This window comes from Hippopotamus amphibius, chromosome 10 (assembly GCF_030028045.1).
Source record: "Hippopotamus amphibius kiboko isolate mHipAmp2 chromosome 10, mHipAmp2.hap2, whole genome shotgun sequence".
NCBI classification, from domain to species: domain Eukaryota; kingdom Metazoa; phylum Chordata; class Mammalia; order Artiodactyla; family Hippopotamidae; genus Hippopotamus; species Hippopotamus amphibius.
The window spans coordinates 37,490,668-37,562,756 of record NC_080195.1 but is presented as its reverse complement, the minus strand read 5'-3'; positions in this window follow the sequence as shown (position 1 = coordinate 37,562,756).

Genomic DNA, 72,089 nt, shown 5'->3' with positions numbered 1-72,089 from the left:
GTTCTCCCGTTAAGGGAAGCTCTTCCCCTCAACTTCCTAACAACTTACAACAATTTCTTCCCTTCTGCTTCTGCGTGTCTGGATTACCTGCCAGAACGTCTCCCCCAGAGTGCCACCCTCACTCTGCATTTCAGGCTTATTCTCATGGATTCCTTATACAAGTTTATATAAGACTTGGATCAAGACTTGCAACGTGGCATTGCTTCCAACTCAGAATGCACTGTAGAGCTTTGCTTTCCTGCAAGAGGACATAGCTAGAGTGGTCGTCACCCCATTCGCTGAAAGACTTGGGAAAAGATGAACCAGGAATGGAGGTTGAAAGCAAGTCCCCTAAAACAGAGATCCGCTGCTGAGTTTATGATTAACCACTCTATCCAAATCAAACCCGCATATTCTCCTCAGGGTTGAAGAGGACCAAAGAAAAGGGGGAATTGTACCATAGCCAGCTGAATGCAGCCCTTCCCAAGCAGCCCTTGCTGTGCACTGTGACCCACTGCCCCGTTACCAGGCAATGGTTACTAGGAGACCACTAATGCCACTGTGACCACCCTGCTCAGCCATTGGTGGGCAGTGTAGTGGGCCCCTGCCCCAAACAAGCCACTGTCTGTCAGCCATCTTTAGTGGGGGCCTTTTTTAGGCAGCAGTCAGTGGAGTGCTGCCCCTTCAGACCTGGAGCGTGAGGTAAGAGGCAAGTGCCAGCCTTCTCCCCAGCATTCTTCTGCTCACACGGCCTTGGGCCAGCTGGTGTGATGGGGGCCCCAGAGAACAGGCTGGGGGTGTGTCCTGCAGGGCTCCAGAGCCAAGGCCATGAATGACCATTGGCCCAGACCAGGCCTTGAGGCAGTGTTGAACCTCTACCACACACCACCACTGTGACCCTAAGGGTATGGCTCACAGTCTGGGCTACCAGACCGCCACTGTTTGGGTGGCCTGAGGAGCATTAAGACCTGTTGGGTCATGTGCACCCGGCTCCCTCAGTGATGAGAGCTAGCAAGGGTCTGGGACCTGGCCCTGAGGGAGCCACCAAGGCAGAGCTGCCTCCTCTGGGAGGCGTGGGCACTGGTGGGAGGATCCAGACCAGCTCCTGGACAAACCCTCCATGGCAGGAGGACCACCACCCCTCCCAGGGACCCCTTTCTCTTAGGTGGGTCTGGATCTCAGAGGGTGAGCCTTGTGCCTTGGGACCTTGCCCTTTCTTGTCACCCAGAGAGTGACATTTGTTTGCTGGAGATTGATAGGAACATTGAGACCTGACTTTGACCTGTCCTCAAGAGCAAAGGATCGGACAGGGAGAAGTTTTCAACGAACAGCCACACCCCTCCATCACCTTACCTCTAAGAGGGCTTTGCTAAATGCTTTCAAGGTTGGGGATTACCCAGCATAAGCCACCCATTTCCTTGAATGTCTCAACAACAAATATTTCTCGGCTCCAAAGGCCAATGTTTTGCTGTTGCTTGGCCTCACTGTGCGTAGGGCACACATCCTGGCCTTTGGTTACCAATTATAGCGAGCCAGCCAGGAGGTCTGTGCCCATGGTGTGTTGATCTCGATCAGGGGCGTCCCCATTGACAGTTCCCAGCACATGCCATAGTACATTTGGCACCAGGATACTGGCAGAGATTCTCCCTGATATGCACTGGCTGCCCTACAGCACGAGGCTGCTTGTCTTGGAGACATGTCCAGAGCAACGGTATAGAGTTCATGTCATTTGGGGGTAAGTCGTTCCAGCTTGCACAGGCTGGGAAATAGGTCTACTCCAACTTGGCTGCTCCCCTTAGCGGATGAGAGCCCCTCTGAGTCCATTCCCTCTTGAGAACTGGGGGCCTCCATGGGGGGGTGGAAGTGGAAGTTGACTAAATGCCTTCTCTGGATTTCTGTCTTTGTGATTGGAGTGTTTATTTGTTCTTCATGTGTTTGTGTGTGTCAATGTGGTGTTAATCCCGGCAGTCTGTGCTTTGGTTTGTGGGATCCTGTTTGTGATTCGTACATTGTAGGTGTGTGAAACAGCACTTGCATTGAGTACTTGAGACGTCTTTGGTCAGTAACGGATCTTGCATATAATCACACTAGGTATCATTCCCTCCTGCGTTGTGTTTCAGCTGTGGTGGAACATTGGTTGACTTATTCCCTTTCCAATGGGTAGGAATCTGCCCTTTGGTGCCTGGGAACTGCGATCCTGAGAGACCTTTTGGCATTGCATTTGTCTCTCTGCAATTGGATAACACTTGCTGTGATCAGGAGAGCTCTAATCCATCTTGAAATCCGCTAAGGTACAAGCAAGTATTTTTTTTTTTTTTTACATTGCATGGCCAGAATATTCTACAGATTATTGTGAAACATGGCATCAAATGAATCATTTTTATATCTCCAAAACCAGTCTATGTAAAATATTCAGTTAGAGAAAGTTTGCTCAGTGAAATACGTTTGGTTTTCATCATTGTGACCCTGAGAAAACGAGCATATTTCCAGGAGACATGTGGATGTTAATGAAGCAAATTGAACTTTTCCTAATTTCTTTGCTTTTTACTTTTTGACTCTTTCTGCTTCCCAGGTCAGTAGGCTTGACAACTGTGGTCTTGATTCCCTATCTTTCAATTTGCATGTTGTTTGTCGTTTTGTTGTTAAAATGAGGGAACGTAATTCGAAAACACTGAGGATGTTGTTCATCCTCACCCTTTGCTTTGATCCTCAGGACTGAGAGTTTCTTTTTTGCATGTACTTTTGCGTTTGTTTTGTGTGAAAGTGTTGTGGCTCTGGGAAACTCAAATGTGCTTCCCCAACGCACCCCTTTCAGGTGCATTCTCCAGATTTGGGCCACTTTTAGGGATAAGGCAATTGACATCAACTGCCGAGTTGATGTGTAAATGAGCTCTATTTCACTGAAAGGGAAGCACTTACCTATTCAATACTTCCTCCTCTGGAGAGAATTGGCCTCCATGGATTTCAGGTCCTGATGATCTGGCAAATAGCTAGTACTGAACTGATATCTGGTATGGAAGCTGCCTTAAGCTTCTTGCATTCTGAAGTATAAACCTTCTGTGGTCCCTAGGTTTCTTAGAGATCCAAAAAGACCTTATATCTGTTGCAAATTTGACAGCAAGGACCATAAGTTGAAATGATGACACTTGAAGTCTTTCTAAATGGCCTCTCTAGATTTGGGTAGCATGAAACTTCACCAAGTTAAGTGGCAAGCATTCCTTGACTCTCCGGGTCATTTCAAAGAGGATAGAGGATTGGAACATTGGATGCTGGGCACATCTAAGATTCCCTACCTTTGCCTACTTAGCAGAAGGTCTCAAAAGCATCCGTTTGCAATCAGAAATGCTGGTGTGACATCCAGCTGACAATTGCTTGCTTCTTGGTTTTCACTAAGTGAAGGTGTTAAGGACTTGAGGATTGTAATCGAAATATGTAATTAAAGCTAAGAAACTCATGAAAAGGAACACATTTCAGCATGGAGTAGGAAGTTGGGATAAATGTGTTGAGCCAAACAGCAACATTTGATGCATCATTGGGTTGAAACAAAACTCCGCTTCGGGAAATGGATACTGTTATTAAAAATACGTTTTTTTCAAGGCTGGATTGGGTTCCCTTCTGCCAAGAGAACACGTTTACTTGGAATGCTGCTTTCAATAACATGGTATGTGAACTGTCCTGCCTTTAAGGGATCTCTATTTGCTTTTAAGATCTCTTCTCACTTTGCAGAAGAAAGAAGAATTCTCTTCAAAGGACTGATGAGCTTATTGGGCCTGGTGTTTTGAAATAGTTTGTTAACTTTGGATTAGTTGCGGGGCCCTTAAGGCAACTCAAGGAGGACTATTTCAGTCGTATATCTGGTATGGAAATTACAGAGAAAACATTGTGAAATGGGGCAGAAGCTTCTGCAATTACAAAGGATGGATACATGTCACACCTGTCGATATTCTAGAAAGGGTATAAAGCTTCTTAATTGCAGGTATGCCTTGGGATAATCAGTCAGCCATGCTGACGGTTGCGAGAGCCACTTGATTAAGCTTCCTTCGCAACCCCTTGTCATCCGATCTTTAACCTTGCCTCTTTAAGTGTCTAACAGATAGTTAGGCTGAGGCTTTCCCAAAGTGCTTCAACTTCAAGAAGACTCTTACCAATGCAGTTTTGACAAACTGAGTAAACAGATGCATATGCTACTAACGTTTATGGATTTGCTTTGCAATAATGCTGATTTTGATCTGTGTTCTCCCGTTAAGGGAAGCTCTTCCCCTCAACTTCCTAACAACTTACAACAATTTCTTCCCTTCTGCTTCTGCATGTCTGGATTACCTGCCAGAACGTCTCCCCCAGAGTGCCACCCTCACTCTGCATTTCAGGCTTATTCTCATGGATTCCTTATACAAGTTTATATAAGACTTGGATCAAGACTTGCAACGTGGCATTGCTTCCAACTCAGAATGCACTGTAGAGCTTTGCTTTCCTGCAAGAGGACATAGCTAGAGTGGTCGTCACCCCATTCCCTGAAAGACTTGGGAAAAGATGAACCAGGAATGGAGGTTGAAAGCAAGTCCCCTAAAACAGAGATCCGCTGCTGAGTTTATCATTAACCACTCTATCCAAATCAAACCGGCATATTCTCCTCAGGGTTGAAGAGGACCAAAGAAAAGGGGGAATTGTACCATAGCCAGCTGAATGCAGCCCTTCCCAAGCAGCCCTTGCTGTGCACTGTGACCCACTGCCCCGTTACCAGGCAATGGTTACTAGGAGACCACTAATGCCACTGTGACCACCCTGCTCAACCATTGGTGGGCAGTGTAGTGGGCCCCTGCCCCAAGCAAGCCACTGTCTGTCAGCCATCTTTAGTGGGGGCCTTTTTTAGGCAGCAGTCAGTGGAGTGCTGCCCCTTCAGACCTGGAGCGTGAGGTAAGAGGCAAGTGCCAGCCTTCTCCCCAGCATTCTTCTGCTCACACGGCCTTGGGCCAGCTGGTGTGATGGGGGCCCCAGAGAACAGGCTGGGGGTGTGTCCTGCAGGGCTCCAGAGCCAAGGCCATGAATGACCATTGGCCCAGACCAGGCCTTGAGGCAGTGTTGAACCTCTACCACACACCACCACTGTGACCCTAAGGGTATGGCTCACAGTCTGGGCTACCAGACCGCCACTGTTTGGGTGGCCTGAGGAGCATTAAGACCTGTTGGGTCATGTGCACCCGGCTCCCTCAGTGATGACAGCTAGCAAGGGTCTGGGACCTGGCCCTGAGGGAGCCACCAAGGCAGAGCTGCCTCCTCTGTGAGGCGTGGGCACTGGTGGGAGGATCCAGACCAGCTCCTGGACAAACCCTCCATGGCAGGAGGACCACCACCCCTCCAAGGGACCCCTTTCTCTTAGGTGGGTCTGGATCTCAGAGGGTGAGCCTTGTGCCTTGGGACCTAGCCCTTTCTTGTCACCCAGAGAGTGACATTTGTTTGCTGGAGATTGATAGGAACATTGAGACCTGACTTTGACCTGTCCTCAAGAGCAAAGGATCGGACAGGGAGAAGTTTTCAATGAACAGCCACACCCCTCCATCAACTTACCTCTAAGAGGGCTTTGCTAAATGCTTTCAAGGTTGGGGATTACCCAGCATAAGCCACCCATTTCCTTGAATGTCTCAACAACAAATATTTCTCGGCTCCAAAGGCCAATGTTTTGCTGTTGCTTGGCCTCACTGTGCGTCGGGCACACATCCTGGCCTTTGGTTACCAATTATAGCGAGCCAGCCAGGAGGTCTGTGCCCATGGTGTGTTGATCTCGATCAGGGGCGTCCCCATTGACAGTTCCCAGCACATGCCATAGTACATTTGGCACCAGGATACTGGCAGAGATTCTCCATGATATGCACTGGCTGCCCTACAGCACGAGGCTGCTTGTCTTGGAGACATGTCCAGAGCAACGGTATAGAGTTCATGTCATTTGGGGGTAAGTCGTTCCAGCTTGCACAGGCTGGGAAATAGGTCTACTCCAACTTGGCTGCTCCCCTTAGCGGATGTGAGCCCCTCTGAGTCCATTCCCTCTTGAGAACTGGGGGCCTCCATGGGGGGGTGGAAATGGAAGTTGACAAAATGCCTTCTCTGGATTTCTGTCTTTGTGATTGGAGTGTTTATTTGTTCTTCATGTGTTTGTGTGTGTCAATGTGGTGTTAATCCCGGCAGTCTGTGCTTTGGTTTGTGGGATCCTGTTTGTGATTCGTACATTGTAGGTGTGTGAAACAGCACTTGCATTGAGTACTTGAGACGTCTTTGGTCAGTAACGGAGCTTGCATATAATCACACTAGGTATCATTCCCTCCTGCGTTGTGTTTCAGCTGTGGTGGAACATTGGTTGACTTATTCCCTTTCCAATGGGTAGGAATCTCCCCTTTGGTGCCTGGGAACTGCGATCCTGAGAGACCTTTTGGCATTGCATTTGTCTCTCTGCAATTGGATAACACTTGCTGTGATCAGGAGAGCTCTAATCCATCTTGTAGTCCGCTAAGGTACAAGCAAGTATTTTTTTTTTTTTTTTACATTGCATGGCCAGAATATTCTACAGATTATTGTGAAACATGGCATCAAATGAATCATTTTTATATCTCCAAAACCAGTCTATGTAAAATATTCAGTTAGAGAAAGTTTGCTCAGTGAAATACGTTTGGTTTTCATCATTGTGACCCTGAGAAAACGAGCATATTTCCAGGAGACATGTGGATGTTAATGAAGCAAATTGAACTTTTCCTAATTTCTTTGCTTTTTACTTTTTGACTCTTTCTGCTTCCCAGGTCAGTAGGCTTGACAACTGTGGTCTTGATTCCCTATCTTTCAATTTGCATGTTGTTTGTCGTTTTGTTGTTAAAATGAGGGAACGTAATTCGAAAACACTGAGGATGTTGTTCATCCTCACCCTTTGCTTTGATCCTCAGGACTGAGAGTTTCTTTTTTGCATGTACTTTTGCGTTTGTTTTGTGTGAAAGTGTTGTGGCTCTGGGAAACTCAAATGTGCTTCCCCAACGCACCCCTTTCAGGTGCATTCTCCAGATTTGGGCCACTTTTAGGGATAAGGCAATTGACATCAACTGCCGAGTTGATGTGTAAATGAGCTCTATTTCACTGAAAGGGAAGCACTTACCTATTCAATACTTCCTCCTCTGGAGAGAATTGGCCTCCATGGATTTCAGGTCCTGATGATCTGGCAAATAGCTAGTACTGAACTGATATCTGGTATGGAAGCTGCCTTAAGCTTCTTGCATTCTGAAGTATAAACCTTCTGTGGTCCCTAGGTTTCTTAGAGATCCAAAAAGACCTTATATCTGTTGCAAATTTGACAGCAAGGACCATAAGTTGAAATGATGACACTTGAAGTCTTTCTAAATGGCCTCTCTAGATTTGGGTAGCATGAAACTTCACCAAGTTAAGTGGCAAGCATTCCTTGACTCTCCGGGTCATTTCAAAGAGGATAGAGGATTGGAACATTGGATGCTGGGCACATCTAAGATTCCCTACCTTTGCCTACTTAGCAGAAGGTCTCAAAAGCATCCGTTTGCAATCAGAAATGCTGGTGTGACATCCAGCTGACAATTGCTTGCTTCTTGGTTTTCACTAAGTGAAGGTGTTAAGGACTTGAGGATTGTAATCGAAATATGTAATTAAAGCTAAGAAACTCATGAAAAGGAACACATTTCAGCATGGAGTAGGAAGTTGGGATAAATGTGTTGAGCCAAACAGCAACATTTGATGCATCATTGGGTTGAAACAAAACTCCGCTTCGGGAAATGGATACTGTTATTAAAAATACGTTTTTTTCAAGGCTGGATTGGGTTCCCTTCTGCCAAGAGAACACGTTTACTTGGAATGCTGCTTTCAATAACATGGTATGTGAACTGTCCTGCCTTTAAGGGATCTCTATTTGCTTTTAAGATCTCTTCTCACTTTGCAGAAGAAAGAAGAATTCTCTTCAAAGGACTGATGAGCTTATTGGGCCTGGTGTTTTGAAATAGTTTGTTAACTTTGGATTAGTTGCGGGGCCCTTAAGGCAACTCAAGGAGGACTATTTCAGTCGTATATCTGGTATGGAAATTACAGAGAAAACATTGTGAAATGGGGCAGAAGCTTCTGCAATTACAAAGGATGGATACATGTCACACCTGTCGATATTCTAGAAAGGGTATAAAGCTTCTTAATTGCAGGTATGCCTTGGGATAATCAGTCAGCCATGCTGACGGTTGCGAGAGCCACTTGATTAAGCTTCCTTCGCAACCCCTTGTCATCCGATCTTTAACCTTGCCTCTTTAAGTGTCTAACAGATAGTTAGGCTGAGGCTTTCCCAAAGTGCTTCAACTTCAAGAAGACTCTTACCAATGCAGTTTTGACAAACTGAGTAAACAGATGCATATGCTACTAACGTTTATGGATTTGCTTTGCAATAATGCTGATTTTGATCTGTGTTCTCCCGTTAAGGGAAGCTCTTCCCCTCAACTTCCTAACAACTTACAACAATTTCTTCCCTTCTGCTTCTGCGTGTCTGGATTACCTGCCAGAACGTCTCCCCCAGAGTGCCACCCTCACTCTGCATTTCAGGCTTATTCTCATGGATTCCTTATACAAGTTTATATAAGACTTGGATCAAGACTTGCAACGTGGCATTGCTTCCAACTCAGAATGCACTGTAGAGCTTTGCTTTCCTGCAAGAGGACATAGCTAGAGTGGTCGTCACCCCATTCCCTGAAAGACTTGGGAAAAGATGAACCAGGAATGGAGGTTGAAAGCAAGTCCCCTAAAACAGAGATCCGCTGCTGAGTTTATCATTAACCACTCTATCCAAATCAAACCGGCATATTCTCCTCAGGGTTGAAGAGGACCAAAGAAAAGGGGGAATTGTACCATAGCCAGCTGAATGCAGCCCTTCCCAAGCAGCCCTTGCTGTGCACTGTGACCCACTGCCCCGTTACCAGGCAATGGTTACTAGGAGACCACTAATGCCACTGTGACCACCCTGCTCAACCATTGGTGGGCAGTGTAGTGGGCCCCTGCCCCAAGCAAGCCACTGTCTGTCAGCCATCTTTAGTGGGGGCCTTTTTTAGGCAGCAGTCAGTGGAGTGCTGCCCCTTCAGACCTGGAGCGTGAGGTAAGAGGCAAGTGCCAGCCTTCTCCCCAGCATTCTTCTGCTCACACGGCCTTGGGCCAGCTGGTGTGATGGGGGCCCCAGAGAACAGGCTGGGGGTGTGTCCTGCAGGGCTCCAGAGCCAAGGCCATGAATGACCATTGGCCCAGACCAGGCCTTGAGGCAGTGTTGAACCTCTACCACACACCACCACTGTGACCCTAAGGGTATGGCTCACAGTCTGGGCTACCAGACCGCCACTGTTTGGGTGGCCTGAGGAGCATTAAGACCTGTTGGGTCATGTGCACCCGGCTCCCTCAGTGATGACAGCTAGCAAGGGTCTGGGACCTGGCCCTGAGGGAGCCACCAAGGCAGAGCTGCCTCCTCTGTGAGGCGTGGGCACTGGTGGGAGGATCCAGACCAGCTCCTGGACAAACCCTCCATGGCAGGAGGACCACCACCCCTCCAAGGGACCCCTTTCTCTTAGGTGGGTCTGGATCTCAGAGGGTGAGCCTTGTGCCTTGGGACCTAGCCCTTTCTTGTCACCCAGAGAGTGACATTTGTTTGCTGGAGATTGATAGGAACATTGAGACCTGACTTTGACCTGTCCTCAAGAGCAAAGGATCGGACAGGGAGAAGTTTTCAATGAACAGCCACACCCCTCCATCAACTTACCTCTAAGAGGGCTTTGCTAAATGCTTTCAAGGTTGGGGATTACCCAGCATAAGCCACCCATTTCCTTGAATGTCTCAACAACAAATATTTCTCGGCTCCAAAGGCCAATGTTTTGCTGTTGCTTGGCCTCACTGTGCGTCGGGCACACATCCTGGCCTTTGGTTACCAATTATAGCGAGCCAGCCAGGAGGTCTGTGCCCATGGTGTGTTGATCTCGATCAGGGGCGTCCCCATTGACAGTTCCCAGCACATGCCATAGTACATTTGGCACCAGGATACTGGCAGAGATTCTCCATGATATGCACTGGCTGCCCTACAGCACGAGGCTGCTTGTCTTGGAGACATGTCCAGAGCAACGGTATAGAGTTCATGTCATTTGGGGGTAAGTCGTTCCAGCTTGCACAGGCTGGGAAATAGGTCTACTCCAACTTGGCTGCTCCCCTTAGCGGATGTGAGCCCCTCTGAGTCCATTCCCTCTTGAGAACTGGGGGCCTCCATGGGGGGGTGGAAATGGAAGTTGACAAAATGCCTTCTCTGGATTTCTGTCTTTGTGATTGGAGTGTTTATTTGTTCTTCATGTGTTTGTGTGTGTCAATGTGGTGTTAATCCCGGCAGTCTGTGCTTTGGTTTGTGGGATCCTGTTTGTGATTCGTACATTGTAGGTGTGTGAAACAGCACTTGCATTGAGTACTTGAGACGTCTTTGGTCAGTAACGGAGCTTGCATATAATCACACTAGGTATCATTCCCTCCTGCGTTGTGTTTCAGCTGTGGTGGAACATTGGTTGACTTATTCCCTTTCCAATGGGTAGGAATCTCCCCTTTGGTGCCTGGGAACTGCGATCCTGAGAGACCTTTTGGCATTGCATTTGTCTCTCTGCAATTGGATAACACTTGCTGTGATCAGGAGAGCTCTAATCCATCTTGTAGTCCGCTAAGGTACAAGCAAGTATTTTTTTTTTTTTTTTACATTGCATGGCCAGAATATTCTACAGATTATTGTGAAACATGGCATCAAATGAATCATTTTTATATCTCCAAAACCAGTCTATGTAAAATATTCAGTTAGAGAAAGTTTGCTCAGTGAAATACGTTTGGTTTTCATCATTGTGACCCTGAGAAAACGAGCATATTTCCAGGAGACATGTGGATGTTAATGAAGCAAATTGAACTTTTCCTAATTTCTTTGCTTTTTACTTTTTGACTCTTTCTGCTTCCCAGGTCAGTAGGCTTGACAACTGTGGTCGTGATTCCCTATCTTTTAATTTGCATGTTGTTTGTCGTTTTGTTGTTAAAATGAGGGAACGTACTTCAAAAACACTGAGGATGTTGTTCATCCTCACCCTTTGCTTTGATCCTCAGGACTGAGAGTTTCTTTTTTGCATGTACTTTTGCGTTTGTTTTGTGTGAAAGTGTTGTGGCTCTGGGAAACTCAAATGTGCTTCCCCAACGCACCCCTTTCAGGTGCATTCTCCAGATTTGGGCCACTTTTAGGGATAAGGCAATTGACATCAACTGCCGAGTTGATGTGTAAATGAGCTCTATTTCACTGAAAGGGAAGCACTTACCTATTCAATACTTCCTCCTCTTGAGAGAATTGGCCTCCATGGATTTCAGGTCCTGATGATCTGGCAAATAGCTAGTACTGAACTGATATCTGGTATGGAAGCTGCCTTAAGTTTCTTGCATTCTGAAGTATAAACCTTCTGTGGTCCCTAGGTTTCTTAGAGATCCAAAAAGACCTTATATCTGTTGCAAATTTGACAGCAAGGACCATAAGTTGAAATGATGACACTTGAAGTCTTTCTAAATGGCCTCTCTAGATTTGGGTAGCATGAAACTTCACCAAGTTAAGTGGCAAGCATTCCTTGACTCTCCGGGTCATTTCAAAGAGGATAGAGGATTGGAACATTGGATGCTGGGCACATCTAAGATTCCCTACCTTTGCCTACTTAGCAGAAGGTCTCAAAAGCATCCGTTTGCAATCAGAAATGCTGGTGTGACATCCACCTGACAATTGCTTGCTTCTTGGTTTTCACTAAGTGAAGGTGTTAAGGACTTGAGGATTGTAATCGAAATATGTAATTAAAGCTAAGAAACTCATGAAAAGGAACACATTTCAGCATGGAGTAGGAAGTTGGGATAAATGTGTTGAGCCAAACAGCAACATTTGATGCATCGTTGGGTTGAAACAAAACTCCGCTTCGGGAAATGGATACTGTTATTAAAAATACGTTTTTTTCAAGGCTGGATTGGGTTCCCTTCTGCCAAGAGAACACGTTTACTTGGAATGCTGCTTTCAATAACATGGTATGTGAACTGTCCTGCCTTTAAGGGATCTCTATTTGCTTTTAAGATCTCTTCTCACTTTGCAGAAGAAAGAAGAATTCTCTTCAAAGGACTGATGAGCTTATTGGGCCTGGTGTTTTGAAATAGTTTGTTAACTTTGGATTAGTTGCGGGGCCCTTAAGTCAACTCAAGGAGGACTATTTCAGTCGTATATCTGGTATGGAAATTACAGAGAAAACATTGTGAAATGGGGCAGAAGCTTCTGCAATTACAAAGGATGGATACATGTCACACCTGTCGATATTCTAGAAAGGGTATAAAGCTTCTTAATTGCAGGTATGCCTTGGGATAATCAGTCAGCCATGCTGACGGTTGCGAGAGCCACTTGATTAAGCTTCCTTCGCAACCCCTTGTCATCCGATCTTTAACCTTGCCTCTTTAAGTGTCTAACAGATAGTTAGGCTGAGGCTTTCCCAAAGTGCTTCAACTTCAAGAAGACTCTTACCAATGCAGTTTTGACAAACTGAGTAAACAGATGCATATGCTACTAACGTTTATGGATTTGCTTTGCAATAATGCTGATTTTGATCTGTGTTCTCCCGTTAAGGGTAGCTCTTCCCCTCAACTTCCTAACAACTTACAACAATTTCTTCCCTTCTGCTTCTGCGTGTCTGGATTACCTGCCAGAACGTCTCCCCCAGAGTGCCACCCTCACTCTGCATTTCAGGCTTATTCTCATGGATTCCTTATACAAGTTTATATAAGACTTGGATCAAGACTTGCAACGTGGCATTGCTTCCAACTCAGAATGCACTGTAGAGCTTTGCTTTCCTGCAAGAGGACATAGCTAGAGTGGTCGTCACCCCATTCCCTGAAAGACTTGGGAAAAGATGAACCAGGAATGGAGGTTGAAAGCAAGTCCCCTAAAACAGAGATCCGCTGCTGAGTTTATGATTAACCACTCTATCCAAATCAAACCGGCATATTCTCCTCAGGGTTGAAGAGGACCAAAGAAAAGGGGGAATTGTACCATAGCCAGCTGAATGCAGCCCTTCCCAAGCAGCCCTTGCTGTGCACTGTGACCCACTGGCCCGTTACCAGGCAATGGTTACTAGGAGACCACTAATGCCACTGTGACCACCCTGCTCAACCATTGGTGGGCAGTGTAGTGGGCCCCTGCCCCAAGCAAGCCACTGTCTGTCAGCCATCTTTAGTGGGGGCCTTTTTTAGGCAGCAGTCAGTGGAGTGCTGCCCCTTCAGACCTGGAGCGTGAGGTAAGAGGCAAGTGCCAGCCTTCTCCCCAGCATTCTTCTGCTCACACGGCCTTGGGCCAGCTGGTGTGATGGGGGCCCCAGAGAACAGGCTGGGGGTGTGTCCTGCAGGGCTCCAGAGCCAAGGCCATGAATGACCATTGTCCCAGACCAGGCCTTGAGGCAGTGTTGAACCTCTACCACACACCACCACTGTGACCCTAAGGGTATGGCTCACAGTCTGGGGTACCTGACCGCCACTGTTCGGGTGGCCTGAGGAGCATTAAGACCTGTTGGGTCATGTGCACCCGGCTCCCTCAGTGATGACAGCTAGCAAGGGTCTGGGACCTGGCCCTGAGGGAGCCACCAAGGCAGAGCTGCCTCCTCTGTGAGGCGTGGGCACTGGTGGGAGGATCCAGACCAGCTCCTGGACAAACCCTCCATGGCAGGAGGACCACCACCCCTCCCAGGGACCCCTTTCTCTTAGGTGGGTCTGGATCTCAGAGGGTGAGCCTTGTGCCTTGGGACCTTGCCCTTTCTTGTCACCCAGAGAGTGACATTTGTTTGCTGGAGATTGATAGGAACATTGAGACCTGACTTTGACCTGTCCTCAAGAGCAAAGGATCGGACAGGGAGAAGTTTTCAACGAACAGCCACACCCCTCCATCACCTTACCTCTAAGAGGGCTTTGCTAAATGCTTTCAAGGTTGGGGATTACCCAGCATAAGCCACCCATTTCCTTGAATGTCTCAACAACAAATATTTCTCGGCTCCAAAGGCCAATGTTTTGCTGTTGCTTGGCCTCACTGTGCGTCGGGCACACATCCTGGCCTTTGGTTACCAATTATAGCGAGCCAGCCAGGAGGTCTGTGCCCATGGTGTGTTGATCTCGATCAGGGGCGTCCCCATTGACAGTTCCCAGCACATTCCATAGTACATTTGGCACCAGGATACTGGCAGAGATTCTCCCTGATATGCACTGGCTGCCCTACAGCACGAGGCTGCTTGTCTTGGAGACATGTCCAGAGCAACGGTATAGAGTTCATGTCATTTGGGGGTAAGTCGTTCCAGCTTGCACAGGCTGGGAAATAGGTCTACTCCAACTTGGCTGCTCCCCTTAGCGGATGTGAGCCCCTCTGAGTCCATTCCCTCTTGAGAACTGGGGGCCTCCATGGGGGGGTGGAAGTGGAAGTTGACAAAATGCTTTCTCTGGCTTTCTGTCTTTGTGATTGGAGTGTTTATTTGTTCTTCATGTGTTTGTGTGTGTCAATGTGGTGTTAATCCCGGCAGTCTGTGCTTTGGTTTGTGGGATCCTGTTTGTGATTCGTACATTGTAGGTGTGTGAAACAGCACTTGCATTGAGTACTTGAGACGTCTTTGGTCAGTAACGGAGCTTGCATATAATCACACTAGGTATCATTCCCTCCTGCGTTGTGTTTCAGCTGTGGTGGAACATTGGTTGACTTATTCCCTTTCCAATGGGTAGGAATCTCCCCTTTGGTGCCTGGGAACTGCGATCCTGAGAGACCTTTTGGCATTGCATTTGTCTCTCTGCAATTGGATAACACTTGCTGTGATCAGGAGAGCTCTAATTCATCTTGTAGTCCGCTAAGGTACAAGCAAGTATTTTTTTTTTTTTTTACATTGCATGGCCAGAATATTCTACAGATTATTGTGAAACATGGCATCAAATGAATCATTTTTATATCTCCAAAACCAGTCTATGTAAAATATTCAGTTAGAGAAAGTTTGCTCAGTGAAATACGTTTGGTTTTCATCATTGTGACCCTGAGAAAACGAGCATATTTCCAGGAGACATGTGGATGTTAATGAAGCAAATTGAACTTTTCCTAATTTCTTTGCTTTTTACTTTTTGACTCTTTCTGCTTCCCAGGTCAGTAGGCTTGACAACTGTGGTCGTGATTCCCTATCTTTCAATTTGCATGTTGTTTGTCGTTTTGTTGTTAAAATGAGGGAACGTAATTCGAAAACACTGAGGATGTTGTTCATCCTCACCCTTTGCTTTGATCCTCAGGACTGAGAGTTTCTTTTTTGCATGTACTTTTGCGTTTGTTTTGTGTGAAAGTGTTGTGGCTCTGGGAAACTCAAATGTGCTTCCCCAACGCACCCCTTTCAGGTGCATTCTCCAGATTTGGGCCACTTTTAGGGATAAGGCAATTGACATCAACTGCCGAGTTGATGTGTAAATGAGCTCTATTTCACTGAAAGGGAAGCACTTACCTATTCAATACTTCCTCCTCTTGAGAGAATTGGCCTCCATGGATTTCAGGTCCTGATGATCTGGCAAATAGCTAGTACTGAACTGATATCTGGTATGGAAGCTGCCTTAAGTTTCTTGCATTCTGAAGTATAAACCTTCTGTGGTCCCTAGGTTTCTTAGAGATCCAAAAAGACCTTATATCTGTTGCAAATTTGACAGCAAGGACCATAAGTTGAAATGATGACACTTGAAGTCTTTCTAAATGGCCTCTCTAGATTTGGGTAGCATGAAACTTCACCAAGTTAAGTGGCAAGCATTCCTTGACTCTCCGGGTCATTTCAAAGAGGATAGAGGATTGGAACATTGGATGCTGGGCACATCTAAGATTCCCTACCTTTGCCTACTTAGCAGAAGGTCTCAAAAGCATCCGTTTGCAATCAGAAATGCTGGTGTGACATCCAGCTGACAATTGCTTGCTTCTTGGTTTTCACTAAGTGAAGGTGTTAAGGACTTGAGGATTGTAATCGAAATATGTAATTAAAGCTAAGAAACTCATGAAAAGGAGCACATTTCAGCATGGAGTAGGAAGTTGGGATAAATGTGTTGAGCCAAACAGCAACATTTGATGCATCGTTGGGTTGAAACAAAACTCCGCTTCGGGAAATGGATACTGTTATTAAAAATACGTTTTTTTCAAGGCTGGATTGGGTTCCCTTCTGCCAAGAGAACACGTTTACTTGGAATGCTGCTTTCAATAACATGGTATGTGAACTGTCCTGCCTTTAAGGGATCTCTATTTGCTTTTAAGATCTCTTCTCACTTTGCAGAAGAAAGAAGAATTCTCTTCAAAGGACTGATGAGCTTATTGGGCCTGGTGTTTTGAAATAGTTTGTTAACTTTGGATTAGTTGCGGGGCCCTTAAGGCAACTCAAGGAGGACTATTTCAGTCGTATATCTGGTATGGAAATTACAGAGAAAACATTGTGAAATGGGGCAGAAGCTTCTGCAATTACAAAGGATGGATACATGTCACACCTGTCGATATTCTAGAAAGGGTATAAAGCTTCTTAATTGCAGGTATGCCTTGGGATAATCAGTCAGCCATGCTGACGGTTGCGAGAGCCACTTGATTAAGCTTCCTTCGCAACCCCTTGTCATCCGATCTTTAACCTTGCCTCTTTAAGTGTCTAACAGATAGTTAGGCTGAGGCTTTCCCAAAGTGCTTCAACTTCAAGAAGACTCTTACCAATGCAGTTTTGACAAACTGAGTAAACAGATGCATATGCTACTAACGTTTATGGATTTGCTTTGCAATAATGCTGATTTTGATCTGTGTTCTCCCGTTAAGGGAAGCTCTTCCCCTCAACTTCCTAACAACTTACAACAATTTCTTCCCTTCTGCTTCTGCGTGTCTGGATTACCTGCCAGAACGTCTCCCCCAGAGTGCCACCCTCACTCTGCATTTCAGGCTTATTCTCATGGATTCCTTATACAAGTTTATATAAGACTTGGATCAAGACTTGCAACGTGGCATTGCTTCCAACTCAGAATGCACTGTAGAGCTTTGCTTTCCTGCAAGAGGACATAGCTAGAGTGGTCGTCACCCCATTCCCTGAAAGACTTGGGAAAAGATGAACCAGGAATGGAGGTTGAAAGCAAGTCCCCTAAAACAGAGATCCGCTGCTGAGTTTATGATTAACCACTCTATCCAAATCAAACCGGCATATTCTCCTCAGGGTTGAAGAGGACCAAAGAAAAGGGGGAATTGTACCATAGCCAGCTGAATGCAGCCCTTCCCAAGCAGCCCTTGCTGTGCACTGTGACCCACTGCCCCGTTACCAGGCAATGGTTACTAGGAGACCACTAATGCCACTGTGACCACCCTGCTCAACCATTGGTGGGCAGTGTAGTGGGCCCCTGCCCCAAGCAAGCCACTGTCTGTCAGCCATCTTTAGTGGGGGCCTTTTTTAGGCAGCAGTCAGTGGAGTGCTGCCCCTTCAGACCTGGAGCGTGAGGTAAGAGGCAAGTGCCAGCCTTCTCCCCAGCATTCTTCTGCTCACACGGCCTTGGGCCAGCTGGTGTGATGGGGGCCCCAGAGAACAGGCTGGGGGTGTGTCCTGCAGGGCTCCAGAGCCAAGGCCATGAATGACCATTGTCCCAGACCAGGCCTTGAGGCAGTGTTGAACCTCTACCACACACCACCACTGTGACCCTAAGGGTATGGCTCACAGTCTGGGGTACCTGACCGCCACTGTTCGGGTGGCCTGAGGAGCATTAAGACCTGTTGGGTCATGTGCACCCGGCTCCCTCAGTGATGACAGCTAGCAAGGGTCTGGGACCTGGCCCTGAGGGAGCCACCAAGGCAGAGCTGCCTCCTCTGTGAGGCGTGGGCACTGGTGGGAGGATCCAGACCAGCTCCTGGACAAACCCTCCATGGCAGGAGGACCACCACCCCTCCCAGGGACCCCTTTCTCTTAGGTGGGTCTGGATCTCAGAGGGTGAGCCTTGTGCCTTGGGACCTTGCCCTTTCTTGTCACCCAGAGAGTGACATTTGTTTGCTGGAGATTGATAGGAACATTGAGACCTGACTTTGACCTGTCCTCAAGAGCAAAGGATCGGACAGGGAGAAGTTTTCAACGAACAGCCACACCCCTCCATCACCTTACCTCTAAGAGGGCTTTGCTAAATGCTTTCAAGGTTGGGGATTACCCAGCATAAGCCACCCATTTCCTTGAATGTCTCAACAACAAATATTTCTCGGCTCCAAAGGCCAATGTTTTGCTGTTGCTTGGCCTCACTGTGCGTCGGGCACACATCCTGGCCTTTGGTTACCAATTATAGCGAGCCAGCCAGGAGGTCTGTGCCCATGGTGTGTTGATCTCGATCAGGGGCGTCCCCATTGACAGTTCCCAGCACATTCCATAGTACATTTGGCACCAGGATACTGGCAGAGATTCTCCCTGATATGCACTGGCTGCCCTACAGCACGAGGCTGCTTGTCTTGGAGACATGTCCAGAGCAACGGTATAGAGTTCATGTCATTTGGGGGTAAGTCGTTCCAGCTTGCACAGGCTGGGAAATAGGTCTACTCCAACTTGGCTGCTCCCCTTAGCGGATGTGAGCCCCTCTGAGTCCATTCCCTCTTGAGAACTGGGGGCCTCCATGGGGGGGTGGAAGTGGAAGTTGACAAAATGCTTTCTCTGGCTTTCTGTCTTTGTGATTGGAGTGTTTATTTGTTCTTCATGTGTTTGTGTGTGTCAATGTGGTGTTAATCCCGGCAGTCTGTGCTTTGGTTTGTGGGATCCTGTTTGTGATTCGTACATTGTAGGTGTGTGAAACAGCACTTGCATTGAGTACTTGAGACGTCTTTGGTCAGTAACGGAGCTTGCATATAATCACACTAGGTATCATTCCCTCCTGCGTTGTGTTTCAGCTGTGGTGGAACATTGGTTGACTTATTCCCTTTCCAATGGGTAGGAATCTCCCCTTTGGTGCCTGGGAACTGCGATCCTGAGAGACCTTTTGGCATTGCATTTGTCTCTCTGCAATTGGATAACACTTGCTGTGATCAGGAGAGCTGTAATCCATCTTGTAGTCCGCTAAGGTACAAGCAAGTATTTTTTTTTTTTTTTTTACATTGCATGGCCAGAATATTCTACAGATTATTGTGAAACATGGCATCAAATGAATCATTTTTATATCTCCAAAACCAGTCTATGTAAAATATTCAGTTAGAGAAAGTTTGCTCAGTGAAATACGTTTGGTTTTCATCATTGTGACCCTGAGAAAACGAGCATATTTCCAGGAGACATGTGGATGTTAATGAAGCAAATTGAACTTTTCCTAATTTCTTTGCTTTTTACTTTTTGACTCTTTCTGCTTCCCAGGTCAGTAGGCTTGACAACTGTGGTTGTGATTCCCTATCTTTCAATTTGCATGTTGTTTGTCGTTTTGTTGTTAAAATGAGGGAACGTAATTCGAAAACACTGAGGATGTTGTTCATCCTCACCCTTTGCTTTGATCCTCAGGACTGAGAGTTTCTTTTTTGCATGTACTTTTGCGTTTGTTTTGTGTGAAAGTGTTGTGGCTCTGGGAAACTCAAATGTGCTTCCCCAACGCACCCCTTTCAGGTGCATTCTCCAGATTTGGGCCACTTTTAGGGATAAGGCAATTGACATCAACTGCCGAGTTGATGTGTAAATGAGCTCTATTTCACTGAAAGGGAAGCACTTACCTATTCAATACTTCCTCCTCTGGAGAGAATTGGCCTCCATGGATTTCAGGTCCTGATGATCTGGCAAATAGCTAGTACTGAACTGATATCTGGTATGGAAGCTGCCTTAAGTTTCTTGCATTCTGAAGTATAAACCTTCTGTGGTCCCTAGGTTTCTTAGAGATCCAAAAAGACCTTATATCTATTGCAAATTTGACAGCAAGGACCATAAGTTGAAATGATGACACTTGAAGTCTTTCTAAATGGCCTCTCTAGATTTGGGTAGCGTGAAACTTCACCAAGTTAAGTGGCAAGCATTCCTTGACTCTCCGGGTCATTTCAAAGAGGATAGAGGATTGGGACATTGGATGCTGGGCACATCTAAGATTCCCTACCTTTGCCTACTTAGCAGAAGGTCTCAAAAGCATCCGTTTGCAATCAGAAATGCTGGTGTGACATCCAGCTGACAATTGCTTGCTTCTTGGTTTTCACTAAGTGAAGGTGTTAAGGACTTGAGGATTGTAATCGAAATATGTAATTAAAGCTAAGAAACTCATGAAAAGGAACACATTTCAGCATGGAGTAGGAAGTTGGGATAAATGTGTTGAGCCAAACAGCAACATTTGATGCATCATTGGGTTGAAACAAAACTCCGCTTCGGGAAATGGATACTGTTATTAAAAATACGTTTTTTTCAAGGCTGGATTGGGTTCCCTTCTGCCAAGAGAACACGTTTACTTGGAATGCTGCTTTCAATAACATGGTATGTGAACTGTCCTGCCTTTAAGGGATCTCTATTTGCTTTTAAGATCTCTTCTCACTTTGCAGAAGAAAGAAGAATTCTCTTCAAAGGACTGATGAGCTTATTGGGCCTGGTGTTTTGAAATAGTTTGTTAACTTTGGATTAGTTGCGGGGCCCTTAAGGCAACTCAAGGAGGACTATTTCAGTCGTATATCTGGTATGGAAATTACAGAGAAAACATTGTGAAATGGGGCAGAAGCTTCTGCAATTACAAAGGATGGATACATGTCACACCTGTCGATATTCTAGAAAGGGTATAAAGCTTCTTAATTGCAGGTATGCCTTGGGATAATCAGTCAGCCATGCTGACGGTTGCGAGAGCCACTTGATTAAGCTTCCTTCGCAACCCCTTGTCATCCGATCTTTAACCTTGCCTCTTTAAGTGTCTAACAGATAGTTAGGCTGAGGCTTTCCCAAAGTGCTTCAACTTCAAGAAGACTCTTACCAATGCAGTTTTGACAAACTGAGTAAACAGATGCATATGCTACTAACGTTTATGGATTTGCTTTGCAATAATGCTGATTTTGATCTATGTTCTCCCGTTAAGGGAAGCTCTTCCCCTCAACTTCCTAACAACTTACAACAATTTCTTCCCTTCTGCTTCTGCGTGTCTGGATTACCTGCCAGAACGTCTCCCCCAGAGTGCCACCCTCACTCTGCATTTCAGGCTTATTCTCATGGATTCCTTATACAAGTTTATATAAGACTTGGATCAAGACTTGCAACGTGGCATTGCTTCCAACTCAGAATGCACTGTAGAGCTTTGCTTTCCTGCAAGAGGACATAGCTAGAGTGGTAGTCACCCCATTCCCTGAAAGACTTGGGAAAAGATGAACCAGGAATGGAGGTTGAAAGCAAGTCCCCTAAAACAGAGATCCGCTGCTGAGTTTATGATTAACCACACTATCCAAATCAAACCCGCATATTCTCCTCAGGGTTGAAGAGGACCAAAGAAAAGGGGGAGTTGTACCATAGCCAGCTGAATGCAGCCCTTCCCAAGCAGCCCTTGCTGTGCACTGTGACCCACTGCCCCGTTACCAGGCAATGGTTACTAGGAGACCACTAATGCCACTGTGACCACCCTGCTCAACCATTGGTGGGCAGTGTAGTGGGCCCCTGCCCCAAGCAAGCCACTGTCTGTCAGCCATCTTTAGTGGGGGCCTTTTTTAGGCAGCAGTCAGTGGAGTGCTGCCCCTTCAGACCTGGAGCGTGAGGTAAGAGGCAAGTGCCAGCCTTCTCCCCAGCATTCTTCTGCTCACACGGCCTTGGGCCAGCTGGTGTGATGGGGGCCCCAGAGAACAGGCTGGGGGTGTGTCCTGCAGGGCTCCAGAGCCAAGGCCATGAATGACCATTGGCCCAGACCAGGCCTTGAGGCAGTGTTGAACCTCTACCACACACCACCAATGTGACCCTAAGGGTATGGCTCACAGTCTGGGGTACCTGACCGCCACTGTTCGGGTGGCCTGAGGAGCATTAAGACCTGTTGGGTCATGTGCACCCGGCTCCCTCAGTGATGACAGCTAGCAAGGGTCTGGGACCTGGCCCTGAGGGAGCCACCAAGGCAGAGCTGCCTCCTCTGTGAGGCGTGGGCACTGGTGGGAGGATCCAGACCAGCTCCTGGACAAACCCTCCATGGCAGGAGGACCACCACCCCTCCCAGGGACCCCTTTCTCTTAGGTGGGTCTGGATCTCAGAGGGTGAGCCTTGTGCCTTGGGACCTTGCCCTTTCTTGTCACCCAGAGAGTGACATTTGTTTGCTGGAGATTGATAGGAACATTGAGACCTGACTTTGACCTGTCCTCAAGAGCAAAGGATCGGACAGGGAGAAGTTTTCAACGAACAGCCACACCCCTCCATCACCTTACCTCTAAGAGGGCTTTGCTAAATGCTTTCAAGGTTGGGGATTACCCAGCATAAGCCACCCATTTCCTTGAATGTCTCAACAACAAATATTTCTCGGCTCCAAAGGCCAATGTTTTGCTGTTGCTTGGCCTCACTGTGCGTCGGGCACACATCCTGGCCTTTGGTTACCAATTATAGCGAGCCAGCCAGGAGGTCTGTGCCCATGGTGTGTTGATCTCGATCAGGGGCGTCCCCATTGACAGTTCCCAGCACATGCCATAGTACATTTGGCACCAGGATACTGGCAGAGATTCTCCCTGATATGCACTGGCTGCCCTACAGCACGAGGCTGCTTGTCTTGGAGACATGTCCAGAGCAACGGTATAGAGTTCATGTCATTTGGGGGTAAGTCGTTCCAGCTTGCACAGGCTGGGAAATAGGTCTACTCCAACTTGGCTGCTCCCCTTAGCGGATGTGAGCCCCTCTGAGTCCATTCCCTCTTGAGAACTGGGGGCCTCCATGGGGGGGTGGAAGTGGAAGTTGACAAAATGCCTTCTCTGGATTTCTGTCTTTGTGATTGGAGTGTTTATTTGTTCTTCATGTGTTTGTGTGTGTCAATGTGGTGTTAATCCCGGCAGTCTGTGCTTTGGTTTGTGGGATCCTGTTTGTGATTCGTACATTGTAGGTGTGTGAAACAGCACTTGCATTGAGTACTTGAGACGTCTTTGGTCAGTAACGGAGCTTGCATATAATCACACTAGGTATCATTCCCTCCTGCGTTGTGTTTCAGCTGTGGTGGAACATTGGTTGACTTATTCCCTTTCCAATGGGTAGGAATCTCCCCTTTGGTGCCTGGGAACTGCGATCCTGAGAGACCTTTTGGCATTGCATTTGTCTCTCTGCAATTGGATAACACTTGCTGTGATCAGGAGAGCTCTAATCCATCTTGTAGTCCGCTAAGGTACAAGCAAGTATTTTTTTTTTTTTTTTACATTGCATGGCCAGAATATTCTACAGATTATTGTGAAACATGGCATCAAATGAATCATTTTTATATCTCCAAAACCAGTCTATGTAAAATATTCAGTTAGAGAAAGTTTGCTCAGTGAAATACGTTTGGTTTTCATCATTGTGACCCTGAGAAAACGAGCATATTTCCAGGAGACATGTGGATGTTAATGAAGCAAATTGAACTTTTCCTAATTTCTTTGCTTTTTACTTTTTGACTCTTTCTGCTTCCCAGGTCAGTAGGCTTGACAACTGTGGTCGTGATTCCCTATCTTTCAATTTGCATGTTGTTTGTCGTTTTGTTGTTAAAATGAGGGAACGTAATTCGAAAACACTGAGGATGTTGTTCATCCTCACCCTTTGCTTTGATCCTCAGGACTGAGAGTTTCTTTTTTGCATGTACTTTTGCGTTTGTTTTGTGTGAAAGTGTTGTGGCTCTGGGAAACTCAAATGTGCTTCCCCAACGCACCCCTTTCAGGTGCATTCTCCAGATTTGGGCCACTTTTAGGGATAAGGCAATTGACATCAACTGCCGAGTTGATGTGTAAATGAGCTCTATTTCACTGAAAGGGAAGCACTTACCTATTCAATACTTCCTCCTCTTGAGAGAATTGGCCTCCATGGATTTCAGGTCCTGATGATCTGGCAAATAGCTCGTACTGAGCTGATATCTGGTATGGAAGCTGCCTTAAGCTTCTTGCATTCTGAAGTATAAACCTTCTGTGGTCCCTAGGTTTCTTAGAGATCCAAAAAGACCTTATATCTGTTGCAAATTTGACAGCAAGGACCATAAGTTGAAATGATGACACTTGAAGTCTTTCTAAATGGCCTCTCTAGATTTGGGTAGCATGAAACTTCACCAAGTTAAGTGGCAAGCATTCCTTGACTCTCCGGGTCATTTCAAAGAGGATAGAGGATTGGAACATTGGATGCTGGGCACATCTAAGATTCCCTACCTTTGCCTACTTAGCAGAAGGTCTCAAAAGCATCCGTTTGCAATCAGAAATGCTGGTGTGACATCCAGCTGACAATTGCTTGCTTCTTGGTTTTCACTAAGTGAAGGTGTTAAGGACTTGAGGATTGTAATCGAAATATGTAATTAAAGCTAAGAAACTCATGAAAAGGAGCACATTTCAGCATGGAGTAGGAAGTTGGGATAAATGTGTTGAGCCAAACAGCAACATTTGATGCATCATTGGGTTGAAACAAAACTCCGCTTCGGGAAATGGATACTGTTATTAAAAATACGTTTTTTTCAAGGCTGGATTGGGTTCCCTTCTGCCAAGAGAACACGTTTACTTGGAACGCTGCTTTCAATAACATGGTATGTGAACTGTCCTGCCTTTAAGGGATCTCTATTTGCTTTTAAGATCTCTTCTCACTTTGCAGAAGAAAGAAGAATTCTCTTCAAAGGACTGATGAGCTTATTGGGCCTGGTGTTTTGAAATAGTTTGTTAACTTTGGATTAGTTGCGGGGCCCTTAAGGCAACTCAAGGAGGACTATTTCAGTCGTATATCTGGTATGGAAATTACAGAGAAAACATTGTGAAATGGGGCAGAAGCTTCTGCAATTACAAAGGATGGATACATGTCACACCTGTCGATATTCTAGAAAGGGTATAAAGCTTCTTAATTGCAGGTATGCCTTGGGATAATCAGTCAGCCATGCTGACGGTTGCGAGAGCCACTTGATTAAGCTTCCTTCGCAACCCCTTGTCATCCGATCTTTAACCTTGCCTCTTTAAGTGTCTAACAGATAGTTAGGCTGAGGCTTTCCCAAAGTGCTTCAACTTCAAGAAGACTCTTACCAATGCAGTTTTGACAAACTGAGTAAACAGATGCATATGCTACTAACGTTTATGGATTTGCTTTGCAATAATGCTGATTTTGATCTATGTTCTCCCGTTAAGGGAAGCTCTTCCCCTCAACTTCCTAACAACTTACAACAATTTCTTCCCTTCTGCTTCTGCGTGTCTGGATTACCTGCCAGAACGTCTCCCCCAGAGTGCCACCCTCACTCTGCATTTCAGGCTTATTCTCATGGATTCCTTATACAAGTTTATATAAGACTTGGATCAAGACTTGCAACGTGGCATTGCTTCCAACTCAGAATGCACTGTAGAGCTTTGCTTTCCTGCAAGAGGACATAGCTAGAGTGGTAGTCACCCCATTCCCTGAAAGACTTGGGAAAAGATGAACCAGGAATGGAGGTTGAAAGCAAGTCCCCTAAAACAGAGATCCGCTGCTGAGTTTATGATTAACCACACTATCCAAATCAAACCCGCATATTCTCCTCAGGGTTGAAGAGGACCAAAGAAAAGGGGGAGTTGTACCATAGCCAGCTGAATGCAGCCCTTCCCAAGCAGCCCTTGCTGTGCACTGTGACCCACTGCCCCGTTACCAGGCAATGGTTACTAGGAGACCACTAATGCCACTGTGACCACCCTGCTCAACCATTGGTGGGCAGTGTAGTGGGCCCCTGCCCCAAGCAAGCCACTGTCTGTCAGCCATCTTTAGTGGGGGCCTTTTTTAGGCAGCAGTCAGTGGAGTGCTGCCCCTTCAGACCTGGAGCGTGAGGTAAGAGGCAAGTGCCAGCCTTCTCCCCAGCATTCTTCTGCTCACACGGCCTTGGGCCAGCTGGTGTGATGGGGGCCCCAGAGAACAGGCTGGGGGTGTGTCCTGCAGGGCTCCAGAGCCAAGGCCATGAATGACCATTGGCCCAGACCAGGCCTTGAGGCAGTGTTGAACCTCTACCACACACCACCAATGTGACCCTAAGGGTATGGCTCACAGTCTGGGGTACCTGACCGCCACTGTTCGGGTGGCCTGAGGAGCATTAAGACCTGTTGGGTCATGTGCACCCGGCTCCCTCAGTGATGACAGCTAGCAAGGGTCTGGGACCTGGCCCTGAGGGAGCCACCAAGGCAGAGCTGCCTCCTCTGTGAGGCGTGGGCACTGGTGGGAGGATCCAGACCAGCTCCTGGACAAACCCTCCATGGCAGGAGGACCACCACCCCTCCCAGGGACCCCTTTCTCTTAGGTGGGTCTGGGTCTCAGAGGGTGAGCCTTGTGCCTTGGGACCTTGCCCTTTCTTGTCACCCAGAGAGTGACATTTGTTTGCTGGAGATTGATAGGAACATTGAGACCTGACTTTGACCTGTCCTCAAGAGCAAAGGATCGGACAGGGAGAAGTTTTCAACGAACAGCCACACCCCTCCATCACCTTACCTCTAAGAGGGCTTTGCTAAATGCTTTCAAGGTTGGGGATTACCCAGCATAAGCCACCCATTTCCTTGAATGTCTCAACAACAAATATTTCTCGGCTCCAAAGGCCAATGTTTTGCTGTTGCTTGGCCTCACTGTGCGTCGGGCACACATCCTGGCCTTTGGTTACCAATTATAGCGAGCCAGCCAGGAGGTCTGTGCCCATGGTGTGTTGATCTCGATCAGGGGCGTCCCCATTGACAGTTCCCAGCACATGCCATAGTACATTTGGCACCAGGATACTGGCAGAGATTCTCCCTGATATGCACTGGCTGCCCTACAGCACGAGGCTGCTTGTCTTGGAGACATGTCCAGAGCAACGGTATAGAGTTCATGTCATTTGGGGGTAAGTCGTTCCAGCTTGCACAGGCTGGGAAATAGGTCTACTCCAACTTGGCTGCTCCCCTTAGCGGATGTGAGCCCCTCTGAGTCCATTCCCTCTTGAGAACTGGGGGCCTCCATGGGGGGGTGGAAGTGGAAGTTGACAAAATGCCTTCTCTGGATTTCTGTCTTTGTGATTGGAGTGTTTATTTGTTCTTCATGTGTTTGTGTGTGTCAATGTGGTGTTAATCCCGGCAGTCTGTGCTTTGGTTTGTGGGATCCTGTTTGTGATTCGTACATTGTAGGTGTGTGAAACAGCACTTGCATTGAGTACTTGAGACGTCTTTGGTCAGTAACGGAGCTTGCATATAATCACACTAGGTATCATTCCCTCCTGCGTTGTGTTTCAGCTGTGGTGGAACATTGGTTGACTTATTCCCTTTCCAATGGGTAGGAATCTCCCCTTTGGTGCCTGGGAACTGCGATCCTGAGAGACCTTTTGGCATTGCATTTGTCTCTCTGCAATTGGATAACACTTGCTGTGATCAGGAGAGCTCTAATCCATCTTGTAGTCCGCTAAGGTACAAGCAAGTATTTTTTTTTTTTTTTTACATTGCATGGCCAGAATATTCTACAGATTATTGTGAAACATGGCATCAAATGAATCATTTTTATATCTCCAAAACCAGTCTATGTAAAATATTCAGTTAGAGAAAGTTTGCTCAGTGAAATACGTTTGGTTTTCATCATTGTGACCCTGAGAAAACGAGCATATTTCCAGGAGACATGTGGATGTTAATGAAGCAAATTGAACTTTTCCTAATTTCTTTGCTTTTTACTTTTTGACTCTTTCTGCTTCCCAGGTCAGTAGGCTTGACAACTGTGGTCGTGATTCCCTATCTTTCAATTTGCATGTTGTTTGTCGTTTTGTTGTTAAAATGAGGGAACGTAATTCGAAAACACTGAGGATGTTGTTCATCCTCACCCTTTGCTTTGATCCTCAGGACTGAGAGTTTCTTTTTTGCATGTACTTTTGCGTTTGTTTTGTGTGAAAGTGTTGTGGCTCTGGGAAACTCAAATGTGCTTCCCCAACGCACCCCTTTCAGGTGCATTCTCCAGATTTGGGCCACTTTTAGGGATAAGGCAATTGACATCAACTGCCGAGTTGATGTGTAAATGAGCTCTATTTCACTGAAAGGGAAGCACTTACCTATTCAATACTTCCTCCTCTTGAGAGAATTGGCCTCCATGGATTTCAGGTCCTGATGATCTGGCAAATAGCTCGTACTGAGCTGATATCTGGTATGGAAGCTGCCTTAAGCTTCTTGCATTCTGAAGTATAAACCTTCTGTGGTCCCTAGGTTTCTTAGAGATCCAAAAAGACCTTATATCTGTTGCAAATTTGACAGCAAGGACCATAAGTTGAAATGATGACACTTGAAGTCTTTCTAAATGGCCTCTCTAGATTTGGGTAGCATGAAACTTCACCAAGTTAAGTGGCAAGCATTCCTTGACTCTCCGGGTCATTTCAAAGAGGATAGAGGATTGGAACATTGGATGCTGGGCACATCTAAGATTCCCTACCTTTGCCTACTTAGCAGAAGGTCTCAAAAGCATCCGTTTGCAATCAGAAATGCTGGTGTGACATCCAGCTGACAATTGCTTGCTTCTTGGTTTTCACTAAGTGAAGGTGTTAAGGACTTGAGGATTGTAATCGAAATATGTAATTAAAGCTAAGAAACTCATGAAAAGGAGCACATTTCAGCATGGAGTAGGAAGTTGGGATAAATGTGTTGAGCCAAACAGCAACATTTGATGCATCATTGGGTTGAAACAAAACTCCGCTTCGGGAAATGGATACTGTTATTAAAAATACGTTTTTTTCAAGGCTGGATTGGGTTCCCTTCTGCCAAGAGAACACGTTTACTTGGAACGCTGCTTTCAATAACATGGTATGTGAACTGTCCTGCCTTTAAGGGATCTCTATTTGCTTTTAAGATCTCTTCTCACTTTGCAGAAGAAAGAAGAATTCTCTTCAAAGGACTGATGAGCTTATTGGGCCTGGTGTTTTGAAATAGTTTGTTAACTTTGGATTAGTTGCGGGGCCCTTAAGGCAACTCAAGGAGGACTATTTCAGTCGTATATCTGGTATGGAAATTACAGAGAAAACATTGTGAAATGGGGCAGAAGCTTCTGCAATTACAAAGGATGGATACATGTCACACCTGTCGATATTCTAGAAAGGGTATAAAGCTTCTTAATTGCAGGTATGCCTTGGGATAATCAGTCAGCCATGCTGACGGTTGCGAGAGCCACTTGATTAAGCTTCCTTCGCAACCCCTTGTCATCCGATCTTTAACCTTGCCTCTTTAAGTGTCTAACAGATAGTTAGGCTGAGGCTTTCCCAAAGTGCTTCAACTTCAAGAAGACTCTTACCAATGCAGTTTTGACAAACTGAGTAAACAGATGCATATGCTACTAACGTTTATGGATTTGCTTTGCAATAATGCTGATTTTGATCTATGTTCTCCCGTTAAGGGAAGCTCTTCCCCTCAACTTCCTAACAACTTACAACAATTTCTTCCCTTCTGCTTCTGCGTGTCTGGATTACCTGCCAGAACGTCTCCCCCAGAGTGCCACCCTCACTCTGCATTTCAGGCTTATTCTCATGGATTCCTTATACAAGTTTATATAAGACTTGGATCAAGACTTGCAACGTGGCATTGCTTCCAACTCAGAATGCACTGTAGAGCTTTGCTTTCCTGCAAGAGGACATAGCTAGAGTGGTCGTCACCCCATTCCCTGAAAGACTTGGGAAAAGATGAACCAGGAATGGAGGTTGAAAGCAAGTCCCCTAAAACAGAGATCCGCTGCTGAGTTTATGATTAACCACTCTATCCAAATCAAACCCGCATATTCTCCTCAGGGTTGAAGAGGACCAAAGAAAAGGGGGAGTTGTACCATAGCCAGCTGAATGCAGCCCTTCCCAAGCAGCCCTTGCTGTGCACTGTGACCCACTGCCCCGTTACCAGGCAATGGTTACTAGGAGACCACTAATGCCACTGTGACCACCCTGCTCAACCATTGGTGGGCAGTGTAGTGGGCCCCTGCCCCAAGCAAGCCACTGTCTGTCAGCCATCTTTAGTGGGGGCCTTTTTTAGGCAGCAGTCAGTGGAGTGCTGCCCCTTCAGACCTGGAGCGTGAGGTAAGAGGCAAGTGCCAGCCTTCTCCCCAGCATTCTTCTGCTCACACGGCCTTGGGCCAGCTGGTGTGATGGGGGCCCCAGAGAACAGGCTGGGGGTGTGTCCTGCAGGGCTCCAGAGCCAAGGCCATGAATGACCATTGGCCCAGACCAGGCCTTGAGGCAGTGTTGAACCTCTACCACACACCACCAATGTGACCCTAAGGGTATGGCTCACAGTCTGGGGTACCTGACCGCCACTGTTCGGGTGGCCTGAGGAGCATTAAGACCTGTTGGGTCATGTGCACCCGGCTCCCTCAGTGATGACAGCTAGCAAGGGTCTGGGACCTGGCCCTGAGGGAGCCACCAAGGCAGAGCTGCCTCCTCTGTGAGGCGTGGGCACTGGTGGGAGGATCCAGACCAGCTCCTGGACAAACCCTCCATGGCAGGAGGACCACCACCCCTCCCAGGGACCCCTTTCTCTTAGGTGGGTCTGGATCTCAGAGGGTGAGCCTTGTGCCTTGGGACCTTGCCCTTTCTTGTCACCCAGAGAGTGACATTTGTTTGCTGGAGATTGATAGGAACATTGAGACCTGACTTTGACCTGTCCTCAAGAGCAAAGGATCGGACAGGGAGAAGTTTTCAACGAACAGCCACACCCCTCCATCACCTTACCTCTAAGAGGGCTTTGCTAAATGCTTTCAAGGTTGGGGATTACCCAGCATAAGCCACCCATTTCCTTGAATGTCTCAACAACAAATATTTCTCGGCTCCAAAGGCCAATGTTTTGCTGTTGCTTGGCCTCACTGTGCGTCGGGCACACATCCTGGCCTTTGGTTACCAATTATAGCGAGCCAGCCAGGAGGTCTGTGCCCATGGTGTGTTGATCTCGATCAGGGGCGTCCCCATTGACAGTTCCCAGCACATGCCATAGTACATTTGGCACCAGGATACTGGCAGAGATTCTCCCTGATATGCACTGGCTGCCCTACAGCACGAGGCTGCTTGTCTTGGAGACATGTCCAGAGCAACGGTATAGAGTTCATGTCATTTGGGGGTAAGTCGTTCCAGCTTGCACAGGCTGGGAAATAGGTCTACTCCAACTTGGCTGCTCCCCTTAGCGGATGTGAGCCCCTCTGAGTCCATTCCCTCTTGAGAACTGGGGGCCTCCATGGGGGGGTGGAAGTGGAAGTTGACAAAATGCCTTCTCTGGATTTCTGTCTTTGTGATTGGAGTGTTTATTTGTTCTTCATGTGTTTGTGTGTGTCAATGTGGTGTTAATCCCGGCAGTCTGTGCTTTGGTTTGTGGGATCCTGTTTGTGATTCGTACATTGTAGGTGTGTGAAACAGCACTTGCATTGAGTACTTGAGACGTCTTTGGTCAGTAACGGAGCTTGCATATAATCACACTAGGTATCATTCCCTCCTGCGTTGTGTTTCAGCTGTGGTGGAACATTGGTTGACTTATTCCCTTTCCAATGGGTAGGAATCTCCCCTTTGGTGCCTGGGAACTGCGATCCTGAGAGACCTTTTGGCATTGCATTTGTCTCTCTGCAATTGGATAACACTTGCTGTGATCAGGAGAGCTCTAATCCATCTTGTAGTCCGCTAAGGTACAAGCAAGTATTTTTTTTTTTTTTTTACATTGCATGGCCAGAATATTCTACAGATTATTGTGAAACATGGCATCAAATGAATCATTTTTATATCTCCAAAACCAGTCTATGTAAAATATTCAGTTAGAGAAAGTTTGCTCAGTGAAATACGTTTGGTTTTCATCATTGTGACCCTGAGAAAACGAGCATATTTCCAGGAGACATGTGGATGTTAATGAAGCAAATTGAACTTTTCCTAATTTCTTTGCTTTTTACTTTTTGACTCTTTCTGCTTCCCAGGTCAGTAGGCTTGACAACTGTGGTCGTGATTCCCTATCTTTCAATTTGCATGTTGTTTGTCGTTTTGTTGTTAAAATGAGGGAACGTAATTCGAAAACACTGAGGATGTTGTTCATCCTCACCCTTTGCTTTGATCCTCAGGACTGAGAGTTTCTTTTTTGCATGTACTTTTGCGTTTGTTTTGTGTGAAAGTGTTGTGGCTCTGGGAAACTCAAATGTGCTTCCCCAACGCACCCCTTTCAGGTGCATTCTCCAGATTTGGGCCACTTTTAGGGATAAGGCAATTGACATCAACTGCCGAGTTGATGTGTAAATGAGCTCTATTTCACTGAAAGGGAAGCACTTACCTATTCAATACTTCCTCCTCTTGAGAGAATTGGCCTCCATGGATTTCAGGTCCTGATGATCTGGCAAATAGCTCGTACTGAGCTGATATCTGGTATGGAAGCTGCCTTAAGCTTCTTGCATTCTGAAGTATAAACCTTCTGTGGTCCCTAGGTTTCTTAGAGATCCAAAAAGACCTTATATCTGTTGCAAATTTGACAGCAAGGACCATAAGTTGAAATGATGACACTTGAAGTCTTTCTAAATGGCCTCTCTAGATTTGGGTAGCATGAAACTTCACCAAGTTAAGTGGCAAGCATTCCTTGACTCTCCGGGTCATTTCAAAGAGGATAGAGGATTGGAACATTGGATGCTGGGCACATCTAAGATTCCCTACCTTTGCCTACTTAGCAGAAGGTCTCAAAAGCATCCGTTTGCAATCAGAAATGCTGGTGTGACATCCAGCTGACAATTGCTTGCTTCTTGGTTTTCACTAAGTGAAGGTGTTAAGGACTTGAGGATTGTAATCGAAATATGTAATTAAAGCTAAGAAACTCATGAAAAGGAGCACATTTCAGCATGGAGTAGGAAGTTGGGATAAATGTGTTGAGCCAAACAGCAACATTTGATGCATCATTGGGTTGAAACAAAACTCCGCTTCGGGAAATGGATACTGTTATTAAAAATACGTTTTTTTCAAGGCTGGATTGGGTTCCCTTCTGCCAAGAGAACACGTTTACTTGGAACGCTGCTTTCAATAACATGGTATGTGAACTGTCCTGCCTTTAAGGGATCTCTATTTGCTTTTAAGATCTCTTCTCACTTTGCAGAAGAAAGAAGAATTCTCTTCAAAGGACTGATGAGCTTATTGGGCCTGGTGTTTTGAAATAGTTTGTTAACTTTGGATTAGTTGCGGGGCCCTTAAGGCAACTCAAGGAGGACTATTTCAGTCGTATATCTGGTATGGAAATTACAGAGAAAACATTGTGAAATGGGGCAGAAGCTTCTGCAATTACAAAGGATGGATACATGTCACACCTGTCGATATTCTAGAAAGGGTATAAAGCTTCTTAATTGCAGGTATGCCTTGGGATAATCAGTCAGCCATGCTGACGGTTGCGAGAGCCACTTGATTAAGCTTCCTTCGCAACCCCTTGTCATCCGATCTTTAACCTTGCCTCTTTAAGTGTCTAACAGATAGTTAGGCTGAGGCTTTCCCAAAATGCTTCAACTTCAAGAAGACTCTTACCAATGCAGTTTTGACAAACTGAGTAAACAGATGCATATGCTACTAACGTTTATGGATTTGCTTTGCAATAATGCTGATTTTGATCTGTGTTCTCCCGTTAAGGGAAGCTCTTCCCCTCAACTTCCTAACAACTTACAACAATTTCTTCCCTTCTGCTTCTGTGTGTCTGGATTCCCTGCCAGAACGTCTCCCCCAGAGTGCCACCCTCACGCTGCTTTTCAGGCTTATTCTCCTGGATTCCTTATACAAGTTTATATAAGACTTGGATCAAGACATGCAACGTGGCATTGCTTCCAACTCAGAATGCACTATAGGGCTTTGCTTTCGTGCAGCAGGATGTAGCTAGAGTGGTCGTCACCCCATTCCCTGAAAGACTTGGGAAAAGATGAACCAGGAATGGAGGTTGAAAGCAAGTCCCCTAAAACAGAGATCCGCTGCTTAGTTTATGATTAACCACTCTATCCAAATCATACCCACATATTCTCCTCAGGGTTGAAGAGGACCAAAGAAAAGGGGGAATTGTACCATAGCCAGCTGAATGCAGCTCTTCCCAGGCAGCCCTTGCTGTGCACTGTGACCCACTGCCCTGTTACCAGACAATGGTTACCAGGAGACCACTAATGCCACTGTGACCACCCTGCTCAGCCATTGGTGGGCAGTGTAGTGGGCCCCTGCCCCAAGCAAGCCACTGTCTGTCAGCCATCTTTAGTGGGGGCCCTTTTTTAGGCAGCAGTCAGTGGAGTGCTGCCCCTTCAGACCTGGAGCGTGAGGTAAGAGGCAAGTGCCAGCCTTCTCCCCAGCATTCTTCTGCTCACACGGCCTTGGGCCAGCTGGTGTGATGGGGGGCCCAGAGAACAGGCTGGGGGTGTGTCCTGCAGGGCTCCAGAGCCAAGGCCATGAATGCCCACTGGCCCCGACCAGGCCTTGAGGCAGTGTTGAACCTCTACCACACACCGCCACTGTGACCCTAAGGGTATGGCTCACAGTCTGGGGTACCTGACCGCCACTGTTTGGGTGGCCTGAGGAGCATTAAGACCTGTTGGGTCATATGCATACGGCTCCCTCAGTGATGACAGCTAGCAAGGGTCTGGGACCTGGCCCTGAGGGAGCCACCAAGGCAGAGCTGCCTCCTCTGTGAGGCATGGGCACTGGTGGGAGGACCCAGACCAGCTCCTGGACAAACCGTCCATGGCAGGAGGACCACCACCCCTCCCAGGGACCCCTTTCTCTTAGGTGGGTCTGGACCTCAGAGGGTGAGCCTTGTGCCTTGGGACCTTGCCCTTTCTTGTCACCCAGAGAGTGACATTTGTTTGCTGGAGATTGATAGGGACATTGAGACCTGACTATGACCTGTCCTCAAGAACAAAGGATCGGACAGGGAGAAGTTTTCAACGAACAGCCACACCCCTCCATCACCTTACCTCTAAGAGGGCTTTGCTAAAAGCTTTCAAGGTTGGGGATTACCCGGCATAAGCCACCCATTTCCTTGAATGTCTCAACAACAAATATTTCTCGGCTCCAAAGTCCAATGTTTTGCTGTTTCTTGGCCTCACTGTGCGTCGGGCACACATCCTGGCCTTTGGTTACCAATTATAGCGAGCCAGCCAGGAGGTGTGTGCCCATGGTGTGTTGATCTCGATCAGGGGCGTCGCCATTTAAAGTTCCCAGCACATGCCAGAGTACATTTGGCTCCAGGATACTGGCAGGGATTCTCCCTGATATGCAGTGGCTGCCCTACAGCACGAGGCTGCTTGTCTTGGAGACATGTCCAGAGCAACGGTATAGAGTTCATGTCATTTGGGGGTAAGTCGTTCCAGCTTGCACAGGCTGGGAAATAGGTCTACTCCAACTGGGCTGCTCCCCTAAGCGGATGGGAGCCCCTCTGAGTCCATTCCCTCTTGAGAACTGGGGGCCTCCATGTGGGAGTGGAATTGGAAGTTGACAAAATGCCTTCTCTGGCTTTCTGTCTTTGTGATTGGAGTGTTTATTTGTTCTTCATGTGTTTGTGTGTGTCAATGTGGTGTTAATCACGGCAGTCTGTGCTTTGGATTGTGGGATCCTGTTTGTGATTCGTACATTGTATGTGTGTGAAACAGCACTTGCATTGAGTACTTGAGACGTCTTTGGTCAGTAACGGAGCTTGCATATGATCACACTAGGTATCGTTCCCTCCTGCGTTGTGTTTCAGCTGTGGTGGAACATTGGTTGACATATTCAATTTCCAGTGGTTAGGAATCTGCCCTTTGGTGCCTGGGAACTGCGATCCTGAGATACCTTTTGGCATTGCATTTGTCTCTCTGCTATTGGATAACACCTGCTGTGATCTGCAGAGCTCTAGTCCATCTTGTAGACCGCTAAGGTACAAGCAAGTACTTTTTTTTTTTTTTTTACCATGCATGGCCATCATATTCTACAGATTCTGGTGAAACATGGCATCAAATGAATCATTTTCATATCTCCAAAACCAGTCTATGTAAAATATTCAGTTAGAGAAAGTTTGCTCAGTGAAATCCTTTTGGTTTTCATCATTGTGACCCTGAGAAAACGAGCATATTTCCAGGAGACATGTGGAAGTTCATGAAGCAAATTGAACTTTTCCTAATTTCTTTGCTTTTTCCTTTTTGGCTCTTTCTGCTTCCCAGGTCAGTAGGCATGACAACTGTGGTCGTGATTCCCTATCTTTCAATTTGCATGTTGTTTGTCGTTTTGTTGTTAAAATGAGGGAACGTAGTTCGAAAACACTGAGGATGTTGTTCATCCTCACCCTTTGCTTTGGTCCTCAGGACTGAGAGTTTCTTTTTTGCATGTACTTTTGCGTTTGTTTTGTGTGAAAGTGTTGTGGCTCTGGGAAACTCAAATGTGCTTCCCCAACGCACCCCTTTCAGGTGCATTCTCCAGATTTGGGCCACTTTTAGGGATAAGGCAATTGACATCAACGGCCGAGTTGATGTGTAAATGAGCTCTATTTCACTGAAAGGGAAGCACTTACCTATTCAATACTTCCTCCTCTGGAGAGAATTGGCCTCCATGGATTTCAGGTCCTGATGATCTGGCAAATAGCTAGTACTGAACTGATATCTGGTATGGAAGCTGCCTTAAGCTTCTTGCATTCTGAAGTGTAAACCTTCTGCGGTCCCTAGGTTTCTTAGAGATCCAAAAAGACCTTATATCTGTTGCCAATTTGACAGCAAGGACCATAAGTTGAAATGATGACACTTGAAGTCTTGCTAAATGGCCTCTCTAGATTTGGGTAGCATGAAACTTCACCAAGTTAAGTGGCAAGCATTCCTTGACTCTCCGGGTCATTTCAAAGAGGATAGAGGATTGGAACATTGGATGCTGGGCACATCTAAGATTCCCTACCTTTGCCTACTTAGCAGAAGGTCTCAAAAGCATCCGCTTGCAATCAGAAATGCTGGTATGACATCCAGCTGACAATTGCTTGCTTCTTGGTTTTCACTAAGTGAAGGTGTTAAGGACTTGAGGATTGTAATCCAAATATGTAATTAAAGCTAAGAAACTCATGAAAAGGAACACATTTCAGGATAGAGTAGGAAGGTGGGATAAATGTGTTGAGCCAAAAACCAACATTTGATGCATCATTGGGCTGAAACGAAACTCCACCTCGCGAAATGGATACTGTTATTAAAAATACGTTTTTTTCAAGGCTGGATTGGGTTCCCCTCTGCCAAGAGAACACGTTTACTTGGAACGCTGCTTTCAATAACATGGTATGTGAACTGTCCTGCCTTTAAGGGATCTCTATTTGCTTTTAAGATCTCTTCTCACTTTGGAGAAGAAAGAAGAATTCTCTTCAAAGGACTGATGAGCTTATTGGACCATGTGTTTTGAAATAGTTTGTTAACTTTGGATTAGTTGCGGGGCCCTTAAGGCAACTCAAGGAGGACTATTTCAGTCGTATATCTGGTATGGAAATTACAGAGAAAACATTGTGAAATGGGGGAGAAGCTTCTCCAATTACACAGGATGGATACATGGCACACCTGTCGATATTCTAGAAAGGGTACAAAGTTTCTGAAATGCAGGTATGCCTTGGGATAATCGGTCAGCCATGCTGACGGTTACATGAGAGCCACTTGATTAAGCTTCCTTCTCAACCCCTTGTCATCCGATCTTTAACCATGCCTCTTTAAGTGTCTAACAGATAGTTAGGCTGAGGCTTTCCCAAAGTGCTTCAACTTCAAGAAGACTCTTACCAATGCAGTTTTGACAAACTGAGTAAACAGATGCATATGCTACTAACGTTTATGGATTTGCTTTGCAATAATGCTGATTTTGATCTGTGTTCTCCTGTTAAGGGAAGCTCTTCCCCTCAACTTCCTAACAACTTACAACAATTTCTTCCCTTCTGCTTCTGCGTGTCTGGATTCCCTGCCAGAACGTCTCCCCCAGAGTGCCACCCTCACGCTGCTTTTCAGGCTTATTCTCCTGGATTCCTTATACAAGTTTATATAAGACTTGGATCAAGACATGCAACGTGGCATTGCTTCCAACTCAGAATGCACTATAGGGCTTTGCTTTCGTGCAGCAGGATGTAGCTAGAGTGGTCGTCACCCCATTCCCTGAAAGACTTGGGAAAAGATGAACCAGGAATGGAGGTTGAAAGCAAGTCCCCTAAAACAGAGATCCGCTGCTTAGTTTATGATTAACCACTCTATCCAAATCATACCCACATATTCTCCTCAGGGTTGAAGAGGACCAAAGAAAAGGGGGAATTGTACCATAGCCAGCTGAATGCAGCTCTTCCCAGGCAGCCCTTGCTGTGCACTGTGACCCACTGCCCTGTTACCAGACAATGGTTACCAGGAGACCACTAATGCCACTGTGACCACCCTGCTCAGCCATTGGTGGGCAGTGTAGTGGGCCCCTGCCCCAAGCAAGCCACTGTCTGTCAGCCATCTTTAGTGGGGGCCCTTTTTTAGGCAGCAGTCAGTGGAGTGCTGCCCCTTCAGACCTGGAGCGTGAGGTAAGAGGCAAGTGCCAGCCTTCTCCCCAGCATTCTTCTGCTCACACGGCCTTGGGCCAGCTGGTGTGATGGGGGGCCCAGAGAACAGGCTGGGGGTGTGTCCTGCAGGGCTCCAGAGCCAAGGCCATGAATGCCCACTGGCCCCGACCAGGCCTTGAGGCAGTGTTGAACCTCTACCACACACCGCCACTGTGACCCTAAGGGTATGGCTCACAGTCTGGGCTACCTGACCGCCACTGTTTGGGTGGCCTGAGGAGCATTAAGACCTGTTGGGTCATATGCATACGGCTCCCTCAGTGATGACAGCTAGCAAGGGTCTGGGACCTGGCCCTGAGGGAGCCACCAAGGCAGAGCTGCCTCCTCTGTGAGGCATGGGCACTGGTGGGAGGACCCAGACCAGCTCCTGGACAAACCGTCCATGGCAGGAGGACCACCACCCCTCCCAGGGACCCCTTTCTCTTAGGTGGGTCTGGACCTCAGAGGGTGAGCCTTGTGCCTTGGGACCTTGCCCTTTCTTGTCACCCAGAGAGTGACATTTGTTTGCTGGAGATTGATAGGGACATTGAGACCTGACTATGACCTGTCCTCAAGAACAAAGGATCGGGCAGGGAGAAGTTTTCAACGAACAGCCACACCCCTCCATCACCTTACCTCTAAGAGGGCTTTGCTAAAAGCTTTCAAGGTTGGGGATTACCCGGCATAAGCCACCCATTTCCTTGAATGTCTCAACAACAAATATTTCTCGGCTCCAAAGTCCAATGTTTTGCTGTTTCTTGGCCTCACTGTGCGTCGGGCACACATCCTGGCCTTTGGTTACCAATTATAGCGAGCCAGCCAGGAGGTGTGTGCCCATGGTGTGTTGATCTCGATCAGGGGCGTCGCCATTTAAAGTTCCCAGCACATGCCAGAGTACATTTGGCTCCAGGATACTGGCAGGGATTCTCCCTGATATGCAGTGGCTGCCCTACAGCACGAGGCTGCTTGTCTTGGAGACATGTCCAGAGCAACGGTATACAGTTCATGTCATTTGGGGGTAAGTCGTTCCAGCTTGCACAGGCTGGGAAATAGGTCTACTCCAACTGGGCTGCTCCCCTAAGCGGATGGGAGCCCCTCTGAGTCCATTCCCTCCTGAGAACTGGGGGCCTCCATGTGGGAGTGGAATTGGAAGTTGACAAAATGCCTTCTCTGGCTTTCTGTCTTTGTGATTGGAGTGTTTATTTGTTCTTCATGTGTTTGTGTGTGTCAATGTGGTGTTAATCACGGCAGTCTGTGCTTTGGATTGTGGGATCCTGTTTGTGATTCGTACATTGTATGTGTGTGAAACAGCACTTGCATTGAGTACTTGAGACGTCTTTGGTCAGTAACGGAGCTTGCATATGATCACACTAGGTATCGTTCCCTCCTGCGTTGTGTTTCAGCTGTGGTGGAACATTGGTTGACATATTCAATTTCCAGTGGTTAGGAATCTGCCCTTTGGTGCCTGGGAACTGCGATCCTGAGATACCTTTTGGCATTGCATTTGTCTCTCTGCTATTGGATAACACCTGCTGTGATCAGCAGAGCTCTAGTCCATCTTGTAGACCGCTAAGGTACAAGCAAGTACTTTTTTTTTTTTTTTTACATTGCATGGCCATCATATTCTACAGATTCTGGTGAAACATGGCATCAAATGAATCATTTTCATATCTCCAAAACCAGTCTATGTAAAATATTCAGTTAGAGAAAGTTTGCTCAGTGAAATCCTTTTGGTTTTCATCATTGTGACCCTGAGAAAACGAGCATATTTCCAGGAGACATGTGGAAGTTCATGAAGCAAATTGAACTTTTCCTAATTTCTTTATTTTTCCTTTTTGGCTCTTTCTGCTTCCCAGGTCAGTAGGCATGACAACTGTGGTCGTGATTCCCTATCTTTCAATTTGCATGTTGTTTGTCGTTTTGTTGTTAAAATGAGGGAACGTAGTTCGAAAACACTGAGGATGTTGTTCATCCTCACCCTTTGCTTTGGTCCTCAGGACTGAGAGTTTCTTTTTTGCATGTACTTTTGCGTTTGTTTTGTGTGAAAGTGTTGTGGCTCTGGGAAACTCAAATGTGCTTCCCCAACGCACCCCTTTCAGGTGCATTCTCCAGATTTGGGCCACTTTTAGGGATAAGGCAATTGACATCAACGGCCGAGTTGATGTGTAAATGAGCTCTATTTCACTGAAAGGGAAGCACTTACCTATTCAATACTTCCTCCTCTGGAGAGAATTGGCCTCCATGGATTTCAGGTCCTGATGATCTGGCAAATAGCTAGTACTGAACTGATATCTGGTATGGAAGCTGCCTTAAGCTTCTTGCATTCTGAAGTGTAAACCTTCTGCGGTCCCTAGGTTTCTTAGAGATCCAAAAAGACCTTATATCTGTTGCCAATTTGACAGCAAGGACCATAAGTTGAAATGATGACACTTGAAGTCTTGCTAAATGGCCTCTCTAGATTTGGGTAGCATGAAACTTCACCAAGTTAAGTGGCAAGCATTCCTTGACTCTCCGGGTCATTTCAAAGAGGATAGAGGATTGGAACATTGGATGCTGGGCACATCTAAGATTCCCTACCTTTGCCTACTTAGCAGAAGGTCTCAAAAGCATCCGCTTGCAATCAGAAATGCTGGTATGACATCCAGCTGACAATTGCTTGCTTCTTGGTTTTCACTAAGTGAAGGTGTTAAGGACTTGAGGATTGTAATCGAAATATGTAATTAAAGCTAAGAAACTCATGAAAAGGAACACATTTCAGGATAGAGTAGGAAGGTGGGATAAATGTGTTGAGCCAAAAACCAACATTTGATGCATCATTGGGCTGAAACGAAACTCCACCTCGCGAAATGGATACTGTTATTAAAAATACGTTTTTTTCAAGGCTGGATTGGGTTCCCCTCTGCCAAGAGAACACGTTTACTTGGAACGCTGCTTTCAATAACATGGTATGTGAACTGTCCTGCCCTTAAGGGATCTCTATTTGCTTTTAAGATCTCTTCTCACTTTGGAGAAGAAAGAAGAATTCTCTTCAAAGGACTGATGAGCTTATTGGACCATGTGTTTTGAAATAGTTTGTTAACTTTGGATTAGTTGCGGGGCCCTTAAGGCAACTCAAGGAGGACTATTTCAGTCGTATATCTGGTATGGAAATTACAGAGAAAACATTGTGAAATGGGGGAGAAGCTTCTCCAATTACACAGGATGGATACATGGCACACCTGTCGATATTCTAGAAAGGGTACAAAGTTTCTGAAATGCAGGTATGCCTTGGGATAATCGGTCAGCCATGCTGACGGTTACATGAGAGCCACTTGATTAAGCTTCCTTCTCAACCCCTTGTCATCCGATCTTTAACCATGCCTCTTTAAGTGTCTAACAGATAGTTAGGCTGAGGCTTTCCCAAAGTGCTTCAACTTCAAGAAGACTCTTACCAATGCAGTTTTGACAAACTGAGTAAACAGATGCATATTCTACTAACGTTTATGGATTTGCTTTGCAATAATGCTGATTTTGATCTGTGTTCTCCTGTTAAGGGAAGCTCTTCCCCTCAACTTCCTAACAACTTACAACAATTTCTTCCCTTCTGCTTCTGCGTGTCTGGATTACCTGCCAGAACGTCTCCCCCAGAGTGCCACCCTCACGCTGCTTTTCAGGCTTATTCTCCTGGATTCCTTATACAAGTTTATATAAGACTTGGATCAAGACATGCAACGTGGCATTGCTTCCAACTCAGAATGCACTATAGGGCTTTGCTTTCGTGCAGCAGGATGTAGCTAGAGTGGTCGTCACCCCATTCCCTGAAAGACTTGGGAAAAGATGAACCAGGAATGGAGGTTGAAAGCAAGTCCCCTAAAACAGAGATCCGCTGCTTAGTTTATGATTAACCACTCTATCCAAATCATACCCACATATTCTCCTCAGGGTTGAAGAGGACCAAAGAAAAGGGGGAATTGTACCATAGCCAGCTGAATGCAGCTCTTCCCAGGCAGCCCTTGCTGTGCACTGTGACCCACTGCCCCGTTACCAGACAATGGTTACCAGGAGACCACTAATGCCACTGTGACCACCCTGCTCAGCCATTGGTGGGCAGTGTAGTGGGCCCCTGCCCCAAGCAAGCCACTGTCTGTCAGCCATCTTTAGTGGGGGCCCTTTTTTAGGCAGCAGTCAGTGGAGTGCTGCCCCTTCAGACCTGGAGCGTGAGGTAAGAGGCAAGTGCCAGCCTTCTCCCCAGCATTCTTCTGCTCACACGGCCTTGGGCCAGCTGGTGTGATGGGGGGCCCAGAGAACAGGCTGGGGGTGTGTCCTGCAGGGCTCCAGAGCCAAGGCCATGAATGCCCACTGGCCCCGACCAGGCCTTGAGGCAGTGTTGAACCTCTACCACACACCGCCACTGTGACCCTAAGGGTATGGCTCACAGTCTGGGGTACCTGACCGCCACTGTTTGGGTGGCCTGAGGAGCATTAAGACCTGTTGGGTCATATGCATACGGCTCCCTCAGTGATGACAGCTAGCAAGGGTCTGGGACCTGGCCCTGAGGGAGCCACCAAGGCAGAGCTGCCTCCTCTGTGAGGCATGGGCACTGGTGGGAGGACCCAGACCAGCTCCTGGACAAACCCTCCATGGCAGGAGGACCACCACCCCTCCCAGGGACCCCTTTCTCTTAGGTGGGTCTGGACCTCAGAGGGTGAGCCTTGTGCCTTGGGACCTTGCCCTTTCTTGTCACCCAGAGAGTGACATTTGTTTGCTGGAGATTGATAGGGACATTGAGACCTGACTATGACCTGTCCTCAAGAACAAAGGATCGGGCAGGGAGAAGTTTTCAACGAACAGCCACACCCCTCCATCACCTTACCTCTAAGAGGGCTTTGCTAAAAGCTTTCAAGGTTGGGGATTACCCGGCATAAGCCACCCATTTCCTTGAATGTCTCAACAACAAATATTTCTCGGCTCCAAAGTCCAATGTTTTGCTGTTTCTTGGCCTCACTGTGCGTCGGGCACACATCCTGGCCTTTGGTTACCAATTATAGCGAGCCAGCCAGGAGGTGTGTGCCCATGGTGTGTTGATCTCGATCAGGGGCGTCGCCATTTAAAGTTCCCAGCACATGCCAGAGTACATTTGGCTCCAGGATACTGGCAGGGATTCTCCCTGATATGCAGTGGCTGCCCTACAGCACGAGGCTGCTTGTCTTGGAGACATGTCCAGAGCAACGGTATACAGTTCATGTCATTTGGGGGTAAGTCGTTCCAGCTTGCACAGGCTGGGAAATAGGTCTATTCCAACTGGGCTGCTCCCCTAAGCGGATGGGAGCCCCTCTGAGTCCATTCCCTCCTGAGAACTGGGGGCCTCCATGTGGGAGTGGAATTGGAAGTTGACAAAATGCCTTCTCTGGCTTTCTGTCTTTGTGATTGGAGTGTTTATTTGTTCTTCATGTGTTTGTGTGTGTCAATGTGGTGTTAATCACGGCAGTCTGTGCTTTGGATTGTGGGATCCTGTTTGTGATTCGTACATTGTATGTGTGTGAAACAGCACTTGCATTGAGTACTTGAGACGTCTTTGGTCAGTAACGGAGCTTGCATATGATCACACTAGGTATCGTTCCCTCCTGCGTTGTGTTTCAGCTGTGGTGGAACATTGGTTGACATATTCCCTTTCCAATGGGTAGGAATCTGCCCTTTGGTGCCTGGGAACTGCGATCCTGAGAGACCTTTTGGCATTGCATTTGTCTCTCTGCTATTGGATAACACCTGCTGCGATCAGCAGAGCTCTAGTCCATCTTGTAGTCCGCTAAGGTACAAGCAAGTACTTTTTTTTTTTTTTTTTACATTGCATGACCATCATATTCTACGGATTTTGGTGAAACATGGCATCAAATGAATCATTTTCATATCTCCAAAACCAGTCTATGTAAAATATTCAGTTAGAGAAAGTTTGCTCAGTGAAATCCTTTTGGTTTTCATCATTGTGACCCTGAGAAAACGAGCATATTTCCAGGAGACATGTGGAAGTTCATGAAGCAAATTGAACTTTTCCTAATTTCTTTGCTTTTTCCTTTTTGGCTCTTTCTGCTTCCCAGGTCAGTAGGCATGACAACTGTGGTCGTGATTCCCTATCTTTCAATTTGCATGTTGTTTGTCGTTTTGTTGTTAAAATGAGGGAACGAAGTTCGAAAACACTGAGGATGTTGTTCATCCTCACCCTTTGCTTTGGTCCTCAGGACTGAGAGTTTCTTTTTTGCATGTACTTTTGCGTTTGTTTTGTGTGAAAGTGTTGTGGCTCTGGGAAACTCAAATGTGCTTCCCCAACGCACCCCTTTCAGGTGCATTCTCCAGATTTGGGCCACTTTTAGGGATAAGGCAATTGACATCAACTGCCGAGTTAATGTGTAAATGAGCTCTATTTCACTGAAAGGGAAGCACTTACCTATTCAATACTTCCTCCTCTGGAGAGAATTGGCCTCCATGGATTTCAGGTCCTGATGATCTGGCAAATAGCTAGTACTGAACTGATATCTGGTATGGAAGCTGCCTTAAGCTTCTTGCATTCTGAAGTGTAAACCTTCTGCAGTCCCTAGGTTTCTTAGAGATCCAAAAAGACCTTATATCTGTTGCCAATTTGACAGCAAGGACCATAAGTTGAAATGATGACACTTGAAGTCTTTCTAAATGGCCTCTCTAGATTTGGGTAGCATGAAACTTCACCAAGTTAAGTGGCAAGCATTCCTTGACTCTCCGGGTCATTTCAAAGAGGATAGAGGATTGGAACATTGGATGCTGGGCACATCTAAGATTCCCTACCTTTGCCTACTTAGCAGAAGGTCTCAAAAGCATCCGCTTGCAATCAGAAATGCTGGTATGACATCCAGCTGACAATTGCTTGCTTCTTGGTTTTCACTAAGTGAAGGTGTTAAGGACTTGAGGATTGTAATCGAAATATGTAATTAAAGCTAAGAAACTCATGAAAAGGAACACATTTCAGGATAGAGTAGGAAGGTGGGATAAATGTGTTGAGCCAAAAACCAACATTTGATGCATCATTGGGCTGAAACGAAACTCCACCTCGCGAAATGGATACTGTTATTAAAAATACGTTTTTTTCAAGGCTGGATTGGGTTCCGCTCTGCCAAGAGAACACGTTTACTTGGAACGCTGCTTTCAATAACATGGTATGTGAACTGTCCTGCCTTTAAGGGATCTCTATTTGCTTTTAAGATCTCTTCTCACTTTGGAGAAGAAAGAAGAATTCTCTTCAAAGGACTGATGAGCTTATTGGACCATGTGTTTTGAAATAGTTTGTTAACTTTGGATTAGTTGCGGGGCCCTTAAGGCAACTCAAGGAGGACTATTTCAGTCGTATATCTGGTATGGAAATTACAGAGAAAACATTGTGAAATGGGGGAGAAGCTTCTCCAATTACACAGGATGGATACATGGCACACCTGTCGATATTCTAGAAAGGGTACAAAGTTTCTGAAATGCAGGTATGCCTTGGGATAATGGGTCAGCCATGCTGACGGTTACATGAGAGCCACTTGATTAAGCTTCCTTCTCAACCCCTTGTCATCCGATCTTTAACCATGCCTCTTTAAGTGTCTAACAGATAGTTAGGCTGAGGCTTTCCCAAAGTGCTTCAACTTCAAGAAGACTCTTACCAATGCAGTTTTGACAAACTGAGTAAACAGATGCATATGCTACTAACGTTTATGGATTTGCTTTGCAATAATGCTGATTTTGATCTGTGTTCTCCTGTTAAGGGAAGCTCTTCCCCTCAACTTCCTAACAACTTACAACAATTTCTTCCCTTCTGCTTCTGCGTGTCTGGATTACCTGCCAGAACGTCTCCCCCAGAGTGCCACCCTCACGCTGCTTTTCAGGCTTATTCTCCTGGATTCCTTATACAAGTTTATATAAGACTTGGATCAAGACATGCAACGTGGCATTGCTTCCAACTCAGAATGCACTATAGGGCTTTGCTTTCGTGCAGCAGGATGTAGCTAGAATGGTCGTCACCCCATTCCCTGAAAGACTTGGGAAAAGATGAACCAGGAATGGAGGTTGAAAGCAAGTCCCCTAAAACAGAGATCCGCTGCTTAGTTTATGATTAACCACTCTATCCAAATCATACCCACATATTCTCCTCAGGGTTGCAGAGGACCAAAGAAAAGGGGGAATTGTACCATAGCCAGCTGAATGCAGCTCTTCCCAGGCAGCCCTTGCTGTGCACTGTGACCCACTGCCCCGTTACCAGGCAATGGTTACCAGGAGACCACTAATGCCACTGTGACCACCCTGCTCAGCCATTGGTGGGCAGTGTAGTGGGCCCCTGCCCCAAGCAAGCCACTGTCTGTCAGCCATCTTTAGTGGGGGCCCTTTTTTAGGCAGCAGTCAGTGGAGTGCTGCCCCTTCAGACCTGGTGCGTGAGGTAAGAGGCAAGTGCCAGTCTTCTCCCCAGCATTCTTCTGCTCACACGGCCTTGGGCCAGCTGGTGTGATGGGGGGCCCAGAGAACAGGCTGGGGGTGTGTCCTGCAGGGCTCCAGAGCCAAGGCCATGAATGCCCACTGGCCCAGACCAGGCCTTGAGGCAGTGTTGAACCTCTACCACACACCGCCACTGTGACCCTAAGGGTATGGCTCACAGTCTGGGGTACCTGACCGCCACTGTTTGGGTGGCCTGAGGAGCATTAAGACCTGTTGGGTCATATGCATACGGCTCCCTCAGTGATGAGAGCTAGCAAGCGTCTGGGACCTGGCCCTGAGGGAGCCACCAAGGCAGAGCTGCCTCCTCTGTGAGGCATGGGCACTGGTGGGAGGACCCAGACCAGCTCCTGGACAAACCCTCCATGGCAGGAGGACCACCACCCCTCCCAGGGACCCCTTTCTCTTAGGTGGGTCTGGACCTCAGAGGGTGAGCCTTGTGCCTTGGGAACTTGCCCTTTCTTGTCACCCAGAGAGTGACATTTGTTTGCTGGAGATTGATAGGAACATTGAGACCTGACTATGACCTGTCCTCAAGAACAAAGGATCGGGCAGGGAGAAGTTTTCAACGAACAGCCACACCCCTCCATCACCTTACCTCTAAGAGGGCTTTGCTAAAAGCTTTCAAGGTTGGGGATTACCCGGCATAAGCCACCCATTTCCTTGAATGTCTCAACAACAAATATTTCTCGGCTCCAAAGTCCAATGTTTTGCTGTTGCTTGGCCTCACTGTGCGTCGGGCACACATCCTGGCCTTTGGTTACCAATTATAGCGAACCAGCCAGGAGGTCTGTGCCCATGGTGTGTTGATCTCGATCAGGGGCGTCGCCATTTAAAGTTCCCAGCACATGCCAGAGTACATTTGGCTCCAGGATACTGGCAGGGATTCTCCCTGATATGCAGTGGCTGCCCTACAGCACGAGGCTGCTTGTCTTGGAGACATGTCCAGAGCAACGGTATACAGTTCATGTCATTTGGGGGTAAGTCGCTCCAGCTTGCACAGGCTGGGAAATAGGTCTACTCCAACTGGGCTGCTCCCCTTAGCGGATGTGAACCTCTCTGAGTCCATTCCCTCTTGAGAACTGGGGGCCTCCATGTGGGAGTGGAAGTGGAAGTTGACAAAATGCCTTCTCTGGCTTTCTGTCTTTGTGATTGGAGTGTTTATTTGTTCTTCATGTGTTTGTGTGTGTCAATGTGGTGTTAATCACGGCAGTCTGTGCTTTGGTTTGTGGGATCCTGTTTGTGATTCGTACATTGTATGTGTGTGAAACAGCACTTGCATTGAGTACTTGAGACGTCTTTGGTCAGTAACGGAGCTTGCATATGATCACACTAGGTATCGTTCCCTCCTGCGTTGTGTTTCAGCTGTGGTGGAACATTGGTTGACATATTCCCTTTCCAATGGGTAGGAATCTGCCCTTTGGTGCCTGGGAACTGCGATCCTGAGAGACCTTTTGGCATTGCATTTGTCTCTCTGCTATTGGATAACACCTGCTGTGATCAGCAGAGCTCTAGTCCATCTTGTAGTCCGCTAAGGGACAAGCAAGTACTTTTTTTTTTTTTTTTTACATTGCATGGCCATCATATTCTACAGATTCTGGTGAAACATGGCATCAAATGAATCATTTTCATATCTCCAAAACCAGTCTATGTAAAATATTCAGTTAGAGAAAGTTTGCTCAGTGAAATCCTTTTGGTTTTCATCATTGTGACCCTGAGAAAACGAGCATATTTCCAGGAGACATGTGGAAGTTCATGAAGCAAATTGAACTTTTCCTAATTTCTTTGCTTTTTCCTTTTTGGCTCTTTCTGCTTCCCAGGTCAGTAGGCATGACAACTGTGGTCGTGATTCCCTATCTTTCAATTTGCATGTTGTTTGTCGTTTTGTTGTTAAAATGAGGGAACGTAGTTCGAAAACACTGAGGATGTTGTTCATCCTCACCCTTTGCTTTGGTCCTCAGGACTGAGAGTTTCTTTTTTGCATGTACTTTTGCGTTTGTTTTGTGTGAAAGTGTTGTGGCTCTGGGAAACTCAAATGTGCTTCCCCAACGCACCCCTTTCAGGTGCATTCTCCAGATTTGGGCCACTTTTAGGGATAAGGCAATTGACATCAACTGCCGAGTTAATGTGTAAATGAGCTCTATTTCACTGAAAGGGAAGCACTTACCTATTCAATACTTCCTCCTCTGGAGAGAATTGGCCTCCATGGATTTCAGGTCCTGATGATCTGGCAAATAGCTAGTACTGAACTGATATCTGGTATGGAAGCTGCCTTAAGCTTCTTGCATTCTGAAGTGTAAACCTTCTGCAGTCCCTAGGTTTCTTAGAGATCCAAAAAGACCTTATATCTGTTGCCAATTTGACAGCAAGGACCATAAGTTGAAATGATGACACTTGAAGTCTTTCTAAATGGCCTCTCTAGATTTGGGTAGCATGAAACTTCACCAAGTTAAGTGGCAAGCATTCCTTGACTCTCCGGGTCATTTCAAAGAGGATAGAGGATTGGAACATTGGATGCTGGGCACATCTAAGATTCCCTACCTTTGCCTACTTAGCAGAAGGTCTCAAAAGCATCCGCTTGCAATCAGAAATGCTGGTATGACATCCAGCTGACAATTGCTTGCTTCTTGGTTTTCACTAAGTGAAGGTGTTAAGGACTTGAGGATTGTAATCGAAATATGTAATTAAAGCTAAGAAACTCATGAAAAGGAACACATTTCAGGATAGAGTAGGAAGGTGGGATAAATGTGTTGAGCCAAAAACCAACATTTGATGCATCATTGGGCTGAAACGAAACTCCACCTCGGGAAATGGATACTGTTATTAAAAATACGTTTTTTTCAAGGCTGGATTGGGTTCCCCTCTGCCAAGAGAACACGTTTACTTGGAATGCTGCTTTCAATACCATGGTATGTGAACTGTCCTGCCTTTAAGGGATCTCGACTTGCTTTTAAGATCTCTTCTCACTTTGGAGAAGAAAGAAGAATTCTCTTCAAAGGACTGATGAGCTTATTGGACCAGGTGTTTTGAAATAGTTTGTTTACTTTGAATTTGTTGTGGGGCCCTTAAGGCAACTCAAGGAGGACTATTTCAGTCGTATATCTGGTATGGAAATTACAGAGAAAACATTGTGAAATGGGGGAGAAGCTTCTCCAATTACACAGGATGGATACATGTCACACCTGTCGATATTCTAGAAAGGGTACAAAGTTTCTGAAATGCAGGTATGCCTTGGGATAATCGGTCAGCCATGCTGACGGTTACATGAGAGCCACTTGATTAAGCTTCCTTCTCAACCCCTTGTCATCCGATCTTTAACCATGCCTCTTTAAGTGTCTAACAGATAGTTAGGCTGAGGCTTTCCCAAAGTGCTTCAACTTCAAGAAGACTCTTACCAATGCAGTTTTGACAAACTGAGTAAACAGATGCATATGCTACTAACGTTTATGGATTTGCTTTGCAATAATGCTGATTTTGATCTGTGTTCTCCCGTTAAGGGAAGCTCTTCCCCTCAACTTCCTAACAACTTACAACAATTTCTTCCCTTCTGCTTCTGCGTGTCTGGATTCCCTGCCAGAACGTCTCCCCCAGAGTGCCACCCTCACGCTGCTTTTCAGGCTTATTCTCCTGGATTCCTTATACAAGTTTATATAAGACTTGGATCAAGACTTGCACCGTGGCATTGCTTCCAACTCAGAATGCACTGTAGGGCTTTGCTTTCGTGCAGCAGGACGTAGCTAGAGTGGTCGTCACCCCATTCCCTGAAAGACTTGGGAAAAGATGAAGCAGGAATGGAGGTTGAAAGCAAGTCCCCTAAAACAGAGATCTGCTGCGGAGTTTATGATTAACCACTCTATCCAAATCATACCCACATATTCTCCTCAGGGTTGCAGAGGACCAAAGAAAAGGGGGAATTGTACCATAGCCAGCTGAATGCAGCTCTTCCCAGGCAGCCCTTGCTGTGCACTGTGACCCACTGCCCCGTTACCAGGCAATGGTTACCAGGAGACCACTAATGCCACTGTGACCACCCTGCTCAGCCATTGGTGGGCAGTGTAGTGGGCCCCTGCCCCAAGCAAGCCACTGTCTGTCAGCCATCTTTAGTGGGGGCCCTTTTTTAGGCAGCAGTCAGTGGAGTGCTGCCCCTTCAGACCTGGTGCGTGAGGTAAGAGGCAAGTGCCAGTCTTCTCCCCAGCATTCTTCTGCTCACACGGCCTTGGGCCAGCTGGTGTGATGGGGGGCCCAGAGAACAGGCTGGGGGTGTGTCCTGCAGGGCTCCAGAGCCAAGGCCATGAATGCCCACTGGCCCAGACCAGGCCTTGAGGCAGTGTTGAACCTCTACCACACACCGCCACTGTGACCCTAAGGGTATGGCTCACAGTCTGGGGTACCTGACCGCCACTGTTTGGGTGGCCTGAGGAGCATTAAGACCTGTTGGGTCATATGCATACGGCTCCCTCAGTGATGACAGCTAGCAAGGGTCTGGGACCTGGCCCTGAGGGAGCCACCAAGGCAGAGCTGCCTCCTCTGTGAGGCATGGGCACTGGTGGGAGGACCCAGACCAGCTCCTGGACAAACCCTCCATGGCAGGAGGACCACCACCCCTCCCAGGGACCCCTTTCTCTTAGGTGGGTCTGGACCTCAAAGGGTGAGCCTTGTGCCTTGGGAACTTGCCCTTTCTTGTCACCCAGAGAGTGACATTTGTTTGCTGGAGATTGATAGGAACATTGAGACCTGACTATGACCTGTCCTCAAGAACAAAGGATCGGGCAGGGAGAAGTTTTCAACGAACAGCCACACCCCTCCATCACCTTACCTCTAAGAGGGCTTTGCTAAAAGCTTTCAAGGTTGGGGATTACCCGGCATAAGCCACCCATTTCCTTGAATGTCTCAACAACAAATATTTCTCAGCTCCAAAGTCCAATGTTTTGCTGTTGCTTGGCCTCACTGTGCGTCGGGCACACATCCTGGCCTTTGGTTACCAATTATAGCGAGCCAGCCAGGAGGTCTGTGCCCATGGTGTGTTGATCTCGATCAGGGGCGTCGCCATTTAAAGTTCCCAGCACATGCCAGAGTACATTTGGCTCCAGGATACTGGCAGGGATTCTCCCTGATATGCAGTGGCTGCCCTACAGCACGAGGCTGCTTGTCTTGGAGACATGTCCAGAGCAACGGTATACAGTTCATGTCATTTGGGGGTAAGTCGCTCCAGCTTGCACAGGCTGGGAAATAGGTCTACTCCAACTGGGCTGCTCCCCTTAGCGGATGTGAGCCTCTCTGAGTCCATTCCCTCTTGAGAACTGGGGGCCTCCATGTGGGAGTGGAAGTGGAAGTTGACAAAATGCCTTCTCTGGCTTTCTGTCTTTGTGATTGGAGTGTTTATTTGTTCTTCATGTGTTTGTGTGTGTCAATGTGGTGTTAATCACGGCAGTCTGTGCTTTGGTTTGTGGGATCCTGTTTGTGATTCGTACATTGTATGTGTGTGAAACAGCACTTGCATTGAGTACTTGAGACGTCTTTGGTCAGTAACGGAGCTTGCATATGATCACACTAGGTATCGTTCCCTCCTGCATTGTGTTTCAGCTGTGGTGGAACATTGGTTGACATATTCCCTTTCCAATGGGTAGGAATCTGCCCTTTGGTGCCTGGGAACTGCGATCCTGAGAGACCTTTTGGCATTGCATTTGTCTCTCTGCTATTGGATAACACCTGCTGTGATCAGCAGAGCTCTAGTCCATCTTGTAGTCCGCTAAGGGACAAGCAAGTACTTTTTTTTTTTTTTTTACATTGCATGGCCATCATATTCTACAGATTCTGGTGAAACATGGCATCAAATGAATCATTTTCATATCTCCAAAACCAGTCTATGTAAAATATTCAGTTAGAGAAAGTTTGCTCAGTGAAATCCTTTTGGTTTTCATCATTGTGACCCTGAGAAAACGAGCATATTTCCAGGAGACATGTGGAAGTTCATGAAGCAAATTGAACTTTTCCTAATTTCTTTGCTTTTTACTTTTTGGCTCTTTCTGCTTCCCAGGTCAGTAGGCATGACAACTGTGGTCGTGATTCCCTATCTTTCAATTTGCATGTTGTTTGTCGTTTTGTTGTTAAAATGAGGGAACGTAGTTCGAAAACACTGAGGATGTTGTTCATCCTCACCCTTTGCTTTGGTCCTCAGGACTGAGAGTTTCTTTTTTGCATGTACTTTTGCGTTTGTTTTGTGTGAAAGTGTTGTGGCTCTGGGAAACTCAAATGTGCTTCCCCAACGCACCCCTTTCAGGTGCATTCTCCAGATTTGGGCCACTTTTAGGGATAAGGCAATTGACATCAACTGCCGAGTTAATGTGTAAATGAGCTCTATTTCACTGAAAGGGAAGCACTTACCTATTCAATACTTCCTCCTCTTGAGAGAATTGGCCTCCATGGATTTCAGGTCCTGATGATCTGGCAAATAGCTAGTACTGAACTGATATCTGGTATGGAAGCTGCCTTAAGCTTCTTGCATTCTGAAGTGTAAACCTTCTGCAGTCCCTAGGTTTCTTAGAGATCCAAAAAGACCTTATATCTGTTGCCAATTTGACAGCAAGGACCATAAGTTGAAATGATGACACTTGAAGTCTTTCTAAATGGCCTCTCTAGATTTGGGTAGCATGAAACTTCACCAAGTTAAGTGGCAAGCATTCCTTGACTCTCCGGGTCATTTCAAAGAGGATAGAGGATTGGAACATTGGATGCTGGGCACATCTAAGATTCCCTACCTTTGCCTACTTAGCAGAAGGTCTCAAAAGCATCCGCTTGCAATCAGAAATGCTGGTATGACATCCAGCTGACAATTGCTTGCTTCTTGGTTTTCACTAAGTGAAGGTGTTAAGGACTTGAGGATTGTAATCGAAATATGTAATTAAAGCTAAGAAACTCATGAAAAGGAACACATTTCAGGATAGAGTAGGAAGGTGGGATAAATGTGTTGAGCCAAAAACCAACATTTGATGCATCATTGGGCTGAAATGAAACTCCACCTCGGGAAATGGATACTGTTATTAAAAATACGTTTTTTTCAAGGCTGGATTGGGTTCCCCTCTGCCAAGAGAACACGTTTACTTGGAATGCTGCTTTCAATACCATGGTATGTGAACTGTCCTGCCTTTAAGGGATCTCGACTTGCTTTTAAGATCTCTTCTCACTTTGGAGAAGAAAGAAGAATTCTCTTCAAAGGACTGATGAGCTTATTGGACCAGGTGTTTTGAAATAGTTTGTTTACTTTGAATTTGTTGTGGGGCCCTTAAGGCAACTCAAGGAGGACTATTTCAGTCGTATATCTGGTATGGAAATTACAGAGAAAACATTGTGAAATGGGGGAGAAGCTTCTCCAATTACACAGGATGGATACATGTCACACCTGTCGATATTCTAGAAAGGGTACAAAGTTTCTGAAATGCAGGTATGCCTTGGGATAATCGGTCAGCCATGCTGACGGTTACATGAGAGCCACTTGATTAAGCTTCCTTCTCAACCCCTTGTCATCCGATCTTTAACCATGCCTCTTTAAGTGTCTAACAGATAGTTAGGCTGAGGCTTTCCCAAAGTGCTTCAACTTCAAGAAGACTCTTACCAATGCAGTTTTGACAAACTGAGTAAACAGATGCATATGCTACTAACGTTTATGGATTTGCTTTGCAATAATGCTGATTTTGATCTGTGTTCTCCCGTTAAGGGAAGCTCTTCCCCTCAACTTCCTAACAACTTACAACAATTTCTTCCCTTCTGCTTCTGCGTGTCTGGATTCCCTGCCAGAACGTCTCCCCCAGAGTGCCACCCTCACGCTGCTTTTCAGGCTTATTCTCCTGGATTCCTTATACAAGTTTATATAAGACTTGGATCAAGACTTGCAACGTGGCATTGCTTCCAACTCAGAATGCACTGTAGGGCTTTGCTTTCGTGCAGCAGGACGTAGCTAGAGTGGTCGTCACCCCATTCCCTGAAAGACTTGGGAAAAGATGAAGCAGGAATGGAGGTTGAAAGCAAGTCCCCTAAAACAGAGATCTGCTGCGGAGTTTATGATTAACCACTCTATCCAAATCATACCCACATATTCTCCTCAGGGTTGCAGAGGACCAAAGAAAAGGGGGAATTGTACCATAGCCAGCTGAATGCAGCTCTTCCCAGGCAGCCCTTGCTGTGCACTGTGACCCACTGCCCCGTTACCAGGCAATGGTTACCAGGAGACCACTAATGCCACTGTGACCACCCTGCTCAGCCATTGGTGGGCAGTGTAGTGGGCCCCTGCCCCAAGCAAGCCACTGTCTGTCAGCCATCTTTAGTGGGGGCCCTTTTTTAGGCAGCAGTCAGTGGAGTGCTGCCCCTTCAGACCTGGTGCGTGAGGTAAGAGGCAAGTGCCAGTCTTCTCCCCAGCATTCTTCTGCTCACACGGCCTTGGGCCAGCTGGTGTGATGGGGGGCCCAGAGAACAGGCTGGGGGTGTGTCCTGCAGGGTTCCAGAGCCAAGGCCATGAATGCCCACTGGCCCAGACCAGGCCTTGAGGCAGTGTTGAACCTCTACCACACACCGCCACTGTGACCCTAAGGGTATGGCTCACAGTCTGGGGTACCTGACCGCCACTGTTTGGGTGGCCTGAGGAGCATTAAGACCTGTTGGGTCATATGCATACGGCTCCCTCAGTGATGACAGCTAGCAAGGGTCTGGGACCTGGCCCTGAGGGAGCCACCAAGGCAGAACTGCCTCCTCTGTGAGGCATGGGCACTGGTGGGAGGACCCAGACCAGCTCCTGGACAAACCCTCCATGGCAGGAGGACCACCACCCCTCCCAGGGACCCCTTTCTCTTAGGTGGGTCTGAACCTCAGAGGGTGAGCCTTGTGCCTTGGGAACTTGCCCTTTCTTGTCACCCAGAGAGTGACATTTGTTTGCTGGAGATTGATAGGAACATTGAGACCTGACTATGACCTGTCCTCAAGAACAAAGGATCGGGCAGGGAGAAGTTTTCAACGAACAGCCACACCCCTCCATCACCTTACCTCTATGAGGGCTTTGCTAAAAGCTTTCAAGGTTGGGGATTACCCGGCATAAGCCACCCATTTCCTTGAATGTCTCAACAACAAATATTTCTCGGCTCCAAAGTCCAATGTTTTGCTGTTTCTTGGCCTCACTGTGCGTCGGGCACACATCCTGGCCTTTGGTTACCAATTATAGCGAGCCAGCCAGGAGGTCTGTGCCCATGGTGTGTTGATCTCGATCAGGGGCGTCGCCATTTAAAGTTCCCAGCACATGCCAGAGTACATTTGGCTCCAGGATACTGGCAGGGATTCTCCCTGATATGCAGTGGCTGCCCTACAGCACGAGGCTGCTTGTCTTGGAGACATGTCCAGAGCAACGGTATACAGTTCATGTCATTTGGGGGTAAGTCGCTCCAGCTTGCACAGGCTGGGAAATAGGTCTACTCCAACTGGGCTGCTCCCCTTAGCGGATGTGAGCCTCTCTGAGTCCATTCCCTCTTGAGAACTGGGGGCCTCCATGTGGGAGTGGAAGTGGAAGTTGACAAAATGCTTTCTCTGGCTTTCTGTCTTTGTGATTGGAGTGTTTATTGGTTCTTCATGTGTTTGTGTGTGTCAATGTGGTGTTAATCACGGCAGTCTGTGCTTTGGTTTGTGGGATCCTGTTTGTGATTCGTACATTGTATGTGTGTGAAACAGCACTTGCATTGAGTACTTGAGACGTCTTTGGTCAGTAACGGAGCTTGCATATGATCACACTAGGTATCGTTCCCTCCTGCGTTGTGTTTCAGCTGTGGTGGAACATTGGTTGACATATTCCCTTTCCAATGGGTAGGAATCTGCCCTTTGGTGCCTGGGAACTGCGATCCTGAGAGACCTTTTGGCATTGCATTTGTCTCTCTGCTATTGGATAACACCTGCTGTGATCAGCAGAGCTCTAGTCCATCTTGTAGTCCGCTAAGGGACAAGCAAGTACTTTTTTTTTTTTTTTTACATTGCATGGCCATCATATTCTACAGATTCTGGTGAAACATGGCATCAAATGAATCATTTTCATATCTCCAAAACCAGTCTATGTAAAATATTCAGTTAGAGAAAGTTTGCTCAGTGAAATCCTTTTGGTTTTCATCATTGTGACCCTGAGAAAACGAGCATATTTCCAGGAGACATGTGGAAGTTCATGAAGCAAATTGCACTTTTCCTAATTTCTTTGCTTTTTCCTTTTTGGCTCTTTCTGCTTCCCAGGTCAGTAGGCATGACAACTGTGGTCGTGATTCCCTATCTTTCAATTTGCATGTTGTTTGTCGTTTTGTTGTTAAAATGAGGGAACCTAGTTCGAAAACACTGAGGATGTTGTTCATCCTCACCCTTTGCTTTGATCCTCAGGACTGAGAGTTTCTTTTTTGCATGTACTTTTGCGTTTGTTTTGTGTGAAAGTGTTGTGGCTCTGGGAAACTCAAATGTGCTTCCCCAACGCACCCCTTTCAGGTGCATTCTCCAGATTTGGGCCACTTTTAGGGATAAGGCAATTGACATCAACTGCCGAGTTAATGTGTAAATGAGCTCTATTTCACTGAAAGGGAAGCACTTACCTATTCAATACTTCCTCCTCTGGAGAGAATTGGCCTCCATGGATTTCAGGTCCTGATGATCTGGCAAATAGCTAGTACTGAACTGATATCTGGTATGGAAGCTGCCTTAAGCTTCTTGCATTCTGAAGTGTAAACCTTCTGCAGTCCCTAGGTTTCTTAGAGATCCAAAAAGACCTTATATCTGTTGCCAATTTGACAGCAAGGACCATAAGTTGAAATGATGACACTTGAAGTCTTTCTAAATGGCCTCTCTAGATTTGGGTAGCATGAAACTTCACCAAGTTAAGTGGCAAGCATTCCTTGACTCTCCGGGTCATTTCAAAGAGGATAGAGGATTGGAACATTGGATGCTGGGCACATCTAAGATTCCCTACCTTTGCCTACTTAGCAGAAGGTCTCAAAAGCATCCGCTTGCAATCAGAAATGCTGGTATGACATCCAGCTGACAATTGCTTGCTTCTTGGTTTTCACTAAGTGAAGGTGTTAAGGACTTGAGGATTGTAATCGAAATATGTAATTAAAGCTAAGAAACTCATGAAAAGGAACACATTTCAGGATAGAGTAGGAAGGTGGGATAAATGTGTTGAGCCAAAAACCAACATTTGATGCATCATTGGGCTGAAACGAAACTCCACCTCGGGAAATGGATACTGTTATTAAAAATACGTTTTTTTCAAGGCTGGATTGGGTTCCCCTCTGCCAAGAGAACACGTTTACTTGGAATGCTGCTTTCAATAACATGGTATGAGAACTGTCCTACCTTTAAGGGATCTCGACTTGCTTTTAAGATCTCTTCTCACTTTGGAGAAGAAAGAAGAATTCTCTTCAAAGGACTGATGAGCTTATTGGACCAGGTGTTTTGAAATAGTTTGTTTACTTTGAATTTGTTGTGGGGCCCTTAAGGCAACTCAAGGAGGACTATTTCAGTCGTATATCTGGTATGGAAATTACAGAGAAAACATTGTGAAATGGGGGAGAAGCTTCTCCAATTACACAGGATGGATACATGTCACACCTGTCGATATTCTAGAAAGGGTACAAAGTTTCTGAAATGCAGGTATGCCTTGGGATAATCGGTCAGCCATGCTGACGGTTACATGAGAGCCACTTGATTAAGCTTCCTTCTCAACCCCTTGTCATCCGATCTTTAACCATGCCTCTTTAAGTGTCTAACAGATAGTTAGGCTGAGGCTTTCCCAAAGTGCTTCAACTTCAAGAAGACTCTTACCAATGCAGTTTTGACAAACTGAGTAAACAGATGCATATGCTACTAACGTTTATGGATTTGCTTTGCAATAATGCTGATTTTGATCTGTGTTCTCCCGTTAAGGGAAGCTCTTCCCCTCAACTTCCTAACAACTTACAACAATTTCTTCCCTTCTGCTTCTGCGTGTCTGGATTACCTGCCAGAACGTCTCCCCCAGAGTGCCACCCTCACGCTGCTTTTCAGGCTTATTCTCCTGGATTCCTTATACAAGTTTATATAAGACTTGGATCAAGACTTGCAACGTGGCATTGCTTCCAACTCAGAATGCACTGTAGGGCTTTGCTTTCGTGCAGCAGGACGTAGCTAGAGTGGTCGTCACCCCATTCCCTGAAAGACTTGGGAAAAGATGAACCAGGAATGGAGGTTGAAAGCAAGTCCCCTAAAACAGAGATCTGCTGCGGAGTTTATGATTAACCACTCTATCCAAATCATACCCACATATTCTCCTCAGGGTTGCAGAGGACCAAAGAAAAGGGGGAATTGTACCATAGCTAGCTGAATGCAGCTCTTCCCAGGCAGCCCTTGCTGTGCACTGTGACCCACTGCCCCGTTACCAGGCAATGGTTACCAGGAGACCACTAATGCCACTGTGACCACCCTGCTCAGCCATTGGTGGGCAGTGTAGTGGGCCCCTGCCCCAAGCAAGCCACTGTCTGTCAGCCATCTTTAGTGGGGGCCCTTTTTTAGGCAGCAGTCAGTGGAGTGCTGCCCCTTCAGACCTGGTGCGTGAGGTAAGAGGCAAGTGCCAGTCTTCTCCCCAGCATTCTTCTGCTCACACGGCCTTGGGCCAGCTGGTGTGATGGGGGGCCCAGAGAACAGGCTGGGGGTGTGTCCTGCAGGGCTCCAGAGCCAAGGCCATGAATGCCCACTGGCCCAGACCAGGCCTTGAGGCAGTGTTGAACCTCTACCACACACCGCCACTGTGACCCTAAGGGTATGGCTCACAGTCTGGGGTACCTGACTGCCACTGTTTGGGTGGCCTGAGGAGCATTAAGACCTGTTGGGTCATATGCATACGGCTCCCTCAGTGATGACAGCTAGCAAGGGTCTGGGACCTGGCCCTGAGGGAGCCACCAAGGCAGAGCTGCCTCCTCTGTGAGGCATGGGCACTGGTGGGAGGACCCAGACCAGCTCCTGGACAAACCCTCCATGGCAGGAGGACCACCACCCCTCCCAGGGACCCCTTTCTCTTAGGTGGGTCTGGACCTCAGAGGGTGAGCCTTGTGCCTTGGGACCTTGCCCTTTCTTGTCACCCAGAGAGTGACATTTGTTTGCTGGAGATTGATAGGAACATTGAGACCTGACTATGACCTGTCCTCAAGAACAAAGGATCGGGCAGGGAGAAGTTTTCAACGAACAGCCACACCCCTCCATCACCTTACCTCTAAGAGGGCTTTGCTAAAAGCTTTCAAGGTTGGGGATTACCCGGCATAAGCCACCCATTTCCTTGAATGTCTCAACAACAAATATTTCTCGGCTCCAAAGTCCAGTGTTTTGCTGTTGCTTGGCCTCACTGTGCGTCGGGCACACATCCTGGCCTTTGGTTCCCAATTATAGCGAGCCAGCCAGGAGGTGTGTGCCCATGGTGTGTTGATCTCGATCAGGGGCGTCGCCATTTAAAGTTCCCAGCACATGCCAGAGTACATTTGGCTCCAGGATACTGGCAGGGATTCTCCCTGATATGCAGTGGCTGCCCTACAGCACGAGGCTGCTTGTCTTGGAGACATGTCCAGAGCAACGGTACACAGTTCATGTCATTTGGGGGTAAGTCGCTCCAGCTTGCACAGGCTGGGAAATAGGTCTACTCCAACTGGGCTGCTCCCCTTAGCGGATGTGAGCCTCTCTGAGTCCATTCCCTCTTGAGAACTGGGGGCCTCCATGTGGGAGTGGAAGTGGAAGTTGACAAAATGCCTTCTCTGGCTTTCTGTCTTTGTGATTGGAGTGTTTATTTGTTCTTCATGTGTTTGTGTGTGTCAATGTGGTGTTAATCACGGCAGTCTGTGCTTTGGTTTGTGGGATCCTGTTTGTGATTCGTACATTGTAGGTGTGTGAAACAGCACTTGCATTGAGTACTTGAGACGTGTTTGGTCAGTAACGGAGCTTGCATATGATCACACTAGGTATCGTTCCCTCCTGCGTTGTGTTTCAGCTGTGGTGGAACATTGGTTGACATATTCCCTTTCCAATGGGTAGGAATCTGCCCTTTGGTGCCTGGGAACTGCGATCCTGAGAGACCTTTTGGCATTGCATTTGTCTCTCTGCTATTGGATAACACCTGCTGTGATCAGCAGAGCTCTAGTCCATCTTGTAGTCCGCTAAGGGACAAGCAAGTACTTTTTTTTTTTTTTTACATTGCATGGCCATCATATTCTACAGATTCTGGTGAAACATGGCATCAAATGAATCATTTTCATATCTCCAAAACCAGTCTATGTAAAATATTCAGTTAGAGAAAGTTTGCTCAGTGAAATCCTTTTGGTTTTCATCATTGTGACCCTGAGAAAACGAGCATATTTCCAGGAGACATGTGGAAGTTCATGAAGCAAATTGAACTTTTCCTAATTTCTTTGCTTTTTCCTTTTTGGCTCTTTCTGCTTCCCAGGTCAGTAGGCATGACAACTGTGGTCGTGATTCCCTATCTTTCAATTTGCATGTTGTTTGTCGTTTTGTTGTTAAAATGAGGGAACGTAGTTCGAAAACACTGAGGATGTTGTTCATCCTCACCCTTTGCTTTGGTCCTCAGGACTGAGAGTTTCTTTTGTGCATGTACTTTTGCGTTTGTTTTGTGTGAAAGTGTTGTGGCTCTGGGAAACTCAAATGTGCTTCCCCAACGCACCCCTTTCAGGTGCATTCTCCAGATTTGGGCCACTTTTAGGGATAAGGCAATTGACATCAACTGCCGAGTTGATGTGTAAATGAGCTCTATTTCACTGAAAGGGAAGCACTTACCTATTCAATACTTCCTCCTCTGGAGAGAATTGGCCTCCATGGATTTCAGGTCCTGATGATCTGGCAAATAGCTAGTACTGAACTGATATCTGGTATGGAAGCTGCCTTAAGCTTCTTGCATTCTGAAGTGTAAACCTTCTGCAGTCCCTAGGTTTCTTAGAGATCCAAAAAGACCTTATATCTGTTGCCAATTTGACAGCAAGGACCATAAGTTGAAATGATGACACTTGAAGTCTTTCTAAATGGCCTCTCTAGATTTGGGTAGCATGAAACTTCACCAAGTTAAGTGGCAAGCATTCCTTGACTCTCCGGGTCATTTCAAAGAGGATAGAGGATTGGAACATTGGATGCTGGGCACATCTAAGATTCCCTACCTTTGCCTACTTAGCAGAAGGTCTCAAAAGCATCCGCTTGCAATCAGAAATGCTGGTATGACATCCAGCTGACAATTGCTTGCTTCTTGGTTTTCACTAAGTGAAGGTGTTAAGGACTTGAGGATTGTAATCGAAATATGTAATTAAAGCTAAGAAACTCATGAAAAGGAACACATTTCAGGATAGAGTAGGAAGGTGGGATAAATGTGTTGAGCCAAAAACCAACATTTGATGCATCATTGGGCTGAAACGAAACTCCACCTCGGGAAATGGATACTGTTATTAAAAATACGTTTTTTTCAAGGCTGGATTGGGTTCCCCTCTGCCAAGAGAACACGTTTACTTGGAATGCTGCTTTCAATAACATGGTATGAGAACTGTCCTACCTTTAAGGGATCTCGACTTGCTTTTAAGATCTCTTCTCACTATGGAGAAGAAAGAAGAATTCTCTTCAAAGGACTGATGAGCTTATTGGACCAGGTGTTTTGAAATAGTTTGTTTACTTTGAATTTGTTGTGGGGCCCTTAAGGCAACTCAAGGAGGACTATTTCAGTCGTATATCTGGTATGGAAATTACAGAGAAAACATTGTGAAATGGGGGAGAAGCTTCTCCAATTACACAGGATGGATACATGTCACACCTGTTGATATTCTAGAAAGGGTACAAAGTTTCTGAAATGCAGGTATGCCTTGGGATAATCGGTCAGCCATGCTGACGGTTACATGAGAGCCACTTGATTAAGCTTCCTTCTCAACCCCTTGTCATCCGATCTTTAACCATGCCTCTTTAAGTGTCTAACAGATAGTTAGGCTGAGGCTTTCCCAAAGTGCTTCAACTTCAAGAAGACTCTTACCAATGCAGTTTTGACAAACTGAGTAAACAGATGCATATGCTACTAACGTTTATGGATTTGCTTTGCAATAATGCTGATTTTGATCTGTGTTCTCCCGTTAAGGGAAGCTCTTCCCCTCAACTTCCTAACAACTTACAACAATTTCTTCCCTTCTGCTTCTGCGTGTCTGGATTCCCTGCCAGAACGTCTCCCCCAGAGTGCCACCCTCACGCTGCTTTTCAGGCTTATTCTCCTGGATTCCTTATACAAGTTTATATAAGACTTGGATCAAGACTTGCAACGTGGCATTGCTTCCAACTCAGAATGCACTGTAGGGCTTTGCTTTCGTGCAGCAGGACGTAGCTAGAGTGGTCGTCACCCCATTCCCTGAAAGACTTGGGAAAAGATGAACCAGGAATGGAGGTTGAAAGCAAGTCCCCTAAAACAGAGATCTGCTGCGGAGTTTATGATTAACCACTCTATCCAAATCATACCCACATATTCTCCTCAGGGTTGCAGAGGACCAAAGAAAAGGGGGAATTGTACCATAGCCAGCTGAATGCAGCTCTTCCCAGGCAGCCCTTGCTGGGCACTGTGACCCACTGCCCCGTTACCAGGCAATGGTTACCAGGAGACCACTAATGCCACTGTGACCACCCTGCTCAGCCATTGGTGGGCAGTGTAGTGGGCCCCTGCCCCAAGCAAGCCACTGTCTGTCAGCCATCTTTAGTGGGGGCCCTTTTTTAGGCAGCAGTCAGTGGAGTGCTGCCCCTTCAGACCTGGTGCGTGAGGTAAGAGGCAAGTGCCAGTCTTCTCCCCAGCATTCTTCTGCTCACACGGCCTTGGGCCAGCTGGTGTGATGGGGGGCCCAGAGAACAGGCTGGGGGTGTGTCCTGCAGGGCTCCAGAGCCAAGGCCATGAATGCCCACTGGCCCAGACCAGGCCTTGAGGCAGTGTTGAACCTCTACCACACACCGCCACTGTGACCCTAAGGGTATGGCTCACAGTCTGGGGTACCTGACCGCCACTGTTTGGGTGGCCTGAGGAGCATTAAGACCTGTTGGGTCATATGCATACGGCTCCCTCAGTGATGCCAGCTAGCAAGGGTCTGGGACCTGGCCCTGAGGGAGCCACCAAGGCAGAGCTGCCTCCTCTGTGAGGCATGGGCACTGGTGGGAGGACCCAGACCAGCTCCTGGACAAACCCTCCATGGCAGGAGGACCACCACCCCTCCCAGGGACCCCTTTCTCTTAGGTGGGTCTGGACCTCAGAGGGTGAGCCTTGTGCCTTGGGAACTTGCCCTTTCTTGTCACCCAGAGAGTGACATTTGTTTGCTGGAGATTGATAGGAACATTGAGACCTGACTATGACCTGTCCTCAAGAACAAAGGATCGGGCAGGGAGAAGTTTTCAACGAACAGCCACACCCCTCCATCACCTTACCTCTAAGAGGGCTTTGCTAAAAGCTTTCAAGGTTGGGGATTACCCGGCATAAGCCACCCATTTCCTTGAATGTCTCAACAACAAATATTTCTCGGCTCCAAAGGCCAATGTTTTGCTGTTGCTTGGCCTCACTGTGCGTCGGGCACACATCCTGGCCTTTGGTTCCCAATTATAGCGAGCCAGCCAGGAGGTGTGTGCCCATGGTGTGTTGATCTCGATCAGGGGCGTCGCCATTTAAAGTTCCCAGCACATGCCAGAGTACATTTGGCTCCAGGATACTGGCAGGGATTCTCCCTGATATGCAGTGGCTGCCCTACAGCACGAGGCTGCTTGTCTTGGAGACATGTCCAGAGCAACGGTATACAGTTCATGTCATTTGGGGGTAAGTCGCTCCAGCTTGCACAGGCTGGGAAATAGGTCTACTCCAACTGGGCTGCTCCCCTTAGCGGATGTGAGCCTCTCTGAGTCCATTCCCTCTTGAGAACTGGGGGCCTCCATGTGGGAGTGGAAGTGGAAGTTGACAAAATGCCTTCTCTGGCTTTCTGTCTTTGTGATTGGAGTGTTTATTTGTTCTTCATGTGTTTGTGTGTGTCAATGTGGTGTTAATCACGGCAGTCTGTGCTTTGGTTTGTGGGATCCTGTTTGTGATTCGTACATTGTATGTGTGTGAAACAGCACTTGCATTGAGTACTTGAGACGTCTTTGGTCAGTAACGGAGCTTGCATATGATCACACTAGGTATCGTTCCCTCCTGCATTGTGTTTCAGCTGTGGTGGAACATTGGTTGACATATTCCCTTTCCAATGGGTAGGAATCTGCCCTTTGGTGCCTGGGAACTGCGATCCTGAGAGACCTTTTGGCATTGCATTTGTCTCTCTGCTATTGGATAACACCTGCTGTGATCAGCAGAGCTCTAGTCCATCTTGTAGTCCGCTAAGGGACAAGCAAGTACTTTTTTTTTTTTTTTTACATTGCATGGCCATCATATTCTACAGATTCTGGTGAAACATGGCATCAAATGAATCATTTTCATATCTCCAAAACCAGTCTATGTAAAATATTCAGTTAGAGAAAGTTTGCTCAGTGAAATCCTTTTGGTTTTCATCATTGTGACCCTGAGAAAACGAGCATATTTCCAGGAGACATGTGGAAGTTCATGAAGCAAATTGCACTTTTCCTAATTTCTTTGCTTTTTCCTTTTTGGCTCTTTCTGCTTCCCAGGTCAGTAGGCATGACAACTGTGGTCGTGATTCCCTATCTTTCAATTTGCATGTTGTTTGTCGTTTTGTTGTTAAAATGAGGGAACGTAGTTCGAAAACACTGAGGATGTTGTTCATCCTCACCCTTTGCTTTGATCCTCAGGACTGAGAGTTTCTTTTTTGCATGTACTTTTGCGTTTGTTTTGTGTGAAAGTGTTGTGGCTCTGGGAAACTCAAATGTGCTTCCCCAACGCACCCCTTTCAGGTGCATTCTCCAGATTTGGGCCACTTTTAGGGATAAGGCAATTGACATCAACTGCCGAGTTAATGTGTAAATGAGCTCTATTTCACTGAAAGGGAAGCACTTACCTATTCAATACTTCCTCCTCTGGAGAGAATTGGCCTCCATGGATTTCAGGTCCTGATGATCTGGCAAATAGCTAGTACTGAACTGATATCTGGTATGGAAGCTGCCTTAAGCTTCTTGCATTCTGAAGTGTAAACCTTCTGCAGTCCCTAGGTTTCTTAGAGATCCAAAAAGACCTTATATCTGTTGCCAATTTGACAGCAAGGACCATAAGTTGAAATGATGACACTTGAAGTCTTTCTAAATGGCCTCTCTAGATTTGGGTAGCATGAAACTTCACCAAGTTAAGTGGCAAGCATTCCTTGACTCTCCGGGTCATTTCAAAGAGGATAGAGGATTGGAACATTGGATGCTGGGCACATCTAAGATTCCCTACCTTTGCCTACTTAGCAGAAGGTCTCAAAAGCATCCGCTTGCAATCAGAAATGCTGGTATGACATCCAGCTGACAATTGCTTGCTTCTTGGTTTTCACTAAGTGAAGGTGTTAAGGACTTGAGGATTGTAATCGAAATATGTAATTAAAGCTAAGAAACTCATGAAAAGGAACACATTTCAGGATAGAGTAGGAAGGTGGGATAAATGTGTTGAGCCAAAAACCAACATTTGATGCATCATTGGGCTGAAACGAAACTCCACCTCGGGAAATGGATACTGTTATTAAAAATACGTTTTTTTCAAGGCTGGATTGGGTTCCCCTCTGCCAAGAGAACACGTTTACTTGGAATGCTGCTTTCAATAACATGGTATGAGAACTGTCCTACCTTTAAGGGATCTCGACTTGCTTTTAAGATCTCTTCTCACTTTGGAGAAGAAAGAAGAATTCTCTTCAAAGGACTGATGAGCTTATTGGACCAGGTGTTTTGAAATAGTTTGTTTACTTTGAATTTGTTGTGGGGCCCTTAAGGCAACTCAAGGAGGACTATTTCAGTCGTATATCTGGTATGGAAATTACAGAGAAAACATTGTGAAATGGGGGAGAAGCTTCTCCAATTACACAGGATGGATACATGTCACACCTGTCGATATTCTAGAAAGGGTACAAAGTTTCTGAAATGCAGGTATGCCTTGGGATAATCGGTCAGCCATGCTGACGGTTACATGAGAGCCACTTGATTAAGCTTCCTTCTCAACCCCTTGTCATCCGATCTTTAACCATGCCTCTTTAAGTGTCTAACAGATAGTTAGGCTGAGGCTTTCCCAAAGTGCTTCAACTTCAAGAAGACTCTTACCAATGCAGTTTTGACAAACTGAGTAAACAGATGCATATGCTACTAACGTTTATGGATTTGCTTTGCAATAATGCTGATTTTGATCTGTGTTCTCCCGTTAAGGGAAGCTCTTCCCCTCAACTTCCTAACAACTTACAACAATTTCTTCCCTTCTGCTTCTGCGTGTCTGGATTACCTGCCAGAACGTCTCCCCCAGAGTGCCACCCTCACGCTGCTTTTCAGGCTTATTCTCCTGGATTCCTTATACAAGTTTATATAAGACTTGGATCAAGACTTGCAACGTGGCATTGCTTCCAACTCAGAATGCACTGTAGGGCTTTGCTTTCGTGCAGCAGGACGTAGCTAGAGTGGTCGTCACCCCATTCCCTGAAAGACTTGGGAAAAGATGAACCAGGAATGGAGGTTGAAAGCAAGTCCCCTAAAACAGAGATCTGCTGCGGAGTTTATGATTAACCACTCTATCCAAATCATACCCACATATTCTCCTCAGGGTTGCAGAGGACCAAAGAAAAGGGGGAATTGTACCATAGCTAGCTGAATGCAGCTCTTCCCAGGCAGCCCTTGCTGTGCACTGTGACCCACTGCCCCGTTACCAGGCAATGGTTACCAGGAGACCACTAATGCCACTGTGACCACCCTGCTCAGCCATTGGTGGGCAGTGTAGTGGGCCCCTGCCCCAAGCAAGCCACTGTCTGTCAGCCATCTTTAGTGGGGGCCCTTTTTTAGGCAGCAGTCAGTGGAGTGCTGCCCCTTCAGACCTGGTGCGTGAGGTAAGAGGCAAGTGCCAGTCTTCTCCCCAGCATTCTTCTGCTCACACGGCCTTGGGCCAGCTGGTGTGATGGGGGGCCCAGAGAACAGGCTGGGGGTGTGTCCTGCAGGGCTCCAGAGCCAAGGCCATGAATGCCCACTGGCCCAGACCAGGCCTTGAGGCAGTGTTGAACCTCTACCACACACCGCCACTGTGACCCTAAGGGTATGGCTCACAGTCTGGGGTACCTGACTGCCACTGTTTGGGTGGCCTGAGGAGCATTAAGACCTGTTGGGTCATAAGCATACGGCTCCCTCAGTGATGACAGCTAGCAAGGGTCTGGGACCTGGCCCTGAGGGAGCCACCAAAGCAGAGCTGCCTCCTCTGTGAGGCATGGGCACTGGTGGGAGGACCCAGACCAGCTCCTGGACAAACCCTCCATGGCAGGAGGACCACCACCCCTCCCAGGGACCCCTTTCTCTTAGGTGGGTCTGGACCTCAGTGGGTGAGCCTTGTGCCTTGGGACCTTGCCCTTTCTTGTCACCCAGAGAGTGACATTTGTTTGCTGGAGATTGATAGGAACATTGAGACCTGACTATGACCTGTCCTCAAGAACAAAGGATCAGGCAGGGAGAAGTTTTCAACGAACAGCCACACCCCTCCATCACCTTACCTCTAAGAGGGCTTTGCTAAAAGCTTTCAAGGTTGGGGATTACCCGGCATAAGCCACCCATTTCCTTGAATGTCTCAACAACAAATATTTCTCGGCTCCAAAGTCCAATGTTTTGCTGTTGCTTGGCCTCACTGTGCGTCGGGCACACATCCTGGCCTTTGGTTCCCAATTATAGCGAGCCAGCCAGGAGGTGTGTGCCCATGGTGTGTTGATCTCGATCAGGGGCGTCGCCATTTAAAGTTCCCAGCACATGCCAGAGTACATTTGGCTCCAGGATACTGGCAGGGATTCTCCCTGATATGCAGTGGCTGCCCTACAGCACGAGGCTGCTTGTCTTGGAGACATGTCCAGAGCAACGGTACACAGTTCATGTCATTTGGGGGTAAGTCGCTCCAGCTTGCACAGGCTGGGAAATAGGTCTACTCCAACTGGGCTGCTCCCCTTAGCGGATGTGAGCCTCTCTGAGTCCATTCCCTCTTGAGAACTGGGGGCCTCCATGTGGGAGTGGAAGTGGAAGTTGACAAAATGCCTTCTCTGGCTTTCTGTCTTTGTGATTGGAGTGTTTATTTGTTCTTCATGTGTTTGTGTGTGTCAATGTGGTGTTAATCACGGCAGTCTGTGCTTTGGTTTGTGGGATCCTGTTTGTGATTCGTACATTGTAGGTGTGTGAAACAGCACTTGCATTGAGTACTTGAGACGTGTTTGGTCAGTAACGGAGCTTGCATATGATCACACTAGGTATCGTTCCCTCCTGCATTGTGTTTCAGCTGTGGTGGAACATTGGTTGACATATTCCCTTTCCAATGGGTAGGAATCTGCCCTTTGGTGCCTGGGAACTGCGATCCTGAGAGACCTTTTGGCATTGCATTTGTCTCTCTGCTATTGGATAACACCTGCTGTGATCAGCAGAGCTCTAGTCCATCTTGTAGTCCGCTAAGGGACAAGCAAGTACTTTTTTTTTTTTTTTACATTGCATGGCCATCATATTCTACAGATTCTGGTGAAACATGGCATCAAATGAATCATTTTCATATCTCCAAAACCAGTCTATGTAAAATATTCAGTTAGAGAAAGTTTGCTCAGTGAAATCCTTTTGGTTTTCATCATTGTGACCCTGAGAAAACGAGCATATTTCCAGGAGACATGTGGAAGTTCATGAAGCAAATTGAACTTTTCCTAATTTCTTTGCTTTTTCCTTTTTGGCTCTTTCTGCTTCCCAGGTCAGTAGGCATGACAACTGTGGTCGTGATTCCCTATCTTTCAATTTGCATGTTGTTTGTCGTTTTGTTGTTAAAATGAGGGAACGTTGTTCGAAAACACTGAGGATGTTGTTCATCCTCACCCTTTGCTTTGGTCCTCAGGACTGAGAGTTTCTTTTTTGCATGTACTTTTGCGTTTGTTTTGTGTGAAAGTGTTGTGGCTCTGGGAAACTCAAATGTGCTTCCCCAACGCACCCCTTTCAGGTGCATTCTCCAGATTTGGGCCACTTTTAGGGATAAGGCAATTGACATCAACTGCCGAGTTGATGTGTAAATGAGCTCTATTTCACTGAAAGGGAAGCACTTACCTATTCAATACTTCCTCCTCTGGAGAGAATTGGCCTCCATGGATTTCAGGTCCTGATGATCTGGCAAATAGCTAGTACTGAACTGATATCTGGTATGGAAGCTGCCTTAAGCTTCTTGCATTCTGAAGTGTAAACCTTCTGCAGTCCCTAGGTTTCTTAGAGATCCAAAAAGACCTTATATCTGTTGCCAATTTGACAGCAAGGACCATAAGTTGAAATGATGACACTTGAAGTCTTTCTAAATGGCCTCTCTAGATTTGGGTAGCATGAAACTTCACCAAGTTAAGTGGCAAGCATTCCTTGACTCTCCGGGTCATTTCAAAGAGGATAGAGGATTGGAACATTGGATGCTGGGCACATCTAAGATTCCCTACCTTTGCCTACTTAGCAGAAGGTCTCAAAAGCATCCGCTTGCAATCAGAAATGCTGGTATGACATCCAGCTGACAATTGCTTGCTTCTTGGTTTTCACTAAGTGAAGGTGTTAAGGACTTGAGGATTGTAATCGAAATATGTAATTAAAGCTAAGAAACTCATGAAAAGGAACACATTTCAGGATAGAGTAGGAAGGTGGGATAAATGTGTTGAGCCAAAAACCAACATTTGATGCATCATTGGGCTGAAACGAAACTCCACCTCGGGAAATGGATACTGTTATTAAAAATACGTTTTTTTCAAGGCTGGATTGGGTTCCCCTCTGCCAAGAGAACACGTTTACTTGGAATGCTGCTTTCAATAACATGGTATGAGAACTGTCCTACCTTTAAGGGATCTCGACTTGCTTTTAAGATCTCTTCTCACTATGGAGAAGAAAGAAGAATTCTCTTCAAAGGACTGATGAGCTTATTGGACCAGGTGTTTTGAAATAGTTTGTTTACTTTGAATTTGTTGTGGGGCCCTTAAGGCAACTCAAGGAGGACTATTTCAGTCGTATATCTGGTATGGAAATTACAGAGAAAACATTGTGAAATGGGGGAGAAGCTTCTCCAATTACACAGGATGGATACATGTCACACCTGTCGATATTCTAGAAAGGGTACAAAGTTTCTGAAATGCAGGTATGCCTTGGGATAATCGGTCAGCCATGCTGACGGTTACATGAGAGCCACTTGATTAAGCTTCCTTCTCAACCCCTTGTCATCCGATCTTTAACCATGCCTCTTTAAGTGTCTAACAGATAGTTAGGCTGAGGCTTTCCCAAAGTGCTTCAACTTCAAGAAGACTCTTACCAATGCAGTTTTGACAAACTGAGTAAACAGATGCATATGCTACTAACGTTTATGGATTTGCTTTGCAATAATGCTGATTTTGATCTGTGTTCTCCCGTTAAGGGAAGCTCTTCCCCTCAACTTCCTAACAACTTACAACAATTTCTTCCCTTCTGCTTCTGCGTGTCTGGATTACCTGCCAGAACGTCTGCCCCAGAGTGCCACCCTCACGCTGCTTTTCAGGCTTATTCTCCTGGATTCCTTATACAAGTTTATATAAGACTTGGATCAAGACTTGCAACGTGGCATTGCTTCCAACTCAGAATGCACTGTAGGGCTTTGCTTTCGTGCAGCAGGACGTAGCTAGAGTGGTCGTCACCCCATTCCCTGAAAGACTTGGGAAAAGATGAACCAGGAATGGAGGTTGAAAGCAAGTCCCCTAAAACAGAGATCTGCTGCGGAGTTTATGATTAACCACTCTATCCAAATCATACCCACATATTCTCCTCAGGGTTGCAGAGGACCAAAGAAAAGGGGGAATTG